Here is a 72,089-nt window from a genome sequence, read left to right as displayed (position 1 = left end):
ATAGCTCTTTACATAATAAGCAAGACAGTAGTCTCTTGACTGTGTGGACAGGTCATTTTATCTTCCTCAGTGTATATTCTTCATCATCTTCCTTCAGTTGTTTGAAAAATATAAGATTAGCTCACCTACAATAACTAGAATTACTCCGATTAGGCAGACCACCACTACAAAGGGTCAGAGGCTCTTCTCCATTGTCATAATGAGGCTTTTTGCTTACTGATATGTACTTGACACCACCATTGATCAAAACAAAAGGGAATTGATTAAAACCTTAGCACAAGAAGTTTAGGTGAGACAAAAAGTAGGACTTTCAGAACTAAAAGTTATTAACTGTAGGGAACATTTATTACTTTTGTAATCCTTCTCCCTTCTTTTGTAAAAACAAACAAACAAACCAAAAACATTCCCTTCTTTCACTGGAAAAGTGAGGGAACTACCCCTCACTCACTCTTAAGTCATGTGATTATTCTCCATCAGTCCCCTCCACTCCAGGTGTGGGCCCAGATTGGCTTAAGCCAATGATCATATCCCATTCTCATGCTTGACCATTGTGGGGAGAGCAGTGCTTTATCCCACTGGTGCAAAGCTGAAAGGGTGTAAGGTCTGGAACTGCAACAGCCACTTTGAGACCAGGAGGAGAGAGTCTGAGCGAGAAAGAAATCACATGAGGGAGAAAGCAGAGCTGATGTCAGAAACAGAGAGAGCAGAGGTCTAGGGAAAACATTAGAGCTTCTGTCTTAAGCTGAGTTTAAATATACTGCTAGCCCTAGAACTTCCCAGCCTGGAAGTTGAGCATTTTCATTTTTCCTCCAAGGAGAGTTCAATTATTTTGTAACTGGCAAATCAGTAGACTTCTAATTGAGTCAGACACCAAGAAAACTAGCACACACCCTCTGCATTGGTGGCACCCATGTATGAATGGACAGGTGTTCTTCATCTGGCATCACTTATTTGGTTTGGACTAACTAGCATTGCAAGATCTCTTTCCATGCAGTGATTTCTACCTCCTTCTCTCCTACTAATTGTAGTTTTGGATTTAATTCATTCTCTCAACATCTTTTTCTAGTTGATCTTTTCCTTTTTTTTTTTTTTTTTGTAAAAGTAAATTCTGGTCACTGATTGTCAATATTCAGCACCCTGCTTGAATTTAAAGATTCCACCCTTTAAATCTTATCCAAGTCTCCAGTGAAATGGGAAATTTTAACAACTTCTGCCATATCGTCTTTTTATCTTCTTCTTTCCATATCTAAGTTGCCCTGCCAGATTTAATAATCGGTTTTGTGACTCTATTGTAAATCTCCTTTAATATTCTTTATTGTAACAAATTTTAATCTCTTCGCTTCAGGATTCTTTCACCTTCTGGGCAAATGAGATTTCCCAGGTATTTAAATGATTCAACTGTTTGACTAGTTTATTATCCACCACTCTGTATTTTCCCATCCCCACAAAGCTCTTTATAGATATTGCCACATTCATATATGGGTGCTTTTTACATTTGCCACGGTTTCAGTTCCTCTGAAAGTTGTTTCCAGGTTTACACAGTGTTGTAACATGGGCATATACATTTGTGAACAACTCAAGGCTACTCCCAGCATACCCACACGCATGCCACTCTGTCGTGACAGTTTTACAATTGTGAAAAGAAGATTCCTTAGAAAACTGCTCGCTGCCTTCACCTCTCCTCCCTGTGTCTGGAAACCCAAATGGTTCTTTCATTACTTATCTTAGAACTTCCAGTCTGCAAATGGGTCAGCAAGAGCTAGAAATGTCATTTTCTTGGCCCTCTGCAAAATCAAAACTTAAATAAACCCCAAAGCAGCTTACTCCTATCTGCCTTAAGGAGCCTCCAGACAATACAACTTAAACTATTTCTGGGGTTCTATTTCAGTGTTTTATTACTCTTTAATTTTCTGTTGTCTCCACTACCTCCCTGCACTCATAAGAGCAATTTCCCCCCTTGGCTTTTACATCCCTTACCTGTCTATCCATTTCTTAGCTCTTCTGTTGGCTCCACCACTTTGGTCTAGTTCTGAAATGTAGGAGCATCCCCAGGACATAAATGACATCTCAATTGTAGAGGACCACACCCAAGCTTTCCACTTTCAATTGAATATATCCACCAAGGTATTTCATGGGTACCTCAAACTCAATATATTCAAGGAAGAGCTCATTGACTTTTACTGTCCCTGCCCCTCAAAAGTAAGTTTGCTTTTCCTTCTCTGTTCCTTGCTTCATTTATTGGTCCCAACGTAATCACTCTAGCTGGACACACCTGGGTGGTATGTTTGACATCCTCACTTCCTCACATTAGCTCCCCTGTGATCTCGGATATGTACCAGATCCCATTCTTTCCCCAAATGTCTTTCCTGTCTGTCCTCACCTTTATCTCAACTTCTCCTAGGACAGGTTCTCCAGTGGCTGCTTAACTGGTCCCATTGCCTCTGACTTTTTGCTCCTCTGATTTATCTTCCATATTGTTGCCATGATGATCTGCCTGAAATATAGATCATGCAATGTTTGTTCCCTGCTCACAAGCCATCAGTAACTCCCCATGACCACAGAGTTAAATCACATGTGGGATGGGGGATCTTAGTTCCCCGACCAGAGATCACACCCACACGCCTGCATTGCAAGCACGGGATCTTAACCACTGGACTGCCAGGGAAGTCCCTGAGATGATGACTTCTTAACTTGAACTCCACGAACCTTTGAGTGGAGTCTTTGAACTTGAATGGAAAGAACAAAAACAAAAGACCTTTATTTTCACCCATCTCTACCTGACATTTAGCACTTCCTACAATTACTAATATAAGCCTCCCACACAAGAGTACCAGTAGAACCTGTCACTGGCAGAAATCACAGGTATTTCCATGGCATGTTACTGCACTACAGATAATTGAAATGTTATTTATGATCCCTCATTTGAAATTGCAGTAACTATTAGACTAATCATTAGATCTTGTTATGCATGAGTCCATTAGAAAAGCAGACATTGCTATATCACAATTTAAGTTTTTTTAAAAATAGTTAAAACTATTTTAAAGACTATTTTAATAGTTAAATTGATTCATTGGTTTTCTTTGTAAATTTATGGATTTTATGTTATGAATTTTAAAATGTTGTTCTGACAAGAGGTGAATAGACTTCTCCAGATGCCAGATGGATCATAGCACAAAGGAAACTAAGACCCCATGACAGACAGAATATGGAGACTGGACAGCAATCTGACTTCATGATTAGTTTGAGAATAACAATAATAAGGTCTGATGTCTTTACAGTGCTTTACGATGGGTCAGACGCTAGAAAATTTGATTGTCCCAACAACTCTATGAGGCAGTTATGATGATTTTCCCCATTTTAGAGATGACAAAACTGAGGCAAAGAGAGGTTAAGTGACCTGCCCGTGGTCACAGTAAGAGGTGGAAGTGGGTGACTATTTGAAGAGGCCAAGCTGATTCCAACTACATTATTACACTGCTACACAGCAGTCAGATAATGAATAAGTGGTTGAGGGAGAGTCTGAACTCAAGTCAATACAATGCCAAGCCTGGACTCTTGATACTTGCCCCAAACTGTGTGACAGCTGAGGTCAGAATTCCTATAGTACAAAGTTGAGGCCAGAGTATAGGTGACCTTGAATGCCATGCCAAGAAATCTGATTAAACTTTTTTCAAAGTTAAAAAAAAATAGTCATTACCCAGATCCTACTCATATTTTAAAGCCTAGTTCAAATATGCTTTGTCAAAGTCCTCCTTAATTTCACCCAGTTGGAATTAACCTACCGCTTTTATCCCCACATGGAACTATGTTCGTTTTTGTTTTTTTTCCTCAAAGGTCCATGTTTTTTTCCCCGGCCATATTTTTATCAGTTATATGCACGTGTTCCTCTCCATCAAGGACATAAGACCCATGGTCAGTTTTCACAGTGGTACACAGTGCCTGTGATTGAGGAGGCCATGGCTGGGTAGAAATGTGAGAATGCAGCAGGCAGTCATTACTTATCTCCTTTTCCCTAACTGTCCATTGCAACATAAAGTACAGCATTTCTGAGAACGTAGCTCATTTTGTTTTAGCGTTATTTACTATGGTTCTGGTTCTGCCACTTAGGCTGACAAATCACCCCTCCAAAAGGCAGGTTCTAATCCCATATGTGGTCCCTGCTCAGTGGCAATTTATAGGACAGGCTCTCCAAGTTTAGGCAAATATCCTGATGGTTTAGGTCAGTTATTCTGACAACAACAGTTTCTGCTTTGTGGAGTGCATATGTCACCGGAGAGAATCGGCTTCTGGAGCTTCCTGCCTTGTGCAGGAGCATAAATTTTCATGGTGAACGTGAGATGCAAATTATGTGCCTTGACCGTCTCTGCAAATCTTTGCTTGCAGCTGACAGCCATCTTTATAGAGCTTGGGAAAAGGAAAGAGAGGGGAAAGAGGGAAAGACAGAGGCAAAGAAGAAAGAAAAGAAGGGATGGAGGGAAGGAGGGAGGGAAGATAGGCTTTTTTTTTTTTCTGTCTTACCTAGTACCCAGCACTAAGCAGACAATAAATTTTCTTAAGTTTTGTGTATCATAATTTTAAGAAAATAAAATAGAAATACTTAGTTTGAAAAGGTAGCAAGAATTAATGACTTACATTCAAAACTTGCTTCAGCATTTGTCTTAGCACTAATGCAGAACAGGATTTCTCAACCTTGACGCTATTGACATTTTCGGCTGGAGAATTCTTTCTGTGAGAGGTTGTCCTGTGCATTGTAGGCTGTTCAGCAGCATCCTCGGGTTATACTCAGCACATGCCAGGAATGTGCCTCCCCAAGTTGTAGCAACGAAAAATGTCTCCAAATACTGCCATATATCCCCTAGGGGGTGGCATAGCCCTATTGCTGCCCAATAGGGAACCACTGATTTAAAGGATAATGGACAATGTTGGGTGTCAGATTCTGTGTTTATTGTTTTACATACATCATCTAACTTAATCTTCACAAGGTCTCATAAAATGAGTGCTATTATTATCTCCATCATGTAGTTGAGAGAGAAGGTTCAAGGAGGTGAAGCCTAGTGACTAAGGAGGAAACTGATGCAAAGAGATGGGAAACCAATGCAAAAAGGCAGTCACTACCTTATGTGGTAATAATGCATTAGAGTAGGGATCGCAAGTCTCTGACATTTGTACCATGGAATCACTGGTATGCATAGCAGGCATGACCTGTAAATCTCAGCACTGTATTCTGAAGAGACAAAACAATTTTTCAGGTGAGCATTACCAATGGAATGATTAACAAGGGAGATAATTTTTTAACCAACTTTGGTTAGGCTAAGTCTTCTTCAGAAATTAGTTTTTCATGAGACTATCTGTATTCCTAGGGCAGTAGTCACTTACCTCTGTATCACTAACACATAAGGAGAGCCCTAAATATGGACCCTCAATAAATGTTTGTATAATAAACATGTGGTGCGCAAAATATCACCACTTTTGTATCTTAAGGTGAGTCCTGCCTTAAGATACAACATTGCCATTTTTCTGTATTCTCCTTTAAATGCATATACTCTTAAAAATGTAGTGCCCAGGGGTGATGACTTAATAGTAATAGACTTACGGGACATTCAAAGTAAAACCATGGAGATCAGCATTTTCATTTGGTAGATGAGGAAACTGAGGAACAAAGCGGGAGAAGAAAACTTTTCCAACATAAATTATGGATCAAGTCTGGACAGAAAAGTGATTTCTGGAAACCAGGTCCCAGTGTTTCTTTTTACTGTATCACCCATCACTTAACACTTTATCATGAGCACATTACAGGCTGTTTCCTGTGGGAAAGGAAGGTCCTTATTTAACTTGAATGATATAGAAGGAAGTGATGGAATAAGGAGTGGGAAGAAGCTAAATCAGTGGGGCAGAGGTACAGTAATACAGAGAAGATCATGGAAACCCATGGACATGCTTCATTAGCAACTTCACTGGCTTGGATTGAATTCCGTAACAGGTATTTTTGAAATTATTTCTTATGTCTGTATTGAATTTCCATTTTGAATCTTCCTGGATCAGATTTTAAAAGAAAGAGTTAAAGATTTAGAAACATAGGTGAGAAACAGATTACTGTTTTGAAGCTTCAGTAGCACAGGACAAAGAGAGGTGGGCTGGAAATGAGGTACGGATTTGTGTTCAGAATGGCAGTCAGCTCCAGACTCTCTGCTTTCAGTGCCTTCATGTTGAAGCCCTAGCCACCAATGTTACTGTATGTGGAGATAGGGCCTTTAGGAGATAATTAGGGTTAGATGCTGTTGTGAGGATGAGGCCCTCAGTGCCCTCATAAGAAGAGGTACCAGAGAGATGACTCTCCCTCTGTCTCCACCGTGTGGGGACATGGGGAGCAGGTGGCCACCTGTAAGACAGGAAGAGAGCTCTCATCAGAACGTGACCAAGCTGGCATAGTGATCTCAGACTTCCAGCCTTCAGAACTGTGAGCAAACAAATTTCTGTTGTTGAAATCACACAGCCTATGGTATTTTGTTAGGGCAGCCTGAGCTGATTACGACAGTGTCTCGCCAAATAGAGAATATCAGTAAAGGAATATAAATTATTTAAAACAAAGAGTCAAACAGAAATTTTCAGTCAAACAGTATCATAACTGAAAGGAGATATTTACTAGAGTGACTCAACAACAGATTTCAGCAGGAAGAGGAAAGAATCAAGGAACTTGAAGATGGATTAATTGAAATTATTCTGTCTGAAAAACAGAAAGATAAAAGAGTAGAGAAAAATAGAGCCTAAGAGACCTGTTGGATACTATGAAGCATATCAACATACTACTCTCAATGTGAGTTTGAGAAAGAGAGAAGAGAGAGAAAGTGAAAGAATATTTGAAGAAATAATAGCTGAAATTTGATGAAAAACAGTAATCTACACAACAAAGAAACAATGATTTCAAGTAGGATAAGCTCAAAGAGTTAATATCTAGACACATCATAATTTAACTGTTAGCCAGAAGCAAAGAGACAATCTTGAAAGCAGCAAAAAATAAATAAATAAATAAATAAAACAGATCATCATGTACAAGGGATCCTCTATAAGAGAGCCTGTCATACAGAGTGAAGTAAGTCAGAAAGAGAAAAACAAATACCATATAATATCACTTTATGTGGAATCTAGAAATATGGTACAGATGAACTCATTCGCGCAGTAGAAACAAGAGTCACAGATGTGGAGAACAAACTTACGGTTACCAAGGGGGGAAGCAGGGGTGGGGGAGTGGGATGAATTGGGAGCTTGGGATTGACATATACACACTACTATATATAAGATACATAACTAATGAGAACCTACTGTATAGCACAGGGAACTCTACTTAGTGCTCTGTGGTGACCTAAATGGGAAGGAAATCTAAAAAAGAGTGGAGATATGTATACATATAACTGATTCACTTTGCTGAGCAGCAGAAACTAACACAACATTGTAAAGCAACTATACCCCAATAAAAATTAATAATAAAAAAGAAGAAAATAGGGACTTCCTTGTTGGCACAGGGGTTAAGAATCTGCCTGCCAGTGCAGGGGACAGGGGTTCGATCCCTGGTCCAGGAAGATCCCACATGCCGCGGAGCAACTAAGCCCATGTGCCACAACTACTGAAGCCCGCACACCCTAGAGCCTGTGCGCCACAACTACTGAGCCCATGTGCTGCAACTGCTGAAGCCCGCGCGTGCCTAGAGCCCGTGCTCTGCAACAAGAGAAGGCACCGCGATGAGAAGCCCACGCGCCCCAACAAAAAGTAGACCCCGCTTGCCACAACTGAGGAAAACCTGCATGCAGCAACAAAGACCCACCGCAGCCAAACAAATAAAAAAAGAAGAAAATATAATTAAAAGCAAACAAAATAAATTAAATTAAAATGGTTTCCCTGTGGCACCAGTACATTTTAGATGCTCAGTAGTCACATCTGGCTACCATATTGGATGGCACAGAGCAGTCCCATTGTCACAGAAAGTTCTTTTGGACATGCTGGCTTAGGGAGAGATGACTAGAGAACACAAAGGAAGGGGAACAGTAAAGGTGTCTATAAAAACCTTCCAAAATTTAAAAACTCTTCTAAATTCTGCAACCTTCTAAAAGTTACCTAATAATCTTTACTGAGAGTCTATCTGAATACTATGGGTCAGGCTGGACAATAGGGATTGATTAATCCGTTGCTTCATTTATTTATTCAGTGTTTATGGAGTAGTAACTGATTGAGAAACTGTGCCAGGGACACAATGTAAAATGATCAGCAAAACTGGCATATTGTCTCCTCTCAAGCAGCTGACATTCCAGTGGAGGCGGTAGATATTGATCAGGAATGAGATAAGCAAATGTAAAATTATAACTGTGATAATCACTCTGATGGAGAGGTATTTGGAGCAGTGAGAATGGGAAAGGGGTGTCCTTGACCTGGTCTGGAGCATCTTTTCTCAGGAAGGCATCCCGAGATGAGATTTAAGTGAGTAGATTAAGGAAAAGGAGGGAGAGCAAGCCAGCCCCAACATACAGCATGCACAAAGGCCCTGGGGCAGGAGGAAACATGACAGGAAGGAGGAACTGACTGGGCCAGTGTGGACCATCACAGAAAGTGAGGGGAAATTGGGTATAAGCTGAGGCCAGCAAGGTAGAGTACCTGCAGCGCCAGCACCACCTACAAACTTGTTAAAAATTTAGGATCTGTATTTAACAAGACCCCCCAAGTGATAATCGGGCACCAAGTTGAGATGCATAGTCTATACCAAAGGTCCGTATATTCCAGCCTGCAGTCCAAATCATGCGACAGTCTGTTTTTGTACATATTTTATTGGACCACAGCTATGCCTGTTCATTTACTGATTGTCTGTGGCTGCTTTCATTGCTGCAGTGACAAAACGGAGAGGTTGCCATGGAGATTGTTTGGCCCACAAAGCCAAAAATATTTACTATCTGGCCCTTTACACAAAACTTTTCCAGTTCCTAGTTTGTACTGTGCTGTGCCTCAAAAACAGCATCAAGGTTCTGGGATTTATTCTAAAAGCAAGGGAAGCTAGTGAAGGTTTTCATTTTGGAAGGATCGATCCACCTGCATGGAGATAAAAGCCACACGGATGGTACATGCCCCACAGGAGCTTAGGATCCAGTGGGAACTCACTTTTATCTCCCACACTGGTTGTTTGCTCCTTTCATGAGGGGGATTGCTATATTATTACCTCATGTTTTGTTGTTGTTAACTCCCTCCGTGCCCGGCAGAGTGCTAAGTGTTTAGCCAGTGTTTGGTGCTATTTACTGATTCAGTAACTGGCTTGAGCTTATGACAGTTACCATTTACCCTCCTTAGACACTTATTTTGTGGACACTGCAGGAGTCAAAATATTATGGTGCCTGATGTGCTTTCAACAGCTTCCTTGACATCTCAACCTGACTTTGACATGGACTCTAGACCAGTATGGTAGAAGCCAAGCCCTTGGCCACTTTGTGAGCTTCAGGAGAGTGGGGAGAGATGGGAATCTGATTCCATTTCTGGTGCAGATAGAACTGCAGGAAGAAGCCTCTCGGAGCTTCAGATTCTCCCTCTCTGACATGAGGAAGCTGGCACAGTTGATCATGAAGGTCCCCCGGATATTTTTGTCCTTCGAGTTTTACCAGGTGACAAAATAGGGACACCAGACAAGTCTCTGACTCAGCTCCATGCATCTTTACTTTGTGTACATGGAATCCTTCACACATAAACACAAATCATAGTTGTTGAGAACATTGGGGGGAAAAAACCCCACAGCCACCCCACAGTTACAAAGGAGATTTTTGAATTGTGTGTTGTTTCATATTCCACATACGTCCTTTTCATTTGTACAGATATTTGAACATCACTGGCTCAGCCGTAATGAGACCAACCTTATCTACCGATTAGACATGATTATGTAGATTCTGGCCTTACTGGCTGCTTCGCTTGCTTTTCTGGTCATGAGTTAGCCGTGCTGGGAAAAGTTGAATATTCACTGGAAGTGAAGTTGGATATCTATAAACTCACCATGACAAATGGACATGCATCCCATCTGCAACGCGACCAAAAGAAAGTGTTTTGAGAAAGGGGTGGGTGATGGATTCTGAAAGGGGTTACAACTTGGTGCATAGAAAGAGGGGAACAGCTTTGAGGATAATCAGTTGCTTTGAGCACACATAGGTTTTTAGCCGCGTTGCCATCTCCTGGGCAATATGCCTGCTACAGAAGTGTTGCTTCAAGGCATAAAAAAGCAAGTGAAGCAGACTGTTTAATGGATAGTACTAAAGTGGGGAGGAATATTGTGAAGTCAGCTCTCTCACATTTTGTGGATGTTATTGCTTGGCATTACCTCCCATTCTTTGTTGTTGATGGCATTCAATTAAAGCCATACTTCATCAAGTCATGCTATACTAGGTGCTGCGGGAATAGAGATGCAGTGCTGGCTTCATGGGCATGTGACTTGTACAGTCAAGCAGGACCTCACACTTAAATGATCCCGTGTTTGGTTTAATGCTCTGATGTTGCCATTTTGAAATTCTGAATACATTTTGGACAAGGGGCTGTGAACCTTACTTACATGGGTCTCTGCAAATTATGCCGCTTGTTTTGAATAGAAGGTGCCGGAGTCTGTTTCTTGTCTCAAGTTGCTTACAACATTGTGTCTTAGAATCATGTTGGGACAGTAGTATAAGAACTTGATTAACTTTTCTGAGCCTTGATTTCTTCCTGTTCAGTATAAAGAGATGGAATGGGATGCAGTGTAAGGAGAGATATTGGAGGCTTAAACTATTAAGTTGATTTTCCCAAAGTAAGCAATAGAGTCAGGACATTGAGACCCTCTCCTGACTTTCAAGTCAGTGAGAACGGACTTCATGAACAAGGCTTAATGCTGAGTTCAAGATATGATTCAGCCAAGGGCTGGTGGCATCCAATCCCCAGTTGCTAGGGAACTCAAGAGTATCTGGGTTTTGTTGAAAAAGTGTCCAGTGGAATGTACTTGGAGATCTGCGAAAGGATGCCCAGGCAAAGCAAAGATCAGTTCCACAATAGTATATTAAAAACTTCTGGGACCAGACGTGTTTCAGACTTGAGAATTTTTCTTATTTTTGGGAGGTAACTTAATGCACAATCCACTGAATACGTAAAATCCCCCAGCATGTCTGGGCAGGACTTCATAATCAAGTGTGTTAATTTCTCTGCAGTGAAGTGTATAACTGTTCATACCAAATAAGAAAAATGTAAAGACTGTGAATCGTTTTAACTCAGCTCACATCAGGCATTGCTGCCAAATGTAATCAGGTCAAGTTCCACCATAAATGAGTTACAAACTCTAAGGCGTTGTGAACCTTTATCAAACAGGATGCAGGTAAATGGGTCATCAGAACTCAGGAGACGGGAGACCAGTGGGGCATTTGTCAAGTGAAGCCAGGCTAGATTTAGAGACTGGCTCCCATGACTGCTCGGGAAGCCCCAGACCTTTGCATGGTAACCCAGGGTGCAGACATTCTTCCTGCTGGAGCAGATGGAAGACCTGAGGTGCAAGGCTGCGAACACCCTTTCTCAACATCTCTTTTAAGAACACCACTGCCCTCTTCTTCCTGTTGCTCCAGCTTGGCGGCTTCCTGAACACATGGTCTCTCTGACCATATTTTCACAGTGGAAAATAGCATTTTCAGAACTGGCTGTCCCTAGCTTTCATCTGTCATTTTTTCCTCTCTGTTGTTTCTATGGCAGTTGGCAAATGTGTCTCACTCTTCACTTCTGAGATGGGTTTTAAAAAACCTCGGCCAAAGAGCCAGCCTCTTCTTTAGCATCCTCTTCCATTTGTTTGCCTGAAAGCCTGTAGCAGCCAGGAGAAAATAAAAATAGCTTTGAGGTTCCCAGAACATGCCTGAAATCTTGTTCTCTGGTACTTTGCTATATTAATTTTTCATGTAGGAAGGATGCAGACACTAGAAAATGATTATTCTTGACAATAGAGGTTAAAATAGAGGCTGATTTCCTGTAAAGATAAGTGCCCTTCATTTTCGCGGACCCCCCCTCCCAAGGCCCTGGGAGGATCTTAACAATATTCTAATCATAATATCCTCTAATTTGTCTTCAAGAGGGGCCTTGAAATTGTATAGCTTTCAGACTTGTCAAAACTTGCATCTGTCCCTACTTTACCCCAGTATAAAAGTATGTCTCAAGGCTTTAGAGAGAGTTAACTCTGTCTTTGCCATTTACCAGACGTGAGAGTAACTTATTTATCTTTTGAAACTTCTATTTCTACGTCTATTAAGTGGATATATACACTCTTGACGTCATAGGGTGCTTGGGAGGAGAAGAGTTGTCGCGCTCATGTAGCAAAGAAGAAATGTTAATAAATGTTGATTCATCTCTTTGTTTCCTTGAGGATTGTTTTCACCTGCAGGAACAACACCTCAAGAAAGAGTGTCCATTTTTCTCATTTAACAAATCAGGAAGAGTCTCAGAGATGTCATGGGAACCTGGACTTATTATGTCTTTCTCTTCAGCCTTTTTTAGTGTGGACTCCATCTTCAGGATCCTAGAATGGCTGTTTTACTCCAGAGATTGTGTTTGCATTCCAGGAAGAAGAAAAGGGGAAAGGAACAGGAATATACCAGCTGAATCAATCTCTTTGTATAAGGAAAATAATAGTAATTCCAGAAATGCCATCGCATAGGGATAATTTGCTGCTGATCTGTGTATCTTGGGGATACCTGGAACCATGCCTAGAACCAAGGTAGTTACCCTTGACCAAGAAAGGGATAAAATGCACTCACTAGTGATTTCTAATGTTATGCTTAAAGATCAAAACTCCTCAGGAGGCTTGCAACCCCAGCTTGTCTACATTGTTCACTGAAAATGTAAAGGTTGATAACCTGCCCCTGGTTTATCTGATTATAGCCTTGTTGGGTTACTTGAACACTGGGTTAGAAGAGACCCCTCAGCAAACTTGTGCCTTAGTCACAGGCTGTTTCTATTTTGTTCATATCTGTTTACCTAGTCCATAGCATAATGTTTGACACACAGCAGCTATTCAGTAAATATTTGTCGAGTGAATGAATGTTTGCAAATATTTAGCTTCTTAAGAATTAGATTCCGGGCTTCCCTGGTGGTGCAGTGGTTGAGAGTCCGCCTGCTGATGCAGGGGACACGGGTTCGTGCCCCAGTCCGGGAAGATCCCACATGCCATGGAACGGCTGGGCCCGTGAGCCATGGCCGCTGAGCCAGCGCGTCCGGAGCCTGTGCTCCGCAACGGGAGAGGCCACAACAGTGAGAGGCCCGCGTACCGCAAAAAAAAAAAAAAAAAAAAAAAAAGAATTAGATTCCATGGCTTATCCACGCAAAAAGCCATACAGCTGAAGTTGTAAGCTAACATTTCTTGGGAGAATATGGCCACAGTAAAGGAGAGGACTCAGCCCTGCTGTGCCAGAGATTGGAAGGCTGGGGTGGCCTTAGTTCAGGGCGTTCTCTGGTGGGGATGATCTGAACACCGCCAATTCTCAGCAGGAATCCAAGGGCAAAGTGTTGGGGACTTTGGGGAAAAAACAGTGTCAAAAGCTATTATGTTTCCTGTTCACGTTTTACTTTATAACACACAGCCTCATGACTTTGTGAAAATGTCAGACCTATTTTCATTTACTCATGGTTCCTATTGGCTTTAATTCCAACTTCAAGTTTCCCTTGCAGTTTGTCTGTGACGAAGGGCTTCCTCTGATATCTGTTACCCTACAAATGGTCAAGATTAATTCAGCTAAGATAGTCGACTAGGCTGACGTTCTCTGTCTCCTTCTCTGCTGTAGATGCTGTGGCTTTTACTAAAGATGGTGACCTTTCAAAGAAAAGAGACCCATTCTCTAGTTGGCAAGTAGTAAAGTTATCCTTAAAACCTTAAAAAAGGTCCTGTGGGCCCCTTGCCATTTCTAGGACGTTCCATGTGTCTGAACTTACAGAGCAGTTCAGAGACAGAAGCAAAGACAAATCTATGGTGTGTCCCCAGTTGACACCACTACCAGTAGACTACAAGGGCTACGAAAGAGTGTCTAAATTGCCAGTCATATAATATGTGGAAGGCTTTTTATCTCTGAGAAGCAGATAGCCTAAACTCATCAATAAAATTTCATGGCCAATCTTATTTTCACACTGGGAAAAATATTGACATCGTCATGATAAGCCCCAGAGAGGCCTGGTTGTATCAAGGACAGATAGCCAGATACTGTGAGGTATGTCATGGAAGTAACAATATCCACCCACAGAGATCAAGCAGGATGCAGATCTCCCCGTTTCACCTCTGGAAAAAAGACCATGAAAGTAATGAGGTGGAAACAGACCCATGTGACACCGTCTCTCCTCCTCTCACCACCTGTCCTTGTCTGGATCTCCACTAGAAACAAACTCCCATTTGCCTTCATGATTATTTACTTAACATTTTAAACAGGAATCTGATCCTGCACCATCCTGCCTAACACCTCCAGTGGTTTCCCACTCCCTTAACATAAAATGTAAACTTTTTTGCATGGTCTTCATGCATAGATAAGCCAGAGTCTAATTCTTAAGAAGCTCTATATTTGCAAACATTCACTTATTCAACAAATACTTTCTGAAAGGCTCTGTGTGCTAGGCAGTATGCTCTGGACTGGGTAAACAACTATGAACAACACCATGCTGGTGTTTAAAGAATTGAAAAAATAATCTACCTTTTCCTGCCAAGTGGCAAGCAGGCCATTGAGGAATCAGAAAGCACTGTTAGATGTATGGAATCTTTACTGTGAACCCCAGAATACTGTAAACGTTTCTACCTGAAGACAATGCTGTATCAAGACAGCCCACACCCCTCCTACCTAGGAGCCTGCCCCTATGTAACACACAGGAGGAGACCAGAAATGTCATGTTAGGAGAAAAGAAAGGTAGAGGCCAGGCCACACATGCCCTGTTGGTCAGAGTTTCCAGAGAAGGAGCAAGGAGGGTGATGTGTGGAGAGAGGCTGGACAGTCACATGGAAGGACCTCAGCAGAGGGAGAGTATAACCAAGCAGGACCTGTGGGGCCTTCACAGCACAGACCCCCTCCCTCCACGTCCTCTACCTGCCTCTTACCGTAGAAAAGTTTTCATCTCCCAGGCCTCCCCTGAGTCGCAAAAGGCTGGCTCAAAATGAATGATATAAAGGATGTGACCATGTAGTGACAAAAAATAGAAGTTGGGCCAGGAAAACTGGTAAGAGTTTTAACAGTAATCAGCCATAGGGCGGAGTCTTTAGTTCCACCCTGAAGGATATAGATGGTGCACATTCCTGTGCTGTTTTGTAGATACTTAAACCCTCACCCAATGGAAGAAGCTAACTGAACTGTACGATGACTCTGAGCATGTAGCCCGCAGACCAGCTGGAGCCTGAGGATTGGTGATGTTAATTCCTGTGACACCACCCTGTTACCTCACCAGCAGCCAGTTGGAGAAACGAGTTCGGGTCTTTTGAGCTGACCGCTGCCAGCACTTCTTGTTTGGCTCCTGCAATAAATGCTGCACTTTCCTTCACCACAGCCAGCTGTGAGTGGACCCAAGTTCAGTAACAAAATCTGTTTCCCTCAATAACACTGAGTCATGGAAACACACAGCAGCTCAATATTTGAACCAAGCTACTATGATCCAAATTGCTCTATTGGTTTTAACTGAGACACATTTTAGGTCATGTGATCTTTACCACACTGGCTTTCCCTCTTATTTGAGTAAATGTCCACCAACTGCTTGGAATCAGTCCATTTTCTTTCAGTTGATGTATTTTGGTTCTTTCTAGTAATGGAAAAGAAAACAGTTGGACCATTATTAGGTCGAACTGCATGAAATTGATGGTATTCAGCCATTTTTGACCCACCATGAATGGCAGTATGAAATGGTTCAGTCTAAGAAATATATGAACACATTGCAGAATACTTATAAGAAAAAGAAGGAGATAATGAGAATGAGTGTTTGAATACTAATCAGTTAATTAATGCTAATAGATGATAGGTCTAGATAACAGATTAAGCAGGCAGCGGAAAATTCATAAGGTCTAAACATGGAATCAGACCCAGGGCTCCAGGTTTAGCTTCCTGAATGCTCTGCTTGATTGCAAATTTTTGTTTGCAAATGACAGAGTCAAGTCAACTAGGAAGAGCAGGGAGAAATGAGGGTGTACCACTGAGAGATGAGGCCACCAGGGAAGCAGCTGGGGTCTGTGGGGAGAGGAGGCTTGCTGTATTTATCCGTGGTTGCCCATTAGTATTTGGCTCCAAGCCGCCACCTGCTTTGTTCACAGTCAGAGGGAAGAAGGAAATGATTTGAGACAGTGGTCATCAAAATTTGGTTAGTAGCCCCCTGGAGGTCCCTGAGATCCTTTCAGGGGTTCTGAGAGGTCAAAAGTATTTTCACGGTAATACTAAGATGGGATACGCCTTTTCCACTGACATTTGCATTGACGATGCAAAAATAATGGGACTGAAACTACTGCTACTTTAGAATGAATCAAGACAGCAGCATCAGATTGTTTGAGCTGCCATTGTATTCCTCACCCACGCATTTACAGTATTAAGAAAACAATGCCAGTTTCACTTAGGAATGTTCTTGATGAAGCAGTAAAATCATTAATTTCATTGAATTTTGGCCCTTGAATATTATTCTGTGTGAAGAGAAAGAAACACACATGAAATACTTCTGTTGCAAACTAACGGCCCTTCGAGCCGTGAGCAGAATTAACTGCTTTTTTCCCCGAACGCCATTTTTACTTGAAAGAACAACTGACAGACAAACGATGGTTATTGAGTCGAGGGCATTTGGCAGACATTTTCTCTAACATGAATGAAGTGAGCTTGTCACTTCGACAAAAACAACTGACAGCATTTGTTGCTAATGACAAATTTGAGCGTCCATGCAAACACTTCTAGAATTTTGGAAAACATGTCTGCCGACCTGAGCTTGACAGCTTTCCAATACACACAGCTTTTTTATTCATAGAAATATGCTATGAATGTTAACATGTAATGAGGTCTTTTTGTAATTTTAAAATAAATTAGTAAATATCCTTTAATGTCTCAATTTTAATTTCAAATATGGTAAATAGTGAAAGATAGAGCTCTGATAAACATTTGGTTTTGGGGGTCTTTGATAATTTTTAAGATGTATTTATGTAATATAAGTAAAGATGTATTGAGACCGAAAGAGTTTGAGAATGACTCATGTAAGAGCTTTTTTTTTTTTTCCCCCATTTTAATGAACTCTAAGACTCAGAGAGAGAGGCCTTTTGCTAACCAACTTTTCTCCATTATTTCTGAACTTTTCCCTTTGTGATCTCTTTCTCAGTATGTGTCTCTCTCTGTTTCTTTGTCTGTTTGTCTCTTTCCATTATAAGTATTTAGGTCTGGAAGATAGGTTTTCATGGTTATATTAATGGCAGTTTTTCTCAAGAGAAAGTCCATTGTGCTGGAAGATTTTCTATATTCCCTGCCTTATAGCTCCCCAAATAATCTCCTTCTCTTCTTCTGGTTTAATTTTATGTTTTCAGTGAATCCCCATGTAGGACTGTGAAATGGAAAAATAGTATTATAAATTTGTATGCAATGAAAAAGCCAAAAAGAATAAATGAGAAAGAAAGCAACGTCGATGAAAATAGAAACCACATGCACAAAATGACAAATGCAAATGCTAGAGATCGTTCTATTTTTGTAAAGTCTTGAATGTGTCCATTTTCCCCAAAATATCTCTTCTGCGTCATGCCGGTTATAAATGTTGCAGTGATTACTGCTGACAAGTGTGGCTATACACAGACTTAATGACAGGATGATTACTTGTAAGGAAGAGACACCTAAGCCCACTCTCGTGAAGAGAGTGACATGGGCCCACACATTGAGTTTCTCGGCAAGTCACTATTGATGACTATTAAATTACACTTGTGAAGTGATGTTATTAATAATGCTGCCAAATCAGCCTAACTGTAGACTCTGTGATACGCAGAGGACCTTGGGGGCTGTGGTTTTAATAGAAAGTGAGGCTTAGGTCACATAGAAACTTGGAAACTATTCCAGCTGGAGGAGATTATTATTTTATTCTTCTCGTGTGTAGAATTCCACTGTGAGTTTTCAGCAGCCAGTTCCCTCCCCTGTCTTAGTTCTCTCCTATGTACAATGATAAGATTGGGCTAGAGCAGTTGTTTTCAACCAGTGAAGTCTTAACCTGAAACCTCAATAAACAAAACAGAGAAGAGCTGCCTGGCTTAAAGGAAAGGTGAGGAAACTTAGAACCTCTCTTTGGGCTCTCCCTGAGCTTTCATGTCTGCTCAGCTCTTGAGATACTGCAGTGAACCCTGGGGCTCTGAGGTACACGGTTTGAGAACCATTGGACCAAGGACTCTGTAGCTCCACGTGCTTGGGGAGGCCTTGTCAGAAAACCTGAGTAATTTTTTTTTTTAAATTAGAGAACGAGTTGGCATCAAGTTTAGAGCTAAATGGTCCCCTGGGTGGAGGTGACAAGGATGATAGAGGTAGTGGTGACTCCCCTGGTAGGACTCATGAGCCCACTAAGAGCCACAGTGTACTTACTGACACCAGTTGTGAATTGATCCTCATCCTAGGTCTTGTGGGGTAAACAAAATATAGACAAACCAACATTCATATTTAAGGAACTGATAGTCAGTTTGGAGAGGGACAACATAAGCCCAGCAACCCAGTGTAAGTCCAGATATAATAAAGATTCAGAATTCAAGGGTAGGTGGTAGATAGCATGATGGGGCAGATGAGGAAAAGCAGATGGAGGAGGATGTCCCCAGCTCAGGCTGCTACTTCTGACTCCGGTAGGGTTGTGGGTGAGGGGGAAGGAGGGCAGTAAGGAAGCCAGTTGAAGCTATAGATGATGTTGTTTGCTTGAATTCCAATAATAATATGAGTATATATGTGTGTGTGTGTGTGTGTGTGTGTGTATTATCTATATGTTAATGCATATACTGGGTTCAATTATAAGAAGGGTGACCGGGCCTCCCTGGTGGCGCAGTGGTTGAGAGTCCGCCTGCCGATGCAGGGGACGCGGGTTCGTGCCCCGATCCCGGAGGATCCCGCATGCCGCGGAGCGGCTGGGCCCGCGAGCCATGGCCGCGGGGCCTGTGTGTCCGGAGCCTGTGCTCCGCAACGGGAGAGGCCACAGCAGTGAGAGGCCCGCGTACAGCAAAAAAATAAAAAAAAAAAAAAAAAAAAAAAAAAAAAAAAAAAAAAAAAAAAAGAAGGGTGACCTTCTTATAATTGAATTCAGACACATGCTATCTAGTCAGAGTGACCAGTTCATCCTAGTTTGCCCAGGACTTTCCCAGTATTAGCATTGAAACTCCTACAGCTTGGAAAACCTCTTTCTTGGACACATTAGTCACCCCAAGTTAGAGCAACCTAGCAGACCCCTAAGAATGCATCTCGGGACCCCTGGTGATCTGCAGGCCCCAATTAAAATTATACTCACTTAGCAAGCAGACTCTTGACCTGAAAATCAAGAGAACTAGCTCGTCTATTGACTAGCAGTGGGACCTTTGGGAAAGGGTTTAAGTGAAGTCAGTAATTCTTTGCAAAGAAAAATAGGTGTATGTTCATGTACAGTTGTCCATGGCACCTGTATTCATGCTGCTTCCTAAGGTGGAAAGGCTAGCCCAATATAGGCGTTGGTTGTTGTTGTTTTTTTAAACAAAATCAGTTGCTTTGAGTTTCACCAATGGTAATTATGTCAGTAGAAGATTATTTTAAAATATTTAAAGTTTAAAAGAAATTATTAATAAATCTAATCAATAATTCATTCAAATAATGAATACAGAGCTTATTAGCATTATGCAGTGTTCACTTAAGAATAAAAATGTGTTTTTAGCCTTTCCATGTTTTATTTAGGAATGTTGATCATTTTTATGAAACTTAGAATTGATATGAAAGATATCATGACTATTAAGAATTAAGAAACAGGGCTTCCCTGGTGGTGCAGTGCTTGAGAGTCCGCCTGCTGATGCAGGGGATGCGGATTCGTGGGAGGATATTCATGTGGGAGGATCCCACATGCCACGGAGCGGCTGGGCCCGGAGCCATGGCCACTGAGCCTGCGCGTCCGGAGCCTGGGCTCTGCAATGAGAGGCCGCGACAGTGAGAGGCCTGTGTACCGAAAAAAAAAAAAAAAGAAAAAGAATTAAGGAACAAAATCAAATAAGCAGGAATAAGGGAAACTATGCTAATCCAGACAACCTACTCAGAAGAACTGGGTCATAATTTAAGTTTTCCAGCATGTGCAATGAATTACTTATAGAACTATGTAATAAGAGCATTGAGACAAATGGGGTGAAATCAGACTTAATTGGGAAGAGCATGGGCTTAAGAGTCAGAAGACTTGGGTTCTAGTCTTGGCTTTGCTATTTCCCTGCTATGTGACCTGGGACAAGTTATCCTCGTGCCTCAGTTTCTTCATCTGTCTTCTTGTCTCATAGTGATTTTGGAAAGATTTTAAGTAAGATACCAAATGTATGACTAAATGGAGACAGTGCAGTGACCCATGGGGACCAAGAGCAGCCCTTCGGGAGTGAGGAGAGTGAAGACACGTGGCTGGACACAAGGAGTTGACGTGCTGGGGGATGCGGCCACTGTGCAGCCAGCAGGGAGGGGGCAGCAAGTCAATCCTCAGACGTCCTTTTTCTCTTCACAGTCCCTCCCACAAGCCAAACCCAACTGGAAGCAAGAGGACAAGGGAACCTGCTGATATAGCCCATGCATGTCAGTCTTCTGAAGCCTGGAGAAGAGTAGAGAAGGGCCAAGAGTGGAATTGGAGGAGCAAACAGCCCTCATGAGGACTGTGATAGAATCTGCGTACTCTATGAAATGGCATGCTGGTAAATATCGAAACTGGCTACAACGCTGGAGAATAGTGTGGCTTTCTTATAAAGTTAAGCATATGCTTATATCACCCAGCAATCCACTCTTGGATATTTATCCTAGAGTAAGAAAAGCTTATGTTCATACAACAATCTGTGTGTGAATGTTTATAGCAGCTCTATTCAGAATAATTCTAAACTGGAAAGAAGCCAAATATCCTTCAACAGGTGAATGGATAAACAGACTCTGGTACATCCATGCAATGGAGTACCACTCAGCCATAAGAGGGAGTCAACTATTGATGCTATAGCAACTTGGATGCATCTCAAAGGCATTGTGCTGAGTGAAAGAAGCCATTCTCAAAAGGTTACATACTGGGGCTTCCCTGGTGGTGCAGTGGTTGTGAGTCTGCCTGCCGATGCAGGGGACATGGGTTCGTGCCCCGGTCGGGGAGGATCCCACATGCCGCAGAGCGGCTGGGCCCGTGAGCCATGGCCGCTGAGCCTGCGCGTCCGGAGCCTGTGCTCTGCAACGGGAGAGGCCACGGCAGTGAGAGGCCCGCGTACCGAAAAAAAAAAAAAAAAAAAAAAGGTTACATACTGTATGATTCCATTTCTACGACATTCTTTTTTTTAATTTTTTAAATTTATTTATTTTTTGGCTGCGTTGGGTCTTTGTTTCTGTGCGAGGGCTTTCTCTAGTTGCGGCGAGTGGGGGTCACTCTTCATCGCTGTACGTGGGCCTCTCACTGTCGCGGCCTCTCGTTGCGGAGCACAGGCTCCAGATGCGCAGGCTCAGTAGTTGTGGCTCACAGGCCCAGTTGCACCGCAGCATGTGGGATCTTCCCAGACCAGGGCTCGAACCCGTGTCCCCTGCATTGGCAGGCAGACTCTCAACCACTGCGCCACCAGGGAAGCCCCCTATACGACACTCTTGAAAGCACACAACTGTAGTGATGGGGAACTGATCAGTGGTTATCAGTTATTAGGGGTGGAGGAAGGTGTGACTACACAGGGATGGCAGGAGGGAGTTTTGGGCGGGGTGATGGGATGATTCTGTGCAGTGATTATACTAATAGTTACACAAATCTATATATGTGTTAAAACTCATAGAACTGTACACCCCAAAACTGTACATTTTACAATATGTTAATTTAAATATGTGAGACATATTGCGGATAAACGCTTCAGTGATAGATTTATGCTTGTAGATATTGACAACCTGTTTTCCCAAAGTTGAAATTGGAACAGCTTCAATCCAAACTGAAAAAAAGGAGTTGTAAATGCAGAATTGCCTGAAAATAGGACATTATGCAAAAGTGGCAGCCTTGGCAAGGGACAGCAGAGAAGAAGTGGGGTTTCTGTGTGGCGGGATGAGAGGTAACAGACGCTGGGACTTTGCCGGTGGGCCTGAGGGTCAGAAAACAACTATTCCCAGATGGATACGATGACAGGGTGGGGTACCAGGATCCCAGAAGAGAAAGCAAAAGTGAGATTCAGGCGTGGAGCCAAGGCCAGAGCCGGGAGAAGAGGAACCATGGTTGGGCTGCATCACAGGGTTCAAGGCCAGAGATCGTCCAGCTCTTGACAACCGACTACTGAGGAGGTGGACAAGGATAAAAGAAAAGAAACAGGCTGGTGCAGGGTTTAGGGGCGTAGGCATTGCAGCGACACAGAGCTGGGTTGGCCTCTGGCTCTGCCACCTCTGAGCTTACAAGCTGGGAAAGTTGTTTTAATGTCTCATGTACAAAAAGGGATAAGAGGGCTTCCCTGGTGGCGCAGTGGTTGAGAGTCCGCCTGCCGATGCAGGGGACACGGGTTCGTGCCCCGGTCTGGGAAGATCCCACATGCCGCGGAGTGGCTGGGCCCGTGAGCCATGGCCGCTGAGCCTGCGCGTCCGGAGCCTGTGCTCCGCAGCGGGAGAGGACACAACAGTGAGAGGCCCACGTACCGCAAAAAAAAAAAGGGATAAGAACATGTCCCCCACTGCACTGATGTGAAAATTAAATAAAATTTCATCTGTAGCAGTCCCTGCAAGTTGCCTGGCCCAGCGGAAATGCTTGGTGAACAGTAGAAGTACATCAGACAAAAGGGTGCAGGTCACATCAGAACTATGAAGCTCGTGAGCTGTGTATTTAGCGAGTCATTTCATCTTGCTGAGCCTCAACTTCTAAATCTGCAAAATAGCTTTAATAATGTCTACTCCATGGAATTTGGGTGAGAGGGTTCTTTTGAGAAAAGATGTATAAAAAATGTTTTGTGAACTGAAAATGGCTATTCAAATGTACTTTTTATAAGGTCAGAGCAGGGCCAGGAGGAAGTCGTTTCTTCTTGCTTAGCTACTGGCTTAAAGATATAGAAAGTAATCATCCAGGTTTTGGTTGGTCCCAGAGCTACGTCAAGCCAGTCATATAGAACAGGATCAAGAGGGTTCAGCCAGCAGATGCCAAGCAACTTTGGTCAGAGGAAGGAGTGACATAACCAACATGAACGTGAGAACTCACATTTGAGTATTAGGGGCAGCTTCACGGAAGTACAGTGGGGTCGTTAACAGCATGGTCTCTGGAGCCAGCACTTGGCTGTGGGCATTTGAGCCAGTGGAACAGATAGGACTATTGCTGAAGGTTCTTAACTGTCAGCTTAGTGGATCTGACATGAGCATAGCCTCGGGCACTATTGCCATTAGTCACGAGGAGATCTTGCCCAGGTAAGTACTGCACCTGCAGGTTGGGAGCAGACCGGAACATGACCCACAGTCTGAACCAGAGTCCACTCAGCCCTCCAACGGATCCTTTGAGTGAGAAATAAATGTTGGCCGTTGGAAGCCATTGAGATTTGGGGGTAGTTTGTTATGCAGCATTATTGTGGCAATAAATGACTTAACACAGCAAGTTCCTTCACTTTAATTACCTTCAGTTTTGTTCTTCAAAAAATGCAGTGAAGAGTGCTTAGTTATAATCACCCGGTAGTCCAGTTATCAGGAATAAACAGGTTGTGATATATGTACTTAGCATACTACTCAATATCAAACAAGAGAGCAATGAATGAAAGTTACTGCTGTGAAGACACTGAGTTAGAAAGGAAGTCGGAAGAAATGTCCACCTTGTTGAGTCTCAGTTTCCTCAGCTCTGAAACGCGTATGAAATCCTTGCCCCGCGTCTCTCTGTGGGATGCTGTTAGGATCACACCATGTGATGGATGTGAGGCTAGCGTGCCCTCTGTGAAGAGCTATCGGGGACTTGGGAATTATTATTCTTTCTACTACAGAGAGTCCTCTTATCCCAGCATGAGTTATCATCATCCCCCAAGTTGCAGTTGTATAGGAGAGCAGGATGAAAGGCATTGTGGCATGACAGCATGTGCCAATAAACTGTCCACTCATTAAAGTTAGTTTCCATTGGAGTATCCATCTTCACTTAACACACCCTCTCTCTGTCCACGTCAGCACCTTCCCTGACAACACAGCACAAGTGTCTTGCGACCTGATGGCAAAAGGAAACTGTGAGTCTTGGAAAAAGATGTAGGATTTTGTAAAGTTGAAAGGGATGATGGAGAATTTCTCTAATCACCTGCCAAATAATTGACAAACGAGGATCTGACAGAGTTAGACCAGTTAATAATGGAAGAAGAGCACCGTCGACAAGGATGATGACACGATAGGCTTCAAAAGAGAATAGTTTGACGTGTTTGAATATCAGGAGATGTAGGGAGGCCTTTGGGAAACTGATGAAACTTCAACTTTTTTTTTTTTTTGGCAAAAATGAGTCTCTTTATAGCTGTGCATTGAAGGGTATCATATCATACCATTATGTAATTTCTTTGGAAAGTGATCTAAAAAATTCTTTGTTAATTTTAATAATCATCAAATAATTGCAGTATAGTCTATGCTTCTATTAAATATAAAATTAACTTATTTTAATATATTTTAGTTTTATTGTTTCAAAATAAAGTCCCAAACCTTTTATTAACCCATTTTCTAGGAAATTTTGGTTCCCATTTTCAGTGCTCTTTTCTACCATCAGTTTTTTCGTGTGTCATTGAGATCTTTTCTACTTATTATTTCTTTCTCCCTTTTTGGCCCAGAGAGCCCTTGGAATCACTCTATCTAGAGATTTCGGGAACTGAAGCTTCCAGTGGGTCAGTGAAGGCAGGAAAACATCAGTGCACAATCTAGATGGCTGCTCTGGCCAGTTTGGGGTGGGTTGTATTTTTGTGACCCCCGCAAGTGAACTTCTAAAATACTGAGAGTGGGAGAGGGGAGTCTAAGGTACAGCCTATCACAGAGTCATTCTCCATCCATAACTTACTTCTGTGTGACTTCAGCCAGGAGGCATCACTTTGAGCCTTTTTCTCCTCTGTAAAGGGGAAACAATAATATTCACCCTGAAGGAGCTTTATGAGGGCTGAATGAGATTATAGATATTAAAGTATGTTGAACAATACAGATCCAATAAACGTAGCTGTGACTTTGTTTTTTTGGCTGCGTTGGGTCTTGATTCACTTGGTTGAGAATCAGCCCCCGTGTCCCAGTGTTTATTTATTTTATTTTATTTATTTTTGGCTGCATTGGGTCTTCATTGCTGTGCCTGGGCTTTCTCTAGTTGCGGCAAGCGGGAGCTGCTCTCCGTTGCGGTGTGCAGGCTTCTCATTGCAGTGGCTTCTCGTTGCAGAGAACGGGCTCTAGGCACTCTAGACTACCGGCTTCAGTAGTCGTAGCACGTGGGCTCACTAGTTGCAGCACATGGGTTCACTAGTTGAGGCATGCGGGCCCTAGAGCATGTGGGCTTCAGTAGTTGTGGCACGTGGGCTCAGTAGTTGTGGCGCACGGGCTTAGTTGCCCTGCAGCATGTGGGATCTTCCGGACCAGGGCTTGAACCTGTGTCCCCTGCATTGGCAGGCAGGTTCATAACCACTGGACCACCAGGGAAGTCCCAGCTGTGATTATTTCTAAGACAGCCGCAGTGATCACTACTCCAGCTGGCTATTTCTCTTGCTTCCTCATCGTTGACTTCTTTCATCTTGAGCGTATTTATGTACACAGCAGAATTTTCCCCCTTGATTTCCTGGTGTCCTCTTCTTGGCCCCATGAGATGCACGTGCTGGAAGACAGCATCCTGCATCTAAGGTTTATTCTTCTGTTGGGCAGTGTGAGGGAAGATGCTGCTGTATAAACGCACGACACTTCGAGCTCACTGAAGGGATGGTAGGAGGAGGAAGGCGGGTCTGGCAGTGAATGCTGGCCCAGGGGTGCAGAAAGGAACTTTGCCTGCTTTCTGCTGTATCGTGTTAACATTCCACGAGTTGACTTCTTTTGAAACTTTTAAACAAACACCGTATCGCATGGAATCAGCATGTCCAGAATTAACAGAATGTCCAGAACCAGAACCAACCTAGCTGAGTTAATGCTGTCATCTATGGAACGGACCTGACAGTAACTTTGTGACTTCATTATTTCGCAGGTAGAGGGAAAGCAGTTTAAAGCTGAGTTACAGTAACCTGCCTGAGGTCACACATCCAGCCAGAGTTGGAGGGGAGATTTAAGCCCAGCTGGTCGCTTCCAACACCCTTCCTGTGTGTGACCTCAAAGCTCTACTACTGTGGGCCCACTGGGGGCGCCCTAGGGAGCATCTTGAGTTTTTATCCCTCAAGGACTGTGTATGATAATATTTATCAAAAAAGCTGCATTCCTAGTATCATTTTCACCATTTGCTTGTTCCCTGTGATAGGTGAGACAGAAAGGATCCCATTTTACCAAAGTGTTAATGTGATTTACCCAAGGTTGCCTCTTCAGCTAGTAGCAGAGCTGGGACTATAATGCAATACTCCAACCCCTTTTACTGTACTTTGCATTTTGCAGTTCTCTTTCTGAAAGCATTTTGTTGTGTCTCAGGATCTCTGTGTTGTGTTTCTTTGACCACCAGGTGTGAGATGGTATACATTCCGAGCAGCTAGATGAGAGAAGAAGCTTGTCCTATAGGAATCCATCTCCTGTCTACCCTGGAGAGCCTCATCCATCACTTGTCATTGCAGAGACCCAGCTGATGCATGCACAGCAAGGGTAAGTATGTAAAAATATAATGGAAATCAGTCAGGGGCCAATTTTCCCTTTTGAAAAGGGAATTGCATTTCTCAGGCATGTGGGCAAAGTGAGGTTGATTAAGCATAAAACACTTCCACCAAGGGGGCAGCACAAAGGAGAACTCAACCTCTGTGTTTTGAGAAGGACTTCTCCCACGATAAACACAATTGAGTGCCATCTGTGCTTTCGATAATTTCATCTGACTGCCTATCTTGTTACGGGATTGCTGATTTGAGCAACCTCTTGGCACTGACTTGACCCGCGTTCCAATTATCTGATGTGTCACAGGATTTCAGAGTTTCCAGAACAGGATGTGAAATGTGAAATCATGCAGGAGGTGATGCGGTGGTTCACCCTACATTTGGTCATGTCACTGGATGTTGACAGAGATCGATAATTTCTTTTAAAGATGGCACTCTTGAGTATTGAATGCTACGATGTCTGCATTACTGACAAGCTTTTGTTTTGGGGGGAATAGTGGGTAAGGAGAAAAATCAACCAATTAGTACCTGATGTTAGTATAATAACTAACCTATCACTCGATAATACATGGGTAATCGAGAGGGGGAACACAATGAGGGATGGTATAAAGCCATTCTGTGCAAGAATCACCCGAGGATGGAGAGCTAATTGTCTGGCCAAGGGTTATATGGGAGAGTGAGGGATGGTGTTATGATTTAAATGCAGACTTTGAGTTCTCCAATCCAGCATTCTTCATATTCTATCATGCTACCTCTCATTCTTTTTTTTTTTTTTTTTTTTTTTTTTTTTTGCTGTACGCGGGCCTCTCACTGCTGTGGCCTCTCCCGTTGCGGAGCACAGGCTCCGGACACACAGGCCCCGCGGCCATGGCTCGCGGGCCCAGCCGCTCCGCGGCACGTGGGATCCTCCGGGATCGGGGCACGAACCCGCGTCCCCTGCATCGGCAGGCGGACTCCCAACCACTGCGCCACCAGGGAGGCCCTACCTCTCATTCTTTTCATACTTCCTCCCATCGTATTTACTTTTCATCATTACTTTCTTGTGACAGGCTTTATATCTGTTTTCATCATTGCTCCTTTGGATCCAGCATTTTCTGATTGCATTTATTTCTTTTGACCTTAAATGCCAGCATTGCAATTATTTTTCCAAGTTTCTGTAAACCTCCATTACCCGTCAGTTCTCAGCACAGTGTTACATATATGATTATCCCCCAAAGATATGCTTTTACTGATGGATTTCTTGGTTAACGGGGTTTGTGTTTGGCTCTCGGAAATTACCACTCATTTCTCCACCTAATAATTCAACAGACATCAGTTGAGTGTGTATAGAGGGTAGAGAGATTAACCTCAAAGCTTCTGATAAAGTACAGACAGTAGGTAAAGAAGATAAGGCATGGCTCAGGGTAGAAAGTACAAGTTTTGGTGAATTAGAAAAGACTACTCTAAGCAACATGTCTCCTTCATTTTTGCTCCCTGCCTGTTTGAAACTCTTGCCTTTTGCGGTAAGTTTCTTTACCTCCAAAGACCAAAGGGCCACAAATGAAAACCAATGCAAGTTGTATTTTGACATTATATTAGTCAGGATTTTCCAGGGAAACAACAGTGTGTGTGTGTGTGCGCGCGCGCGCATGTGCGCGCGCGCATGCGTGAGAGTGTACATATATAGGAGAGAGATTTATTTTTTTGTTTTTTTTTTTTTTTGCGGTATGCGGGCCTCTCACTGTTGTGGCCTCCCCCGTTGCGGAGCACAGGCTCCGGATGCGCAGGCTCCGGACGCGCAGGCTCAGCGGCCATGGCTCACGGGCCCAGCCGCTCCGCGGCATATGGGATCCTCCCAGACCGGGGCACGAACCCGTATCCCCTGCATCGGCAGGCGGACTCGGAGAGAGATTTATTTTAAGGAATTGACTCATGGGTTTGTGGAGGCTTCGTAAGCCAGACATCTATAGCATAGGCTGGCTGTCTGCAGAATCAGAAAAGACTTACATTTCATGTCCAAAGGTGGTCAGCTGACAGAATTCCTTGTTTCTCAGGAGACCTGAGTCTCTTTTCCTTTAAGGCCTTCAACTGATTGAATGAGGCCCACTCACGTTATGAAGGGCAATCTGATTCACTCGCATTCCACCCATTTAAATAAGCATCTCATCCATAAAACACCCTCACAGAAACATCCAGAACAATGTTAGACCAAATATCTAGGCATCATGGTTCAGCCGGGTTGACATAAAGTTAGCCAGATCCTCTTGCAGAGGACAGAGCTGAATTGCCAGGAAGAAAAAGCAGCTCTTTACCCTCCCCTCACTCCTGCCCCCAGCACCCCTGCCCCACTAGGAAAAAGGAAACATCGTCAACACCCACGACCATAAGAATGAGTATATCAACTGTGGATTTAAATGCTGTATTGCAATTCAGAAGCTTAAAGTGAATGAAATAGAATGTTATTTTTTCATGTTTTAGCATGGATACATCTCAGAAATTGTGAGCCAGAGAGAGAGACAGAGAGTGTGTGTGCGTGCGTGCATGTGTGCACAACTTGCAGAAGGAGACAGAATATAACACTATGGAAATTTTTTAACGACTGAAAAATGAGTTTATGAGCGACGAGAATAAAAGCGTTATGTCCATGTAAACCACATCGTTCAGGGAGTAAACACCTCTGAGAAGGAAGGCTGGTCATGAATGGTATAGATGGGGTCCTCAGGGGGCTTCAACCACATTCTGATGTTTCCTTCCTATTTCTAGTGGATTTGATATAAGGTGAAATATAGTAAGATTTGACGAAGTTTGGTGGTGGGTGCCAGTGTGTTCATTTTATTATTTTGCGTACATTTTTATATGCTTAAAATATTTGGTAGTATAATTGTTAAACGTCTCCTTTTTCCCTCAAGAGTCACTGGCAAAGGTAAGATGTCCAGCCCTCTCCCTTTACCGCTGCTTTATTTACCAAGGCCTCAGACACACACAAGAGTTATAATGTCTGCTGAGAGTGGGGTGGGAAGGAGAGGTGGAGCCCTTCGTCAGAGGAAAATTCCATCAGGTCACTGTGTACTAATCTATTCCTGCGGCTGGGCCCAGTCTATTTAGGGCTCAGCAGTCAATCTCGAACAGCCCAACAGGGACACGCTATGTAAATGTTCTGAGCAGAAAGCTAGGAATATATAAGTAGTTAACCCACGTCTCTTCATTCTGAACATTCTGAAGGCCAAGACAAAAATGGCTGTTGTGTATTAAGAAGGAAGCTCTATTTAGATTTAGTAAGCAGAGTATTATACGAATACTTTTCTTTGTTAAATAACTGATGCAACCAAGTAAGCCAGGATAGATGATGTTAGCCCTGATTCAATTAGTCATAATTCTATGTGCATGGAATTATGGGAGTTACATAGTTATTGGAAGATCAGGAATATACCATCATCTTCGTAATGGACTTATTATATTAATCTTTCTAACAGTGCTTTATCTTGAATTGATCTCTCGTAAAGTAGATTAGGAACAAAACACTTCTTATTGGAAAGGTTAAAAAACAGATTTTTGGGGGTGTAATCTGCAAATTTCAGTTTGTCACTCACATAAAATAAAAATGTTTGCATGTCTTTAAAATGGAAATCAAAGGGCCTGCTTTAGATGTGAACAAATAATACTGAGGTAAAATTGAATAAAAGATAGGTAGGTCACTTGGTACAATCCTTTATTCCCATAATGTAGAAAGCAGTGTATCTATAGGAGCCTTGCAGATAACCCTGGTCTATTTGGGGGCAAGTAACAGTTATTCAAGTGGCAAATAAAGGAGTTGATTTTAATCATGCTAATTGCGTATGTGCTCGGGGGCCATTGGTAGGTGAAAGAATGTTAACTCCTTACAGTAATATAAATCACTATCTAATATTCATTTATGAAATAATTATTTATTGAATGCCTACTATATGCAGATACTCTTGGGTGTTAGTGATAAGATGGTAAGTAAAAGCAGAGTTTTCCGTGTTTTGATAGAGCTTGGGTAGTCACAAGGCAAATATAAAATTGAATCTCTTGAAAGGTCTATGAAGGAGAGAGACACTGGGTCTATAATTGAGGAAGTTGGTTAGTGAGATCAGGGAAGGCTTCTCTGAGGAAGTGACGTAGGAGCTACGACCTCAAGTTGTGAGAGGATGGAAGAAGACCAGCATGGCAAGACCATATACTTAGTTAACTACTTAATGGGCATCTGTTACCTGCCATGCATTTTTCTGGTTGATTAGGATACATGAGCAAAAGTGACAAAGATACCAGTCCTTGAAAAGCTTATATATTTGAAAACCGGGTGGGGGAGGCAGTCGTCAATGAGGAATAAACATAATAATTAAGTTATATAGTACATTAGAAGGCGATGTGGGAAAGAGTGGAGAGCAAAGAGAATCAACAGTGTCTCCAGGTTGGGGGCAAGTCACACATGTGAACAGAATGATCAAGGTGGGCCTCGTTACCAAGGTGAAGAAGGTGATGGTTGGGTGATGGCCTGAAGGTGAGGGAGTGAGCTCTACAGGTAACTGGCCGAACTGTGTTTCGGGCAGAGGGAAGATCCAGTTCCGAAGGAAGGTGGGAGTGTGTGTGACAGGTTCAGGAAAGAGAGGAGGCCATTGTAGCTGAAGCAGAGTGAACAAGGGGAGAGTCACAGGAAACAAGGCCAGAAAGGTCTGCTGGGGACATCATGGAGGGTCTTAGAGCCTCTGTTGGGCATTGGCTTCTGCCCTCCGTGAGTGGGCATCTGCAGAGGGTTTTGAGCAGAGTCACAATATGACCTGACCTCTGTTTTGAAAGGATTTCTCTTACTACCAGACTGGAAATAAAGGGGTAGACGGCAAGGGTAGAAGCCAAAGTCGGAGGAGACGGTTGCCGTGACTTCAATGAAAGAGCCGTGGCCTGGGCCCTTTGGAGGCAGCGCAGGCAGCGAGGCACGGTCACCTTTCAGTTTCGCTCCAAAGGCAAGGCGGCAGGGTTAGCTGGTGGGTTTGGAGGCTGGGTGAGAGCAGTCAGGCATTTCTGCGAGATTCCCATCCTGAGCCATCAGAAGGTTGGAGTTGCCACTACCTGATGTGAGAAAGGGTCCCGGGGGAGCCGGCTGGGGAAGGAGGAGGCCAGGAGGGTTCCTGAGAGGAGGCTTATGTTTTATATCCGAGTGGAGGTGCCAGTAGGCAGTGGGAGAGAGGCGTTGAGGGCCGGGAACATGGGCAAAGCTTTCAAGAAGGTTTATTGCAAAGGAGAACAGAGCAGTGGGCTGAGGCTCGCAGGGGAAGCAAGACCCAGAGAAGGAACGAATGCGTGGTGATGTGGGGAGAATAGGAAGTGGCAGGAGGTTTGTGTAAAGATGGCAATGAGCACGGTGAGTAATAATACTGGGCAGCCAGAGCGGAGGCCAGGCGGCATTGGGTCCTAGTAGGACCTTCTCAGGAATTGGGTTTTTATTACAGCAGTGGGAAACCATTGAGATTTTGAGGGGAATGGTTGGACAAGATAGAATTTCCATTCTGAGTGGATCCGTCTGCTGCAGAGGACACGTGGATTGAAACGAGTCACAGTAGATGCAGGCAGAATACTTAATATGTTCCTAGCAGTGTGCTACGCATTTTATATGTCTCCAGTCGTTTAATCCTCACAGCAAACCTTTGAGGTGGGTGACGTTCTGGTACACCTTTTACAGGTGAGGGCACCGAGGCTCAGAGGGGTTCAGTGCCTTAATAAAAGTGATCACACTGCTGGTAAATCAACGGCAGTGCCAGAGGTAGAACCCATGTCACTCCGTTCCAGTATCCTGGTCTTTTTTTTTTTTTTTTTTTTTCCCATATGTACCATAGACTCATGTAATTTTTAAGTTGGAAAGGCTCTTAGAAACTGCCTAGCCCTCAAACTGAATTTGAGGTATTCAGAAGCAGTAGCTTGCAAATGGAATTACAGTGTAAATGCACTGAGGGGTGCTTGCTATTTAAAGTCCTATTCTGGGAAGTCCTTTGTAAAGTTGAGAATCCTTTGGTAAAGCAAATAATCCACTCTCCAATTTAACTGCGGAGAAAATGCTTTTCTTCAAACATCAGTTAATCTAGAAAACTAAAAAGCCTCAGAGAATGTTCTTCTTGTTCAGGGGGAGGGGCTTTGGTGAGGTGGCCTGGTGACATGTAGAAAAAGAAAGCAGCCAGGGGACCAGCAGAGCAGCGTCCTCAGCTTTGCTGGCTAGAGGGTGCACCAGCTTCTAGACGGACTTGGTGTTATAGTTCAGAGGTTTTCAAGTCACTTCACCGCTAAGGAGTCCTGAAATCCACTCTCTGGATCTGTGAGCCATGGTGGAGGACATACTGCTCCTGTCTGCCCAATAGTCCCCTGTCCATCCCAGAACTGATGGTCCTCCCACCCATTCCCACCAGGTGCTTCTGATGGGACTGTCAGTCACAAGGCTTTGCCCGCCCCCTGGTCCCTGAATAGGGCACATGATTAGGTCGAGCCAATCAGAGGCTCCCTAGGCTTCATCTGAGCTTTTTTTCTTTGGATCATGAGCAATAAGGATCAAGTAAACTTACGGCTGCAGAGAGCCAGCCTGTGTCCACATGGAGAGAAGCTGTATGAGAACAAATCCATGCAGGGACAAGTGGAGCCAAAAAAAAATGGAGGATAATGAAAGCAGAGCCCTGGTGATACTGCCTAAAGTTCTAGAGCAGTCATACCTGAATTCAGCAAGATCATCCCCTTGGGATACTCCTGTTACATTAAGCAGTGAATTCGCTTTGTTGTCCTATGCCTCAGGTTCTCACCTCTGAAGTGGGAATAATACTACTAACTACCTCACGGCATGTAGCAAGGATGACATTCAGTAACGTGTGTAAGATACTTAAACCCGGTGCTTATCGGTTAATTCTTGGTGCATAACAAACTACTCTGAAGTTAGTGACTTAGACAACTGTTAATGGAGCTCACAATTCTATGGGTTGGCCGTTTGGGCTGGGTCCTGCTGGGTGGTGATTCTGACCTCAGCTCTGCTCACGTGTGTTATCTGTGGTCAGCCTGCAGGGTGGCTGCGTTTGCCTGCCAGTGGTCCAGTATGGTCCAGCAGCCTTGCTCACACCCTTCTTCCCATGGTGGCTGAACAGAGCACCGAGAGGAAGCATGGGAGCACGCAAGGCCTCTAGAACTGGCACATTCTCTCTTCTGCGTTCTGTTGAGCAAAGCAAGTCATGAAGCCAGCCTAGATCCAGGAAGCGGGGAATGTAGGACTCTACTTCATGGGGAGAGCTTCAGTCCCATTGCAGAAAGTCTAAATGCAGGGAGAGCCATGGAGAATTACGGCCACTTTTTCAATCTACTACAGTGAGTGTTTAATAAATCTTACTATGTGTTGCTCCTGTTATTATTGCCTAAACAAGTTTAACTTATTTCCTGTCACTTGCTGTAGGCATGATCGTCCATGCTATTAGACTTTTGAAAAGATTATTAATAATAGCTCATCAATCAGCTTAGCTTTTTTTTTTCTTGAACTTCTCATTGAAATCCACATCTAGTTTACTTCTAGACATATGTAGTTTGCCTTCTAGAAATATCCCAAATGACACAGTTTGTCATTAGCAGAGTACTGCAACAGTGAAGGACCATAATTCCTCATATTATAAGTGATATTTTATCTGTTTAGCAAGCAAGACCTTGGAAATGCCCAGTCATCAATGATCTAGTTTACACAATCCATTATTTGTGAGTTTCTCTTCAGTGTATATAATTTTAAATTATTTATATTTCTTCCTCATTGGTTCATCTTTAATTGCTGTAGGTGTGAGGGGGGTAACTATTGAGATCATTCAGTTCTTATGAGGCCATAATGCTTATACTTATCAGGAATAAATACATTGTAGGTTTCATGCTTATTAATTTTTGATTGTAGTGAATATCATGTTAAGTAAGGTGTGCAGTGAATTCATTTCAATTTATTACTTAAACACATTCTATCAGGTATTAATAACAATTTGATGATTTTCATTATTATGTCACTAAAGATACTGCCAAATTTCAGTTCTGCTTTTAAATCCAGCTGAGGATTGTCATAAGCTCTTCCCTTTGTTACTATAAAGACAAGTAATGTGAAAAGGATATGGATGTTTTTAAGGAGGTAGTAGGAGTTAGAGGGACCTATCTATGCTTATATCAATATATCAAGAGAAAATATAAGTATTGCAATTTCCCACAGTAACCAGAAGAGAATAAACATGATTATCAGCAAATGGTAAAAGCGTGCTACTATATGTCTGTAAGTTAGGGCACCATTATTATCCAGTGTTAGTAGACTCACCCCACTTTTTTTTTTTTTTTTTTACTAGATTAGTTGTTACCTTTTGTTTACATTGGATTGAATATCGTATAGTCAGGCCACTCAAGATGGCTATTCTCTTGCTCTCTGTACATCCCTTGCTCGACCAGTGCCTGCTTCACCTACACCCAATTCACCTGCCTGACCTTCCTACATACTTGCCCCAGGTCCCAGCTAGTGATGGTTCTTATCAAAGGGCTAGTGAGGGGCGTGCCTCTCTGCTAGTTTCCCTGGTAACCGATGAGCCAACTTGATGTCAGTTTCCCGTATAGCTGGCAATCTCCCCTTCCGCTTGGGAGGGAAGAGTGCTGCTATGTCCTGCCCACGGTCTGCCACACGTGGTGGGGTGTTGCTCCAGGACCTTGCTTCAGACGTGTAAGATCCCCCCCCCCCGCCATCCATTAAACCACTGATGTCCCTGTTGCTGACTGCGGGCTCTTTCTTCGGTCTTGAAACTGGGCAGGTGTAAACCTTGTAGGCCTGCGGGGTGCAGCCCAACAGGTACCAATGTTAGTAATTGATAGTTGAGCACCAACTCTGCACATTGGCCTATGTGTTAACTAGCTAAATACTGGACAACAAGTTACTCCAAAATTCAGTGGCTTAAAGAATAATAATTTATTATCTCTTACAAGGTATGTGGGCCAGGTGTCCTGGAGCAGCGTGCCTGTGCAGCTCTGGCTTGCGTACCTCATGAGGTTGCGGTCAGATGTCAGCCAGGATTGCCATCATCCAAAGGTTCAACTGGGGCTGGAGGGTTTGGTTCCAGTTTGGCTCATTCGCGTGACTCATGAGTCGATGCTAGCTCTTGATGGGAGGCCTCTGTTCCTCTCCACGTGGACTTTCTGCAGGGCAGCCTGAGTGCCCTCTTGCCACGGTGGCTAGCTTTTTTAGAGTGAGTAATCCACAATGCCTTTGAGGACCTAACCTCAGTAGCTTCTACTGTGTTCTGTTGGTCACGCAGGCCATCCCTGATTTGGTGTGGAAGGAGAGTACAAAAGGGTGTGAAAACCAGAAAGCAAGCATCATTGGTTGCCATGTTGGAGGCTGCCATGAACTGTCATTAAGGGTTCATTGCAGCACTATTTACAACAGCCAGGACATGGAAGCAACCTAAGTGTCCATCGACAGATGAATGGATAAAGAAGGTGTGGCAGATATATACAATGGAATATTACTCAGCCATAAAAAGAAATGAAATTCAGTTATTTGTAGTGAGGTGGATGGACCTAGAGTCTGTCATACAGAGTGAAGTAAGTCAGAAGGAGAAAAACAAATACTGTATGCTAACACATATATATGGAATCTAAAAAAAATGTTTCTGAAGAGCCTAGGGCCAGGACAGGAATAAAGATGCAGAAGTAACGAATGGACTTGAGGACACAGGGAGGGGGAAGGGTAAGCTGGGAAGAAGTGAGAAAGTGGCATTGACATATATACACTACCAAATGGAAAATAGATAGCTAGTGGGAAGTAGTCGCATAGCACAGGGAGATCAGCTCGGTGCTTTGTGACCACCTAGAGGGGTGGGATAGGGAGGGTGGGAGGGAGACGCAAGAGGGAGGGGAGATGGGGATACATGTATACATGTAGCTGATTCAGTTTGTCATACAGCAGAAACTAACACAACACTGTAAAGCAACTGTACTCCAATAAAGATGTTAAAAATAAAAAAAAATTTTTAAAGGGACAATAGAATGTCTATTAAGGCCAGCTTTGTTAATTGTCAGAGATTGGATACATTTTTATGACGTATTGGCTAGGTATGTCATGTCGCATGTGACTGTGAAGCTGGTGACAAGTCTTCAGGGATCTGTGTGCCTGTGATTGTCTGAGTCCTTTACTATAAAAATAACCCTCTGGTTGTCTTCTCCAGAGGAATGTGGGACTTCTCTGATGATCTTTCCATAGTCATGGTACCCCTCCCGTGATATTTTTGGAATCAAATTATCTTTTCAGAATCTTAGGAAAGTTATGGAATACTTTTCAATAAAAGTATGTTCACACACAATTTCACTTATAGTTTCCACAGATTTAAGAGCACTTACTTACAGTGAGTTAAGGTGTTTTTCTCGAAGAGGTTAAAATACAGAGTATACATTATTTAGGGGAAAAATTCATGTAAGACCCAGATAGAATCTGTATGGTATGATCTCCAAATAGCCAAGAGTAATTATTGTCCTAAAGAATTCTAACCTGTAACGCTAATCTCTCAGTTGGAACTCTCAAATGAGATTCCTCATATATTTTATATTCTCCTTCCTCGTTCTTCTTATCCCCTGTTCTCTGGAGTATCTCATTTTCTAAGCACCCCCCACCCCATTTTCAACTTTCAGTTTGCATACATTTTTCTCTCTTATCTCTCCTTTCTCTGCCATCTTTTAATTCTGTAGTTGGACTTAGTCTTTCTTATAAAGCACCGTCGTACCTCTTCCCCCCTCTCAGCCTTACGTCTTTCTGCCTATTCTTTAATTATGCACTGACAAATCCAAACAACCAGTTTGGTAATGAGGGTCTCTCTGGAGAGTGGGAGGTCTCCCAGGAGTAGGGTGAGAGGAAGGAGAACTGAGGATGGATACGGCATTTTCTTTAATATATATATATATATATATATATATATATATATATATATATATATATATATATATATATATATATATACACACACACATATATATATATATATTCTTTTTCAGATTCTTTTCTCTTACAGGTTTTTACAAAATATTGAGGATAGTTCCTTGCGCTATGTGGTAGGTCCTTGTTGGTTATCTGTTTTCTAATAGTAGTGTGTATATGTTAACACCAAGCTCCTAATTTATCCCGCCCCACCTCCTTCCCCTTTGGTAACCATATGTTTGTTTTCTGTGGGTCTATTTGTATTTTGTAAATAAGTTCATTTCTATCATTTTCTTTAGATTCCACAGATAAGCAATATCATATGATACTGGTCTTTCTCTATCTGGCTTACTTTACTTAGTATGATAATCTCTAGGTCCATCCATGTTTCTGCAAATGGCATTATTTCATTCTTTTTTATGGCTGAGTAGTATTCCATTGTGTGTATACACACAATGTGTGTATATATATATATACACATACACACACACCACCGTATGTATATATACCACTTCTTTATCCATTCATCTGTTGATGGACACTTAGGTTGCGTCCATGTGATGGCTACTGTAAATAGTGCTGCAGTGAACATTGGGGTGCATGCATCTTTTTGAATTACAGTTTTCTTCTCATTGCTTTTAAACTTTTAATTTTCAAATAATTATAGACTCACAAGAAGTTGTAAAACTAATACAGAGGGGTCCCATGTACCCTTCACCCAGCTTCTTGTAGTATCTTACATAACTATAGTCCAATATCAAAACCAGGAAAGTGACAATGATACAAGGCTATTAACTAGACTACAAATCGAATTCAGGTCTCACCATCGGTAACTTCATTTTGTAGATGAGAAAACTGAGGCTTATTTCACTTGCTGATTTCAAGTTCCCTTTGAAAGTTGTGGTTAGATTAAATGGGCATATGTACATCAATTTGTCTTTATCATCTATTTGCACACAGTGGCACACTAGGGAAAAAAATGCAGCATTTACTTGACCATTTCCACTGGTTAAGATTTAATGGTACTTTTAATTGCAGAGTTTTGTTTTTGACTAGAAACTTTTATTTTTCAGCAGAAACAGAAAGATGCCATTGCAGATTTTGACTGTTGGAAGACCAGTTGACACAATCGTAACACTGCAGATATATGCACAACAGTGGTGCCCCTGGAACCAAATGCCAGTGGCCATAAAGATCTGAGAAATAGTCTCAACTTGCCTTTCACCTAACCACCAAAGGCAGGGATTGCCACATGAAACAAAGCAGAAAGTAACCTAGAAGTCAGCAGCCCCTCAAGATCTAGGTAAAATTGGCTTGGCTCCCTACGGCTAAAGGGTCTATAGGGGTTCTCAAGACTCCAGCTAATTCTTTGCAAGGATTATATCTCCTTGCCCTTGTTTGCCTCCAGGGATTCCATTCTCACACCTATTTTTTCTGTGCTCCTCTGTGTAATCGGATATAAAACTCCTTGAATTCCATGAAAACTCCAGCAGTGTAAAGTCTTTTAGAGGGACGGTGGAGAGATTTGCATTCCGTGTTTTCACATGAAACAACTTTAATATTGAATATGAGAATTTCTTTCTCCTCAAATTCTTTGGAGCCAGGTTTCTGCCAGGTGGCTCTTGGGGCCCACCAGCTCTTGCCCGATCTCACCGCTCCCTTCCCCATTTTCTGTTCTTCTCACTCATCTTTTCTGACCTTGGGAGAAACATGAGCTCCTTCCTGTTTCTCTTGCCCCTCTCAGACATCCTGGTCCTACATCCTTAGGCTTGCATCACCCACTCAAGTCCTTATAAAGCATTTGTCCAACAATTTTAATTCTCTCCGCAGCATGACATCTAGTACCAAGTGTAAGGATGAAATGTCACTTTGCTATTAATCACTATTAATTTTATCACACATTATTTATTCATGTACCTTTCCAGCTTCTCTCGTTACTGTGAAATCTCTGAAGCTCCTAAAGGTCCTTCATAACCTTTCCAGTTCTCCTAGTTTTCTTACCAGACTAGTCTAGATCAGTGCTACTGAGGATGCCGTATCTTTCATTAACGAATGAACCAATTGTTGCATCTTGGGTAAAGATCTCTGCTTGTAACCGGGAGCTGCTCCTACCTGCCTCTCAGGAAAGACAGAACATGAACTTGGCACATCCTGTCTGAAATGTTGCAAACCCAGTTTGCAGCCACAGCGTTCAAGGGAACACTCCTAAAGAACTGCCAAAGAAGAGTTTATCTAAGGATCCTGCTGGCTTCCATTTTAGTTGTCAGGTCACCCTCCCAGTCCTGTCTTCCCCTTTACCTCTTGACTCCACGGTGCCCCCAATGCCTCCACCGTGTTTTGCAAGGATGGACACAGCAAATATCTGTTCAATATATGAACAACAAAAAAGTAGGCATTATGGCAAATAGGCTGAATGGACAAGCTTTTGAGGAGCCATAGGATAGACGTTTTTCAGTTTCCTGTAGCCCCCATTTTGACTGCCGGGTGGTGTCAGTAAGGGATCAGCTAGTCTTTGGAAAGCAAGGTCGTAATGTGAACTGCGTGTTTGTGACACACGGTTATCATGTCAGGGAGGAAAGAGTGGTGGGTTCAGGGACTGAAGAAGAACACGACAGGACTTCAAAACGTCTGCTATCACACTGTTGTCTGGAGTGCAGTGTGCACCTACCCTTCCCATTCCCGCCGTAAATCCTGGGAAAGAACCCTCCTCTCCTCTGCTCCTGTAATGCTTTTCAGCTAAATCTCATGCGTTGCCCAGAGTGGGTGGCGTGTGTCTGCTAGCCATGTCTCATGTCACTTCTGATCAGTGCGGTGTTGTCAGTGTGATGTGGAGCCAAGGCTGGCGTGGGCATAGCTTCACCGCTGGCGTTGACTGAAGTGACAAACAGTCGTGATTTGTGTTTGACTGAGCACTGGGGACCTTTCCATATTGAAAGAGATTAAAAAAAGAAATGTAACTTTAAGGCCAGGAAAACAAAATAAACTGGATTGTACTCAGGCCCAGATAGGGCAGGTGCCCCTGTGTGTAGTAGGACGGCTGGTGCAATAACCCCAGAAGACTTAGTCTTACGGGTTTACTGTCTATAGTCACCTGGGTCCTTTCCTTTCTCTGGGTGGGGCTGGTTGGAGTGGGTATTAGTTGGTCTCTAAGTTATGGTTGTCCTGCCTTTCCCACTTCCCATGTCTGAGGCACACATACATTATTCAGTCATTCCTCATTCATTTATCCATTCACCCAGTAACCCATTTCTACCCTCTCTGCACCAAGCACAGTGCTAGGCATAAGAGCTACAACACTGAAAGGCACAGGAGTGGTCCGTGTCCTCCAGTTGATTTATAGTCTAGACTGGAAGACAGATTCACAAATGGATAGTCAGAAAGCAGGACGGTAAGTGCAGTGACAGAGCTTATTATGCTCAATAATTTATAGGGCTCTTGGGAAGAGCCTGGAACGCAGCTTCTGGGAGGCTCCCTGACGTTACTGAGTTTTAAAAGACAAGGAATCAAGCAGGAGGATTGGAGGCTGCTGGAAAAGGGGGAGCGAAGGAGTTCCAGTTAGAGGGCACAGCATGAGCAGAGGCCCAGGGAAGAGGAACACCATGGCATGCGCGGAGTTACAAGCAGTGCGGAGCTGCCGTAAGAGGCTGAGAGTCGTAAGAGAAAAGACTCCAGAAAGTGAAGGAATCGTGACCTTGTAGGTCACGCGTAGAAGTGCGGACTTCATCTTAAAGACTATGGGAACCAGTAAATTGGCCTCCAGAGCTCCTTCCCTAAAGTGCCTATCTGATGGCAACAAGTCTCTCATGTCTTGATCTACCTGGCTTGCTCCAAAGTCATTGGTCTCCTCTGTAGTGCTGGAGGATTTTCATTGGTTGAAAACTGCTGGCATCATCTGTTGCCCAAGGATTTCGGTCTTGCCGTGCTGTAGCCCACGGAGAGCCAGTCCTGCAGGCTTCCTGCTTCTCTTCTCCTTTCAAAGCGTCAACAATGCTCCAGGCAGAGTTCTGCGGGCTCTGAATTCCAGTTGTTGTTCTAGGAAAACAAGAGACTCATCTTCTTCTTTTCTCGGGTTTTTCCCAGCATAGCTTATGTAAGTCAAGGCGTGCCAAAGATTCTAACCTGCATCTCTTAGTCTCTTAACTTCGATGGAGAAAATGCAGAAACTTTTAACATCATTTTAGCAGTGTATGAGACCCTTTGGCTTCTACCAACTTTCTCGGCCAACATTGTTGGGAACTGGGCTCTTTTGATTTATAACAAATATATGTTTGGTCTTCCTCCCCCTTTTTGACACAGAGCTCCTTAAAACCCTTGGAATTTCCTAAGCGATCATAGCAATAATGATCTGTTATGTTAATGGGGTGACTTGTGGAAAGCACCTAAGGATGGGGGCTGGTCACCAGAGGAGCCAACCATGTGATTACAGGGTTGGAATTTTCAGTCCCACCCCCTGACCTCCAGGGAGGAAGAGAGGCTGGAGGTTGAATCAATTGCCAATTGACAGTGATTTAATCAACCACGACTGTGTAGTGGATGTATGTGTCTATGTCTGGAAGCCTCCACAAAAACCCAAAAGGACAAGGTTCAAAGAGCTTCCTGGTTGGTGAACACACAGAGATTCAGGGAGAGTGATGTGCCCAAAGACGAGAAGAAAGCTCCACATGCCTTCCCATATACCTTGTCCTATACATCTCTTCCATCTGGCTGTTCCTGAGTTATATCCTTTTATAATAAACCAGTAATCTAGTAAGTAAGATGCTTCTCTGAGTTCTGTGAGCTTCTCTAGCAAATTAATCGATCTCAAGGAGGAGGCCACGGGAACCTCTGGTTTATAGCCAGTTGGTCAGGGCCAGACATGCAGCTAACAGCCTAGACTTGCAACTGGCTGCTGACCTCAGGGGCGGGGGAGCAGTATTGTAGGACTGAACCTTTAACCTCTGCAATGTGATGCTACCTCTGTGTAGACAGTGTCAGAACTGAGTTGAATTGAGTGAACAATGAAGGTGGATTGACTTCCTGTGGGCAGACTAGGGGGAGATCCTGCAGGTGGGGAGGGAGATGGAGGCTAGTGGGCTAGCTTCAAGCAGTTATTAGAAGAAAAAGAAATACAGTATCTAGTATCTGAATGAACAATTGGTTTCATCTCTTTTATTAACCTTGGCCCATTAGAAGTAGCCATCTGAAGAACTTGGTTGAGAAACGGTGCTGAGTTGGATTCGCTATATCTGATGTAGGGAAGATAGGGTGGCTGCGCAAATGCCATATATTTGACATCCTTAGTTTATTGATAAGAAGGGTGTGACCACAGTGGGACCACATAAGGGGATGGGGAAAGCCAGCAGGCTGCTGTCAGAAGACCTGGCTTGATTCTCCCCTGAGGGTGCAGGGACTAGCAGAGGCAGCCTTTTCAGAATGCACCTGCTGATTTGTCAGTACTGACGGATATACTAAGGGACAAAATGCTTACCAATTATTGAGAAAATATCTTCCTGTGGATATTTTCTAAGGGAACATATTTAAGAGAGCATATGTTTTTTGATGTTCTGTGTACGATAGAATTAGGTAACAATCATCCAGCCCCTCCAGGCTTAAGGTAGGAAGCATAGCAGTAGTGACTCTCCCTGTATAACACCCCCAATCCTATAAGTTATCACCATTTGTAAGCCCTGTTGCTGTTACCTACAGGCACCTTTTTCTCTTCCTTAACCGAGTATTTGGAGGAGAGATTTTTGCAAACATTACACGCTTTGAAGGCACAGTCAGAATACTAATAGAGTGATCAAACCTCAGATGCTGCCTTCTTGAAATGTGACTGATCCAGGTGAGAAGCGCAACTCCTACCCTATACCTCCTCCTACACGGTTGCAATTAACATGTTATCTGCCCTGTGTCTCAAGTCAAAGCTTTGGCACCGTTCGCTGGAGGGTGGGGAAGTACCTTAATTACAGAGCAGATGCACTTACCGCTGCTTGCTGTGTTCTGATGTCACCACCTCTGAGCTCCAGAGAGAGGTCAGGCGGATCCTGGGGCTGTCATGTGGCTCCAATCAAATATTTTAATTTAGAGACTCACTAAGTTGCTCCATCAATTAAGACTGGCTGTACTTGCAGCCGACTTGCTGGGGCACAGCCAGAAGCTTTGATTCATTTCATTTCCTACTGACCCCTTCACACAGTGGAAGGACGGCCAACGTTTCAATGGGCGGTGGCGACCTGCCAGGAGTAAAACGAAGACTAACGATTGAGGTAGATTTTAAAGGGTAGGACTGGCATTTGAAATGACAGCATATCTGCACGCTGGCTAAGTGACGGTGCTTGGTGGGGGTCCAGGGAACGAGGGGTGTTCTCTTTTATCACTTGTTAGCAACTAATAAATCCCCCTTCTCAGTGAATTATCACAGGACAGGTTTGCTTTTGGCTCAGGTAAGTTTCAGTGCAAGTACATGGAAATTCTTCTTCATTTGGTTTTTCAGGAGTTCAGGCTCTTTGCATCTCACGATGGTATCAGTTCACCATTCAGACCAGGGGTGAAAGAGAGTAGGGTGAGAATGGGGGAAGGTGCTGCGTTGCAGAGGATAAGGTTGGGGCCGACTGCTTCCTCCTTTTATCCTCAAATCAGGATTCATGCAGAAGTGTCTGTATGGGGGGAAGAGGGCTGAGTGAGAAGGGGCTGCAAGAGGTGAGGCTGATCCCCGCGTGGAGACACGTGTGCACAGGGACGATCAGGCAGCATCAAACCGCCCCTCCCTTCTTTCTCAAACTCATAAGACCCTGCCCTCAGCCAGTATGCGACGAGGTTACAATGGGCTCATTTCCTGTTCCTAAATGTGCAAACCTTGCTTTTCAGTGGGTGCCCACTCCTTGGAGGCACCTAACACCAGGTCTGTGGGGACCGTTCTTTTGGACAAGGTGAGCATCCTGATGGCTTCAGAGGGCAGCTCATGGCTTTAACTACAGGTAGGTCTTTAGAATACATATCAGACAATCAGCTTTTCTCAAAAGGGAACAGAGGCTCATGACCCAGTCCCCATATATTGGTCTCAGATGAAACATAATTTAAAGTATTGTTTTAGCAGTGACACCATAGCTGCTTAAAATATGCAGTGGCTATATCATCTGCATTTGCTGCCCCGGTCATTATCTTGCTTATTTACAAAGAAGGTGTCTAACTGTCACCCTGGCTTTCCTCCATAGTAAACCATGAATAATTTTTGTTAAAGTTTGTACTTGGAATTTAAACATAACTGGACCATTCAGTTCCGCCGCAAACGCATGTCTGGACAAGCAAATCAGAGCTGCAAAGAAGGGGGGTTACACGGCAGTACATTACCTTTCCTCCACCGCACACTGCTAACTACTGCCAGGGAAATCGATTCATAACTAAGTGTCTCATCAAAGAGTGAGGACAGGATAATACACAGTTGCCAAAGTGAAGTTGGGTATGGAATTAAATCTTGTCTCTGGCTCCAGACGCTGTGGTTGGAAATGCAAATTGTTCCTTTTAAGACTCACTTGCAAATGGAAGGAACAGTTCCTGGGTTTTGATGGATACGATGGGAGTTTCACCCTCCCACTGGCAGTTTTTTTTTTTTTTTTTTTAAATTAATTAATTAATTTATTTATTTATTTTTGGCTGTGTTGGGTCTTCATTTCTGTGCAAGGACTTCCTCTAGTTGCGGCGAGCCGGGCCCACTCTTCATCGCGGTGCACGGGCCTCTCACTATCGTGACCTCTCTTGTTGTGGAGCACAGGCTCCAGACACACAGGCTCAGTAGTTGTAGCTCACGGGCCTAGTTGCTCCGCAGCATGTGGGATCTTCCCAGACCAGGGCTCGAACCCGTGTCCCCTGCATTAGCAGGCAGATTCTCAACCACTGTGCCACCAGGGAAGCCCCCACTGGCAGTTTGAGGAGCGTATTTATTAGGAAGTTACTGGGCCCGTTGTGTTTGGATTCCATCAGGTTCTTAAACTTAGACTTGTATTAACTTGGAACGATTCTATGGAGCGTGTCACTAGTTGTGACAGGATTATTCATGAGCTGGATGATTCCGACTCAGGTCGAAGAGCGCCTGGGCTTCTGGCCCTGGCGGCAGGATCCGGAAGCCACCGCGTGGCACCTCAGGGGAGCTCACTGTTCATTGTGCTGCTTCATGGCAGGTTTCGTCAGAGAGCAGACAGAAGACCCCTGCAGGGATCTGGGTCTGAGGTGGCACCGCTGTGGCAGAGGCCCTGCCACGGGCACTGGTTATTCGTAGGTGAGGAGAAGTGTGTACTTGTATTCTTTGCCGTTCACTTCCAAGTGGCTGATTTTGATGCCCCCGTGGGCTCATGCGTAGGGTATCCACAAAGCAGGGCACCCCTCCAAAGTATTCTTGGAAAAGTTTTAATATGTGAAAGAAAGCATCCAAGTAGCCATTGTAGGAAAACCAAGAACCACATTGGAATGTTCTCATGCTTCTTTTCTGGTTTAGTATTTGGATTGTCATCGGGTTGGGTTGAAGTGTGTACAGGAACCTTGGCATTGCCTCAGACTCTAAGCATCCTACTCAGATCTGGCCAAGGGCCCAGCTCCAGAGTGTGAGTCAGATGGCTGATGGGGTGATGCCAGGGAAGAGAAAAGGTCGGGGTGATCGGTTGACGAAGAGGACCAAGTCAGAGCCCGGAAACTTAGCTCCTGTGCCCTGTGTAACGTCCACCCTATTTTGAGTAAAATCATGGCCCTGTTGAAGATAGTTAGCAGTGCTCGGTCTGACTTCTGTCTCTATCATTGACAGGCTGACTTAAGACTACATACACACTGTTCCCTATGGACCCTATGTGTCCTCTATAAATATTGCATTTTCCTCGTTTGCAAGCGTTCCATTTACCTCCTTGCATTGTGGTGAGGGTCTGTTGAGATCAAAAGCATGAGAACATTTTGAAAAGTAAAGAATACTTGACAGGGTAAGCAGTCAGCCTTCTCAGAGGTACAAGCTAGACCTTCTGAAGCCAGATCTTTACACGACAGCAAATACATAAGAGACAAGCTTTCATTCTTAAGCATTTATTGGAAAAATATTTTAACTTTTCTTGTTATATACAAATGGATGTGATATCAGAATTGTACTAGTTCAGAGCAATTTCTTCTGAAATGATTGAGATGAGGACCAGATAGAGACTAGACTATGTCTGGTTTTTTTTTTTGTGTGTGTGTGGGAGGTTGTCTCAAAGGCTGATTGCAATCAATAAGGATCTGATCTCTTTTCCATTTAAACTACTGATTTATGTAACAGGACAAGTACAAACCTGGGCATTAACATGGTGACTAAGAGAAATAAATGATTTCAAGCCAGCAGCGTGACAAATGGTCAGAACCAGCACGCACTCTGGCTATTACAACCCTTTATTACGATAAATCATTAAGCAACCCAGTGTTTCATATGATGTAGAAGTTGTTAACCCACCAGAAATAGGTGAGGATGCCAGGTCTTTCAACCTCTCTGCAAATACAAATGGGAATTGATTAGGCAATCTTTTTGATGATGATCTGAGTAACTTGTCTCTTCCTCCTTTTTGCTGTATATTGAAGACAAACTACAGGGTTGGTCCCAGCTAGAAAGAAACCTGAGAGAAAATGTAGTCCATCCCTCCATTTGCACAGATGAGGGATATGGTGGCCTTCTCGGATAGGGCAAGTCAAAGACAAGAAGAGATCTTGACGTGTACAGCTAAACTAAGTGTTTGCCTCATCGTCAATGCTCAATACATGTTTAATGATAAATCTTTGGGGCGAGGAACTTTGACAAGAGAAGTGGGAAAATAACAGACTTGGCCAGGGCTTGCAGGGGATCCAGAGATCAAACTTCTAGATCCACTTCTACCATCACTAGTTTACACAAAACATGTCATTTCCTTTACTCTAAGCTTCCTCTGTTTCCAGTTTGAATATTATTTTCTGTTCTAGCTCCCTTAGAATAGTGCTTTAGAGTAAGTGGGGAAAAAGAAGTATAAGTGCACTTTGGAAAATATCAGCTAGTCTCCTCTATAGCTGATAAACTTGTTTTCTCGCTGTACTAGCAAGATCAGCTGTCTTGAAGTTAACCTAGGAAGCAACAGAAGGCAGCTAAATGAGATATTCCACTGACAGTTGAAGTGGATGCTTGTTTTGTTTCTCCTCCAATCCCCTTGTATAGGGGTATAAGCTTACTTGTCTAGGTCACAACTGTAGAAAGGAGATCTGTCTGGGGTATTTTGATCATTAGTGCAAATTTCTTGTGACCCTTTTAAGATAAAATACAAGGCTACAGTGTAATTTCAGTTTTCTAGGAGTTCAGAATTTAAGACTGTCAGAATAACACTGCCTGGAGCGTAGGGCAACAATAATGAATCTATCAAAGAGAGAGAGGGATAATCCCTTGTGTATAAAAAGCTCTCAATTTTAAAAAGTGTCGTTACACATTTTTCTGTTTCTTCTCGGTGCTTCAGAAGTCAGAAAGTTAAGCTCTGTTATATGCAAAGCCAGATTTAACAAAGCAGGTCAGGGCTGGATACTCACATTTTGCAGAAAAAATCAGCCAGATCACAACTCTCCTGGAGTAGTTAGAAATAGGAACATGTGAATTAAAATCTTATTGACTTTCTATAATTTGATACTTGCATACCTTTCTCTGTTTTAATGGTGTAAAAGTTCCTTTTTTTTCCTACTTGAAACATACCAGATATCCACAGATTTCCTTAAAGCAATTAAAATAGAAGTCAAATACTTGCAAAGACAATTCCCTATCATTGATAACAGAGTGAAACCTATTATTGCATCTCTTGTCTTTCCAGCAGTAAGATATTCTCCTTGTTTCTACTGGCCATGCCATGATCATAACAGGATGCCCTAGTTTAGAATTCAGACCCAACCCCCATGGATGATTTCTTGATACGCAAAGGAAGAGAGTCTACGTGGCCACTGTGTATGTAAACCCTTTCTACTAGGAATGGTTTGCTTACCAAGGAGGGATTTCTTAAGATCAAGCATGATTCCCGAAGTCCCATTCATGTCCACCGCCATTTTATCAGATCAAGACCTCTCGTGGACAATTACCATGACTAATTATAGGAGGTGGTCAGTTTTTCTAGGATAAGCTTGAAGTGTTCATAATAGCAGGACTTAAAATTTAACCCTTATTCCATGTATTAACTACCTTTTATTAACGAAAGCACAGGTTTGCCTTTCTCCCTTGTTCCCTCTACAAAGTCTGGAAGAAGTAGATTCTGTCTGATATGATCTGGATTTTCCAAGGGTGCATCTTTCCAAGAAGGAAGAATGGTTTCCTTATGCCGGTGTTTGCCAAACTGAGGTCCAAGGATTCCCTGCAGTTAAAAATGTAGGTTCTTGGGTTCTACCTCAGACCTAGTAAATTAGAACCACTGGGGTTGAGACTCAAGGATCTAAATATATAACTGACTTCCCAGGTCATTCTTAGACATGCTAATGTTTAAAAACCACAGCTCTTGGCTGTGATAGAGTCTCATACGTGTAGGGTCCCATGTTGCAGAGGAATTTGATGATGGAGAGGGGGAGAGCATTCTCTGACGAGCTGGAAGAAGATGCCAGAGGACAGTTGTATGCTTTTACATACTTAGAGGAATCCTGTTCTCTGTAGATGGATCTCTTTGGTTTGCTGGTCACCTCCTGGTCATTCTCCCATTTAGGCAGCCATCATCCTGATTGGATGGATTGTCCCAGTGATGCAGGTGCCTAAGGTATATACGTTGGGTGAAAGACCGGGTACAAGGATACTAGTGCTCACCTTCTCTCTGGTTTCAATAGAGCATCCCCTTTGCCAAGCATTACTTTTCTCTCATTCTCATCGAGGCTTTACAGTTTGAACATCCTCCTCTTGTTTGAAGGAACACAGCCCATGTGACTCTGTGCCTTACATGGGTGGGTGAGCATGTGCTGCCTAACATACTGACGTCCTACATTAGCTTTGTCGCACTGCTTTTGACTCTCCTATCCAACACAAATTCATCCAAACTTAATGTTCTCCATCATCGCTCACCCACAGTGAGCTAGGAAAGAATTCCACCTCCTACCCCAACCCTGCCTTTGTAAGTTTGGGATCTTCCTTATTCCCAGCTCAGAAAATGTGCTGCTTGATTACACTGGTTGCCATGGCTGTAGGTCTGATTTCCCTCCAGATCTGTCTTTTGTTGTCACATGTTTGCTATATGTTCGATCTGTAAGGAAGCTTTTCAGAAATTCATCTACTAGAGGTGTCATGAGGAAATAGGACATTAGGACATCAAAGTGGGTCATTCGTAAGCACAGTTTGAGAGAATAATCACTAGCATTCCTGACAGTATATTTAGAAAAGAAGTACTGAAAAATTGGTCTTCCTGAATTCTCTCATTGATTCTCCACATTTTCCTGCCTTTTTTGCCTGAATATTTTCAGGTTTTTCTCATAGCCCTTATGGTCAACTTTTATCTAATAAATCTCAGTGCACCTCTTAGATACTTCCCAAAGCTTCTCATCTCCATTGGCAGGTAAACAGTCTTCATTCTGATTTTTCCTCTTCACTGAGAATTTTTTTCATGTGAAAATGCAGATCATCCTTGCAGTACCCTGTGATGTCCACCATTGACAAAATCTCAGCTCTTTTTAAAAAGTCATCTTTAGGCTTCCCTGGTGGCACAGTAGTTGAGAGTCCGCCTGCCGATGCAGGGGACACGGGTTCGTGCCCTGGTCTGGGAAGATCCCACATGCCGCGGAGCGGCTGGGCCCGTGAGCCATGGCCGCTGAGCCTGCGTGTCCGGAGCCTGTGCTCCGCAACGGGAGAGGCCGCAACAGTGAGAGGCCCGCGTACCACAAAAAAAAAAAAAAAAAAAAAAGTCATCTTTAGTCTCCACTTACTAGGGCAGTCAAGTGGCCTACCTTGTTCAGAGGGTTCCCCAGAAATTCCATTAGAGACAGTGATAGTTCCGTGTTCTTCTATATTTGATGCAATCTGGCCCTAATACGCTGTTTTGAAAACATCTCAGGTGCCTAAGAGAATTTTTGCCTTACAGGGTTCCAACCCACTCAACAAATCAAATTTAGAAATAAAAATGAATCGACACTGTATGTGTCAACCTTTCTACAAGGCAAAAATGTCTCAGTGATTTAGATACCTGTTTTGAAAAATGACTGCCCTTATTTTTTGGCCCTCTTTTGAGTGGCTCGTTTTAAAGAAATCATCCACGGATTTGAAAAGAAGAGACAAAGTGAATGGCAAATTTACGGGTAATTTGAACTTGATGTGGAAGGAGAATTTGTTGTTATTTTGGACAGGGTGGACATGAGATTCTGGAGTTCTTTAAGGAGAAGATGCTTCAGCAAAAGCACAATTGGAATGATTAGCGCAGTCATTTGAAAACGACTAGGGTTTTATTTTAGCTCACCTTGTGTCTTTACAGATTTACCTGTTGATTCTCATGCCTAGAGCCAGGCTTACAGATTTGTCAAAGTGTGAAAGGCCCGTGGTAGAAGGCTTCTTAATGCTTGATGAAGCATGACTCCAAATGGGACAACATGAATAAATTCATTTTTGGGGTTTGTAAATAAATGCATTAAGTGCCTTGAATATTTAATTCACATGTTCCTAATAATATTTGTTGACATAGAAGATAATAAAGCATAATGATTCCTAACCTCCTAAATGGGAGTAATCCCTAGGAACTGTCATTAATAAGGAAAATTTTAAGAAAAGGGTTGGATTCAGTGGCTAATTATAAATGTGCTGCCCTGCTTGAGATAGTGTTTGATGGGTCTTACAGCCTTCTCTTAGGAAAAAAATAAAAATAACTTAGCAGTTGTTTACTCAGACACTGTATTTTTTTCACTTTATGGAATATCTTTTGCCCATTTTATCCACTATGGATTTTTTAGCATCAGAATATTAATTTTAAAGACAACCACAAAGATGTGATAAAGGAACTGTATTTGAGAAAATATCTAAAAAATTCAACACACTTAAAAGCACCAACCGACTTTCTCTGAATTAATTGATCTAACAACTTTACAAATTGTCTTCTGAATCTGATTTTCTAGCAACTCCATTAAGAAATTTAGCAACGGTAAAAGACCTTAGCACTATTTATATAGAAAAAAATAACTGTGGTTGCAGAAACCAATAACTGGGTTCTTCCTGTATCACTATAACTTTCTAGCCAAGAGAATATATTATTTATTGAGTTAAAACTGGGAGAGACACCAACCCCCCATCACTGTCATTTTTTAAATGGCAATGGCAGCAGGGAGGCCCAGTGTAGTTGACTTTCTGAGGTTCCTGGTGGCGGAACTCTTGTGGAAGCTTGATCTTAGGGGGAAAGAATGGTAAGAATGGATGGATAATCTGTCCTGTTGGATTTCTCTGAGTTCTTGCCATGTCCTGAAGCCCCAGAGGAAGTAAATGAGTTTAAGTATATCTAATTTTGTTGCGTCTTTTTGAAAGCTAGACATCTGAATAAGTGATAAATTTTTAATTAAGCAACACATGGGTTGACCAGCAGACCTGCTTAGGGGCCAGGGTGGATGACAGAGAATTTCCCTTTGTGCTTTTGTTGTTTTGCCGTGTGTCTTCCTCCAGCAGGGACTTCTCTGCGTTTTCTCATTTGTTAACATTTACAGTGCTATTCAGCTGTTTGGCTGGAGGGGGTTCTCTTTTTTCTTTTTTTTTTTTCAGTGTGAGGAGTTGTTGACCTTTTGAGTATACAGCATGTAATGAGGTCCCCATGCAGCTAAATGAACCAAGATTCAAACTGGTCATTCGGGTGACTGGGGAGAGAACTGTGCAGCTAAGCTATCTGACTCAGCCACCAAAGAAATTTTCCTCTTAAGCAATTGGAGTTAGTCCTGTGTAAATAGCCATGTACTTTAATATAGGCCTCCAGTCTGAACTGTTACAGTATCCTTTCTCTTAATAGTCCCTGAGATGGTAGGGATGATTGTATCTTAGAGAAATTCTTCATAACTTATTTGAGAAGGTAAACAGAAATAGAAAAAAAAAAAGCCCATACTTTGTTTGTGGTCTTTGAAATCCATACCCAAGAAATAGTCTTTGAAATCTGTATCGTTTTGTGGCCCTATTATAAATTTAGTTGAGTCCCACATTACTCTAAAAGTACAGACCTGTTGTAATGTTACATATTATCACAAGGATTCACATATACTCTGGGTCAAATTATGGCTGCTAAAATTGATGGAAAATTCTTGGGTATTAACTTGGAAAGAAATTTGTTCTTTTTCTTATTTTCAGAATGAGAAATGGATTTCATTGTGCCTTATCCAAGGGAAAGAAAGAAGGTCTCTATTTTAAAGATAGAAGACTACTTACACCGTACAGTATTTATCTAAATGGATGGGGTTAGTGGTTTCAGAGCTTCATACCTTTCCAGGAAGCATGAGACTAAATTGTGTCTATCCTTTCACGATCATTTATTTTTCATGTAATGTTCTAACTGGGCTGCCATCTTGGATATTAAATATACCAAAGACCTTTGGCTGATTAAAGGCAAACAGTTCAATAAAGATTTCATGAGTGCCAAACATCTGCCAGTTCTTGAACCATATAAGCAGGATCACAGAATGCATAGTTCCTTTCCTTAAATAGCTTGTGTGGAGAGTAAAATCAGCCAATGGTCACAACAAAGTGTGATGAGTGACAGTGGGAAGCATGGGGGCCATAGAAAAGGTGCGTCATGTTCTCGTGGTGAGAGTTGAAAGTGTCAGCAAAGGCTTCCTGGGTGAAATGACACTGAGGTTGGACACTGAAGGGGAAATAGAAAGAGGTTGACAAAAGAGCGAAATATGGGGAAGGTGTATGAACAGGAATCCCTGCTAGGGAATATATAGAAAGGATATAGTGGTTCAGTAAAATGGGAGAGTGAGTTGTTTTGAGGGAAACAGGACTCAAACTGGACTGTATTCTTGGGACAGTGGGAGGCTCCTGACAAAGATCACTCTTTTTAGAATGGATTGGGGTGGAGCAGGGTTCGAGGCAGTGAGATCTTTAGGAGGTAAGAGATGACGGTGGCCTAGATTGGAATAGGAATAGATTGGACATGAGAGAGGCGTGGAGGAGGATGCCTCGGTGTTGACTAGGGCCTCTGGGTACATACTAGGGCTGGAATCAGTTTGGAAAGGCGGTCATCATGCATTTTGAGTTTGAAGTTTGGATTGGATTTTGAAGGTATTGTATGATATTCTTTGAAGAGAGGGGACTAATGGAAAGGCTCTTGCCTAATTAGACGATGCTTACTAGAGTGTGTGCCTGTTTGTATGTGTGTGTGTCTTAGTTGCTGATGATACCCCAGAACATACACCTTGTGGGCAAAAGATAGAGGAGCCCAGGCCCACACTCTGGACGGTGAGGAAGGCTTCTAGGAGAAGCAAGTGGAAGTTGAGGATCGGGTTCTGAAGATTTGGTGCAAAGCACACGGCTGTGAGGATCACACTGACCTCCAAGATGCCCTGATCCATTCCCTGGCTCCTTTGGCTCCATCTCCTGGGCAAAGAGCCAAAGGAGAGGCTGATCAGGGTCCATGATTTTTAGCCCAGACACTGAAAGTCTGGGGACATGTACACTGTCATTGAAGGTAACATTATATTCCCCACATTAAGACTCTGGCATGCTAATTAATAGTGACAGAGTGTTATTAAGACTCCCTGGATGGAATGGCATCTACGTGGGGCCTTGGAGGACGAAAGCAATGATGGTTAAGAACAGGGAAGGAGGTATTCCAGGCAGAGGAACAACATTTGCAGAGAACCTTTTTTAATGGTAAAAGAATTCTCCCTGTCAGTTGTTTTAAAATATGTTTAAGACGTCACAAACAGAGTAGAGCCTTCGGAAATCAGTTCAAAAGCTGTAAAACTTCGAGTAAAATCAAAGCTTTGAGTAAACTCAAAGCTGGTAATAAATTTGGAAAAGATCATTTACATCACCTAACACAGTGATTCCCAGGTATCGTCGAGTGTGGTGATGGGGAGCTGGACCTCCAAGGATGGACTAGCTACACTGGGACCCCAGCTCCCTTCTGACTGGCTGTGTGCCCTCAAGCAAGTTTCGTAACATCTCTGGGCCTCAGTTTCCTTAGCTGTGAAAGCAAGATAACCACAGTCTGCGAATCTATGATTCGCTCCACACGTGTTAGCCATTCTTGTTAGGTTTTTTTTTTTTTTTTTTCTTTTTGCGGTATGCGGGCCTCTCACTGTCGTGGCCTCTCCCGTTGCGGAGCACAGGCTCCGGATGCGCAGGCCCAGCGGCCATGGCTCACGGGCCCAGCCGCTCCGCGGCATATGGGATCCTCCCAGATCGGGGCACGAACCCGTATCCCCTGCCTCGGCAGGCGGACTCTCAACCACTGTGCCACCAGGGAGGCCCTCTTGTTAGGTTTTTAATGTTTCTTGAACACACATCCGTGGATCAATTTGTTCACAACCATTAAGAGAGGCTTTGGAAAATAGACTTTCCTGATTCCCCAGCCCCCGAATTTTTGCTTCAGTAGATCAGGGGTAAAATATAGAAATAGAAACTTTCAAAAACTATGCCTGGTTTGGGGTCTAGTGCACGTTACAAATGAAGAAACTTGACCTGGAGAGGTTAAGTTACTGACCCAAGGTCAAAGGGAAATTCCAGATGGAGGCAGGTCCAGGAACTAGATCTTCCTGCTGCAAGATCTGAAACTCCCACCTCCTTGCCCGCTCCAGTCTCTCTAAGCTTCAGGGGACATTTTAAGTTAAACAAAATTATTACATGTAATACATAAGGACTGGGTTAAAGCAGCCACAGTTAAAAAGAGAAATCAGTTTACTCCCATCAGAAAAAATATGGAGCTAGAAGGAATTTAATCCCAGGCAGTGGAAACATAGGTGTATCTAAATGAGGTATAGCACTTTCAGAAAAGGCCTCCAGAGAGCACAAGAAGCCGAGACCGCCGGGATGGACATTAGTCCCGGGGCTGAGTGTGGAGAGGTGGGAACATCTGGTTTGCTGAGAAATACTCCGGACGAAGGTGCTTTCAGTCACACATACCTAAGTAGAGACTGGAAGCCTAACCATGTCTGTTATAGTATTTATTTCAGACACTGTTTGTAAAAGGGAATATGTGTTTGGTTTAAATTTATACTTTATAAATATAAGTATGTATAAAAGCTGAAGTTAAAGCAAATGTTAGGTGAGTTCTTTCTTTTTGGGGAGGTGGGGGAGTACTTTGCCTTCAAAGGAGATTGGACTTGAAGGAACATTTGTGACAGTGTCTGTTGATAACTCTCTGCATAAAATGGTACATACGTATCACATGCTGCTAGTATTCAGTGCATCTGAAGCTGTTTGAACAGCTCTTCCCAAGAAATGTTTCTGGCTTGGAAGGGGTCTCTGGTTTCTGGTACTTAGTGGGGACCTACTGACGGGTGTTCGGGTGAATGGTTGAATGAATGAGTAATTCAGTGAGTAAAGAAATGAAAAATGCCATCGCTTTTTGCCGTTTTTGGCCTCTTTTTAGCAATGTAGTCTGTGGCTTATTTGGCAATTGTATTGTCTTGGGTTCTTTATTTTTTAAGAAACAGCAGCTGAGACTGGCTGCAGAGATGTATCAGCTGGGAGGACATGAGTGCTAGGAACGAGGGGAGACAGGAGCTCCAAGGACCGGGAGTCAAGGCACAAATGGAAAGCCAGCGCTGGGCCCCCCTGGGCTGTCTCAGCCCCTCCCAGCCACCGTCTCTGTGCTCAAGGCTCACATTCCCAGGAGAGAGGTCTTGACACCCATCCCCAAGGTGATCGCCTTGAGGAACAGTCCCACCAAGACCATACTCAACTGGGGGGCGGGGAGAGCAATTCTCCAAAACACAGTCGGGTGCTTTCCCGGAAGAAGAGGGAAGAGGCACTGGGCAGGCAAGATCCACACAGTTCCACTACATCAGTGAGCATAAAACCCGCCTTTAGGCTCCACGGAAAATCAGATTACCAGAGTGATGCAAGTTAGATATATTGCTTTTGTTACAGTCACTTTTAAAACATATTTGGAAACTTAACATTGTCCACACAGGGTTAGTTAAGGGCTTGCTGAAAGAAGGCATGAAAACAAATGAATAGTCCTGCATCCCCTGAGTGGTCACATTTCATCCGCTCTATTCAGGACAGATGCTGGCTTCTCCAAAAGGCATGATGACTTAGAACGTCTGGGGAACAGAGGCCAGAGGAGTGGCGTACCCAGAAAATGTCTCACTTGAGAAGCTTTTGAGAAGGCCAGACTACAGGGATGCGCTGATGCTTGGGTGGGAGATGTAAGAGGTCTGTCCAGGCAGCCGATCACAAGTCAGGCCTTTGAAGTTGGAAGGATTCTAACAGAGTTTGGATATGTCCCTCTGTCAGAGACTCAAACAGGGATGTGGGCATGTGACGAGCATTGAATTTCATACTGCCTGAGGTCTTCTTCATGACTCTTTGGTAGAGATACAGGGAAGTGAATTAAAAAAAAAAAAAAAACTTAGTGTAAACTTTTTGATATTACTAATTGATTATTTTGAAAAGTTCTATGGGATATGGTCCATGAGAGGAAAAGAAATACCTTCTGCAATTGCTTGCCTATATCATGTTTACTGATCATTCTACAACGAAGAGGAACTAAGTCAAGGATGCAAGATTTCATTGGTTTAACCAGTTTGTAATGATTAATAACCATGCAGTGAAAAAAGCTTTCTATGACGAAAGCAACGAATAATTTTGAATTTCTCAGGTATGTTTTTTGGTGACATTTACAAGGCGTATGTGACATGTGTTAATTACCATTTCTACCCCTTTACCTCTGACTATAGACGTTAGGAAGGCCCCATCTGAGTCTGGGGAGCTCTTGTAATTCTCTAGGCTCAACTTTGCAGGCAGGTGAAGGCTTAATTGGAGCCTTGCCTCGGTCCCACAGTGCACGGACGGCACTTGTGCTGTTCAGGTGTCTCTCGGTGCGTTGCTGTTGAAACTCTCATTCCATCCACTCCCAGGGGCCCCCGGGCATCAGACCGGGAGTTGAGTTGAGAAGCATCTTCAATTTTTCCTCTTCCTTTTGTTTGATGGCATTTTAAACATTCAGAAAATTGCAGGGGATAATAAGCTCCCATGTATTCATCACCCAGATTTAACATTTCATTATACTTATTTTAACTCCCCCTTTTAATTTCTTGAAATGCATACAGGTTTACAGATAGAGTTGTGGCCCACTTTGAGGAACACATGTTGGTAACCAGAAATGAAAAGTAAAACAGTGAAAAGGGTAGCTTTTTCAACGCCAACTTCAAATTCAATGGAAGAAAAAATACACACATTTTTCGAGCATGTCTTACATGACTAACATTCTGCCATGTCACATCCGTTCAGTACTGTGCTGAAAAACTGGCTTTCCAAGGCAAACAAGGAAAACCAAAAGCCCATTTGCAGTGTTTGCTGACTTTGTCGTGTGTAAAGACGCCCAGCATGGCTGGTTTCAAGCTACCAACAGTTGAACAACTGACTTGCAAACTTCCTGAGTATTTAACCGTCTGCTCTTGTGATCCCGGACAGGCTGGCTCCAGCGTACAACTGCATGGGTTCATCCATCCAGCAGACGTTTACGGGCACCATTTGTATGCTGAAATGTTAGGGAAATAGCAGCCTTTCTTACAAAGCAGCCTTTCAGCTGGACTCTTCAGTCCTTAGAGATTTGGGTGGAATTGTGTTCCTTCTGTGGATGTGGAAACTGAGGCCCCCGAGAGACAATATAGAAGCTGCTGTTGATAACATGCCCACACCCCCTTAGCATTTACCTTGTCTGTGCATGTGGCGTGATTTGCATCTGTCTGTACCTGTGACTCTATCTGTAGCTCTCTCTGCCCACCTGAGCTTTCTTCATCAGCAGGGCAGGTAGGAGGGTCTGGGGAATTAGCATTCCCTGGGAGATGCCTTCATCCAATGACGGATGGGAGTTCGTAGATAAATACCCTATCTGCTTCACCCACCGGATGAAGTAATCCTGCATTGCATGTTCACACTGATTCTCCAGCAGGATTCAGCTCACAGGATTCGGTTCCCCTCAGTGGTAACGGACTTGAAACCTGCCCTTTGTTGAATCCTCATGCTTCTACCTGTGTTTCCTGCCATCACCTCCCAGGTATATTACTGGCACTGAAGTCTTGCCTCAAACTCCGCTTCTGGGGGGACCCAAACTAAGACAGGTTGGTCAGAGTCCAGAGCTCTGCTTGCTTTTTCCACCCACCACCCTGCTTCCTAGAGCTCATTCCTTGCCTTCCTCTTCCTCGTTCAGTGCTGAGATGCCAACATCTCAGTGACGGGTGACAGCTCTGGGAGAGCTGACCTCCTTCTCCCAAGGGGCCTCCTCGTCTGTCCCACTGGGGAAGAAGCAGATTCACCAGAGCCAGGGTCCACAGGGCACCGCAGCCGAATGCCAGATTTAATCCTGGTCCAATTATTCTGAATCTGGCCTTCCTGTCTGCTGGACTGGGCTGACCTGGAAAAGTCAGGAATGCTGATTAAAGATAAAATTTATTTCTCACCTGTATGTAAATCTAGAGCCCAGAGTCACCTTGAGCCACCTAGCGTGTCAGCATGCTAACCATCCCTCCCTTACCCAGCCCTCCTCGTTCCCAGCCCCGCTCAGCAATCCAGAGCAAGAAGCACCTCCTCAACAAGGGATAATCTCCCAAGTGGATAATCCTTCTCCAATTTTACTATTTCATAGTGGCCTTGCCTGTCATCTGCTCTTGAAACATCACTTGCCTGTCCCCTACAATACTTACTGCTGTTTTAATTTCATATTATTTCTATACTTTTTAAATATATGTGTTCCACCACCCCCAACAGACAGAAACTCCACAAAGGGGGATCTCTGTCTGATTTTGCTCTCTTGTCTGATTTAGATCTGTAACATCTAACATGGGGTCTGGAACATAGTAGATGCTCAATAAATACTTTTTGAATGAATCCATAGGAGAGGGATAAAGTGAAAAAAAAAGCTCTACTTGTTTTGTTCAGGATGAACGTAGATGCTAACCCTGCCCATGTTCTTTCCCTTCACGTCTCCCTGTGACTTCCTGCCCTTGGTTGTCTTTGACTTGGGAGTCAAAGGCAGGTTCAAATTCTGGCTAAGCTATTTATGAGCTGTGTGACCTTTGGCAACTTGCTGGACCTCTCTGTTCTTTATTTTTCTGATATGCAAAATGAGGAAAGGATTAGCTAGCTTAAAGAGCTGCTTTGAGGAGGAAAAGCTTTAACATAAGTGAAGTGCTTACAACAGTTAATGGCACCCAGTAAAAACAACAGAGACATATTTGCTCAAGATCAAGTCCTCAGTTAACATTTAACTATTATTACTTTTTACAAATAAAAAAGAGTGACTTGTGCTTTTCCTCTCAAGAAAACCCTTATATGCTTTAGGATAAATTCCATGCTCTGATCGTGGCAACATGAGTTGCCCCGACCAGCCTCAGCTTTATCTACTAGGCATCTCCACTCTGCTGGCAGAGCTCCAAGGCCCTTGTCTGACATCCTTTACCTCAAACAGGGCATCATTTTCCTTGGTTCTGGGCTTTTGTCCACAGTCTTCTCTCTGCCTCGAGTGCTCTCACCTCTCCTTTGCGAGTTGGTTCTTTCAGGAGTCACCTCTTCACTGGGACCTTCTCTGATCTAAAGCAGCTCAGCGTCCAGCCGCTCTATCTCAGAGCACTTAGTCTAAAGTGTAATTATTTCATTTAGTTGTTTAATTTCTCTCTCCAACTAGAAAAGCAACTCTCTCAGTGCACTAAATCCCTGCACCCAGACCGAGTGTCAATACGGATGCTGAATCAGTGACCAGGAAGGCACGGCATTCGGTTATAGGTTCCAGAGCCTGACCCTGAGATCCCTTGGGTTTCTTCCATGTGGCCACTGAGCCTTCTGCCTCCCCCCTCCCCCCCACCCCGAAGTGTTGTTCCCACCAAGCCCTGACCTCACACTCTCACGCCAGCTTCCTGTGACCTACATCTCAGCACCGGCCAGTGCTCTGGTTGGAATTAAGGGCAGCAGCCCTTAATTCCTCCCAGCCTCCAGGCCCCGCTGAAATCCTGCTAGTCTCCTACTTCGAACCTTCCGGTGGCTTCTTATCACACTTACCATTAGATGACAAGATCTTTTTTATTGTATCTTCTCTCTTTCTGCCTCCCTGTTAATTATTGTGCTCCAAGCAGACTGACTTTCTTTTGCTCCTCAAATATGCCAAGCCTGTCCCCACCTCAGGGCCTTTGCACATCCCACTCCTGCTTGGAATGCACATCCCTTACCTTGTACCCTAGCCTAGCTGACTCTTTCTGTGATCTTTCAGCTCAACGAAACCTTCTCTTACCGCCATTTCAATAGTACCCTAAGAAATCTATATTAATCTATGTTATGACTTTTTTCGTTTTCTTTAAAGCTTTTACAGCTATTTGAAATTGTCTATCTATCTACAAACCTCCCTACATATCTCCTATACTAGAACGTACCCTTGTTAGAGCAGGAAACTTTACCACTCCCCTTATCACTATGTATCTAGTACCTGGCGCACAGTAGGTGCTTAATAAATATTTGTTGAATGAATGGATGGCAGATTGAATGAACTAACACCCGAATCTGTCCTTTCCTGGGGACACAGTGGCCCTCCACAGAATCCCTGTTTGCTGAGAGGAGTTTGAGGCCCCATCTGGACTCGGACCCTGATGCTACAGATAAAGCCACTGTCACCATGTTACTGGCTCAGGACTTCTCACGGGGCTGTGCTTCCTTCCCTTCCTCTCCTCTCCTGGTTAGGGTCCCGCTGTCTCAGCATCTCTCCCTCACCCTCTGAGCCAGGTTTTAGAAGGCAGCCCAGTGTAGCTTTAGATGCTGGCAAATCTAGGCTCAAATCCCAGCTCTTCTACGTAAGAACCCTGACCTTGACCAAGTCACCTTGCCTTTCTGATCCTAAGTTTCCTCAACCATAAATAGATACCATAGAGAGAAACAACAAGTAGTCATGTCTTACAGGGGCCCCGTGAGGATTAAATGAGATATTACATCAGAAGGGTTTGATATAACAGGAAATGCACAGTAACAATTTTGACACTGACAGTCGGCTACACTTTCAGTTTGACTTGTCTTCAAGTTTCTCGATCTTTTCAGCTCCATGAATTTTCACCCTCCTTCCTGCATAGCCTTGTCCCAGCCAAACCTCCATGCTTGGACTGACCAACGAATTAATGGTCATGCATCATTTTGAGTGACAGCCTTGCAGTTCCGCAGAAACTGTAAATGTGACCCAAACAAAGAAGCAGCTGGATCATAGGGCTTAGAGCCATAGCTCTGTGTGTCGTCTCATTAAAGCACCAACCTCAGAATTCCCTTTCCTAGTCTCCCTGGTGGGGAGGGGTTCCGAGGCTGAACCATCAGCATCATAGATATGATGCCTCATAGCTCAGGTACCATCTCTGGTGATAGATGTAGAGTTTCTGGAGAAATGTTCTGATAGGATTAAAATACATGCTTTCTGCAAATCCATGGAGGGAACAGTGAACCTTTCAAACCTAATGCAAGATCAAAGAGTCAGCATGGGTCTCTTTACTTAGCTAGCAGAGCACTAAGGCTGAGCCCTTTCAACACCTGACCCAGTCTTTTCTAGAATGGAATGTGAGGATGCCTTCACCTGGGACACTGGGTCTCGCTTGCTGGTCTTGGCGTTGTGCTAGTGAATTCTAAGTCCTAACCCCTCCCACCTTCTCTGTTTTCATGTAAGTTAAATACTCAACAGTTCAGGTCCTTGCCTTTCTGATATAAACTGCTGTCCCTTAAACAGTTCAGCCCTCACACTGTTCAAAGTGAATTTCTCACCACTCACTTTTCTAGCAAGACCTTGAGCATAAGTTAGAAAGCCCTCTTAAAAGATGGAAGCAAGTACAGGAAAACAGAGGAATAAAATGCTCAGACATGATCACTAGGATTTGTGGAGGATGGTAAGCAATCATTGCCTCGTGCATCTCTCTAGATTCATTAAGTTGGAATAAAAGCCAGTGGTGTAAAGTAAGCTGTTGTTTAGGAACCAACCCTGACTCATCCTCTCTGCAGACTAGGATCTTTGGAAAAGCTTGAAAGCATTTAGTAAAGCCATTTACCCATCTTTGGCCTCTCTGTATTCCTTGATTATGAAGTGTTGTCTTTCCAAATATCCCATGAAAAGAAATCAGGAGGAGACAAAGATGCATTGCATCAACAGGTAGAAATCATACACATTCTGGAAACCCAACTTCATTAAGAATAGCACTGCTCCATGCTCATTGCTTTATTATGGATAAAAGCTTTATGATTGAATCTGTAGGACCATCCTAAGTCATAATTGAATGTGAAAGTCTACTTCTGCCTCTAATTACTTAAAAAGACTTTCCTAGAATGATGGAAAACCTTGTTTGTGGCAAGAACTTCAGCCAAATGCGTCATCTAACAAAAAAAGTGTATAAATTTCATGTTTCAAAGATGGGTTGCTGCAAAAAAAATTTGACTGCCTGCCCCTCTCTTGTGGAAAGCCTTTCTTCAAAACCATAACCTCCACAGTTGTGTTGTTTTTTTCCGTGTGGATTTCCTAAGCTCTGCGGATGTGCACATGTAGGAACATTGCTGTATTAGTTATCTGCTGGTGTTTAACAAATCCACCCCCAAATTAGTGACTTAAACAAAGCCACATTTTTTAATCTCACAGCTTCGTGGCTCAGAGCTTTGGGCATGACTTAGCTGAGTCCTGTGTGTTCCTAACGAGGCTTTAATCAGGGTACTTCCTGAGACCGCTGTTGCATCTTAGGTCTTGGCTGAGGGTGGATCCACTTCCAAGCTTACTGAAGTGATGGTTGTCAGGATTCCCTTCCTCCTGGGCTGCTGGACTAAAGGCTTCAGTTCCTTACTGTCTGTTGGTCAGAGGCTTCCTTTAGTTCTCTGTCACATGGGGCTCTCCATAGGATAGCTTGCAGCATGGTAGCCTGCATCGTCAGAGAGAGGAAGCAAGATAGCAAGATGGAAGACAGCCATTTGTTACCGGATCTTGGCAGTGACATCCCATCACTTTTGCCATGTTCTCTTTGTTAGAAACAAGTACCAGGTCCACTTACACACAAAGGGAAGGGGTTTCCCATGGGCATGAATACCAGGATCCAGGACTCACTGAGGGCCAGCTTAGAGATTGCCTGGCACAAATGCCAAGAACAAAAATCTAAAATTGTTTTGACTCTATGGTGACTCTCCAGATGCAGAGCAACAGCACTGAACCACGTAGAGAAAGATGATATATCATGGTGTTTAAATACATAGATGTAGATGACAGGCTGGAGTTCAAATTCTAATTCTGCAGTGCCCAAATTTATAAGAATTTGGGCAAGATATTCAATATCTATCTGAAAAATGGAGATAATTTCTACCTCACAGGGTAGGACAATATAAAATTTTTAGCATGTTGCTCACTACATAGTAGATAGTAATAGTCACAGTATTTTGTGTGACCTATGTAGATCAAGTTCCATTTTTGCCTTTGACTTGCAGGTTGTGTGAACGAGGACAAGTCACTTAATCTCACAGTGTCTGTTTTAGATTGGAATGCATTTTACTATTAATACAAGTAACAGAAAACTACAGTGGCTCAAAAAAAAAAAAGATTATTCCTCTCAAACAGCAAAGCATCTGGGGAAGATAGACTAGAGTTGAAAGAGTAGGTTAACCATGTAATTGGAAACCCAAGCTCACTCTTTCTTTTAGTTTTGCCCTCCTTGGCATGTTGGCCCTTGTGCTCATGCTTGTTGCTTCATGCTTGTAGCAGAGCTGCTCCATCCCCTTCCTCATCTCCATGTCTCAGCAGGAAGAAGTAAGAAGGAAATTCCCAAGATAATGGTAAGGTGAAGTGTTAGAACAAAGGGTATGTAGTAGCCTAGAGAGCAGCCAGTCCAAGGTTAAGGAGGACAGAAGTAAGGATCCAGAATGTTTCCAAGAATAAAAGAAGACTGATAGGCTACTTGATATGATAAAAGTATATTGAGAGGAGATTTATTATGGTTATGCTGCAAGTTCAAGCAGTGGCTTGTTAACAGGAAGATCGAAAGCTAGATGGATGAATAAAAAGTGAGGCAATGATTAATTCCAGGGAAAGCAAAAAGCTATATAGAGAAGGCAGTGAAATCATAGAATGCTACAGGATTAACTGTGAACAGTATTTACAAAGCCATACCACTGAATATTGGTTTAATATCCAAGAAGTGGGGGGGGTGTTTGTTTTGTGGGGTAAGGTAAAAGAGTCGAATTTTCATTTTTAAAAATACTAAGTTAGGGCTTCCCTGGTGGCGCAGTGGTTGAGAGTCCACCTGCCAATGCAGGGGACACGGGTTTGTGCCCCGGTCTGGGAAGATCCCACATGCCGTGGAGTGGCTGGGCCCGTGAGCCATGGCCGCTGAGCCTGTGTGTCCGGAGCCTGTGCTCCGCAATGGGAGAGGCCGCAGCAGTGAGAGGCCCGCATACCGCAAAAAAAAAAAAAACAACAAAAAAAAACTAAGTTAACAACTACTAGAACAACTATAATATTAACATATAGCAGATAAATGTTATATAGAAATGTGGAGGTAAATCTTAGAAGGTGGGAGGAGCGGTTTCCTCTGGGGAGTGGGCATCAGAGGTAAGACGAGTTGAGCAGAGAATGCTTACTCATCCTTGCTGCATCCCTATCACAAGGCAAGGAAAGTCCATGAAGTGTGGTATAAGTAGATGTGGCAAGGGATGAGAATTGAGAAATTAAGTATGCTTTAATTTCTGTACTCTTATCATGAAAGAATGAGAGCCATATTTCCTCGCTTCTTCCCAGGGGCTTCCCGTGGGAAAGTTAATTTAAGTGTTTCTTTGTGTGAGAAAGGGAGAGCTAGAAGAAGTCCAGCCTCATTTGAAGGAGAGATTTTGAGTTTCTAAGACTCGGGCAGGAGAGTAAAGGTGACCTGTTCTGAGACTGCTGTAGCCCAGTGTTTCACTCCCATGCAGCACCCACGGACGGTGCAGGTCCTCTAAGGTGGGGACCGATCATAAACTCCTCAGTGTCAAAACCCAGTGGCTAATCTGAACATGAAAGGTCTGAATCCTGGGGAATTTGGGACCTACAACTATGAACGAATTAATGACCTTGATCAGTGAATACTTTAGTGTAAATCGAAAAGCCCTTCATCAAATTTCTTGTGTGTGTGTGTTTGTGTGTGTGTGTGTGTGTGTGTTTAAGATTTATTTATTATTTATTTTTGGCTGAGTCGGGCCTTAGTTGCGGCACGCAGGATTTCCATTGAGGCACACGGGATCTTTCGTTGCGGCGTGCAGGCTTCTCTCTAGTTGTGGAGTGCAGTTTTTTCTTCTCTAGTTGTGGTGCACGGGCTCCAGGATGGGTGGGCTCTGGTAGTTTTGTTTTTTTTTTTTTTTTTCTTTTTGCGGTATGCAGGCCTCTCACTGCTGTGGCCTCTCCCGTTGCGGAGCACAGGCCCCGGACGCGCAGGCCCAGCGGCCATGGCTCACGGGCCCAGCCGCTCCGCGGCATATGGGATCCTCCCAGACCGGGGCACGAACCCGTATCCCCTGCATCGGCAGGCGGACTCTCAACCACTGCGCCACCAGGGAGGCCCGGGCTCTGGTAGTTTTGGCACACGGGTTCCAGAGCGCATGGGCTCTGTAGCTTGTGGCACGTGAGCTCTCTTGTTGAGGCAGGGGAGCTCAGTAGTTGCGGCGTGAAGGCTTAGTTGCCCCGTGGCATGTGGGATCTTAGTTCCCTGACCCAGGGATCAAACCCAGGTCCCCTACATTGGAAGGCAGATTCTTTACCACTGGACCACCAGCGAAGTCCCTCAAATTTCTTATGCTGAATTAACCTCCTTGGGATTCCTGTACCACCTAGCAGAGGGAGGAAGCCCCTCTGATGATCAGTATTGGACCTCTTGTCAACTCCAGCAACTGGTGTTCCAAACTGGCTCATACATATAGAATAACTTCCTATCTGGCATGACAAAAGGTAAAAATTGGACTTATATCTGAAACTTCCTTTGTTCTAAGCTTTTCCAGCCTCATTCCAAGCAATCCAAGCTGCTTCTCACTCTGGGCATCTGGTAGACCATTAGTGACAAACAGTTTAAGACCAACCACCACCCAGTGGCAGGTGACAGGCTGCAGTATGTCAGTTTCAAATTGAGTTTGAACATATGTAGAAGACCATCTACTCTGGCAAAGAGTAGTGAAAGTCTGAGCAATTTTCTAGTGCATTCTTTCATTCCTTATGTTTAATAAGGGTTATTAAAGTCAAATAGCTTGTTTCTTGTGGGTAGTATAGATGGAGTAGTTGTTAAGAGCAGAGCTCTGGAACAAACTGTGTTCAGACCTGAGATGTACCACAAATAATCTATATGATATTGGGCATATCACTAAAGTTCTCTGAGTCTCAGTTTCTACATTTGATTTGGACATAAAATGGTAACTAAACACTTAGCACCTCTTGAAACATGCTAAACTCACAATCCATATTCATGTTATTAATATTCTGCTTCATAAGAACTTTTTCCTTGTTTCTGGCCAGTCATTAGATGGATGTTGGCTCAGCCCTTCTTTTCACTTTGTCTTTGTAGCCCAGTTTTTAAGAGAGAAAACATTTATACAAAAATAGAGTGGAATGGAAAAAACAAAACAAAACAAGAAAACAAGGTGTAAAGCCACGTGCTATTTGCTAAATGAGAAAATACAGTGTTTCCAGAACCTTCCTACATTTCAGTGTGGTTTGATCACCGCAACTCTAGACATGGGATTCCCCACAGCTTTTGCCCACAGCTCTTGGCTCTAATGGGCTGTTGACTCCAACTTAATGTGGCTTCCAGGATATGGCTTGTGTGTGTGATGTACAGTCTGCAAGAAACATAGAGCTAGTTTTGTTTTAGGAAATGAAGATTAATAACCAGCAGCTGGCCCATTAATAACCTTGGGTGTGTGGGACAAAAACAAAGTTTTAGATAAATTTGTAATGCCATAAATATTGGTGAAGCAGTAAACTTCTGGTTCTAAATTAGTTAAGTTTCTAAGGCTATAAAACACCTACTGCTGCCTTGCTTTTCGAAAATATCCAGCTGGGACCTTCAAAGAATCACGTATCCCATCTTCTTTTCAACCAATCTTATTTATGCAGTATCTGTAGGTGATGAATTTGTATTAATACTCTACTTCTCATTTGAAGGATCAGAGTAAACTGGTAACTCCTGAGGTGGCGCCATCTAATATGAACGTAACACATTTGTGTCACGTTCTTAGCCTTTTTCAAGTCGGAGTAATCTCCTGGGGGAGAATGTTTTCACTTTGCATTTTCAGTGTGATTTTCTCCTTTATGTTCAGATGTGGCTTTAGTCTGGAAATGTACTCAAGATTCTTTCGTACTCAAGAATCAGAAATTGTTGCTTTTGCCTAGTGCTTTATTGTTTACAAATCATCTCCCCATCTTTTGTTCTTTATCCTAAAACCACTCTTTACCTCAGGTATCATTATCCCTTGATGAGGAAAAACAAGATTTAAAGATGTTGGGTCACTTCCTGAAAATGAACACTAACAGGAAGTGGTAGAGATGTAAGATCTCGGGGTTCCAAATCTCACATTATTTTCATTATGACTGAGAAGGGAAGGCTTTGGGTGACAAAGATGAACTCGCTGTCCTAACAGTTGTGCTGCGGGCTGCTCCTCTCAGAATGGCTTCTGAGTGGTGGTGTCTTCTCTCTCTGACTTGTGTTCTGTCTGGGGCCACTCGGTATTCCCTCTCCCCCTCCTCCTGCTGTCCAGAAACACTTTTCTATTAATCATTTTCTAAGTTTGAGTCCCCCACCAAACAGACCCTGACACAAGTTTTGATTTTGAGTGCAAATTGTTTATTTGGGAGATGATCCCAGGTAGCACGGTGAGGGAATGTGGAAGCAAGACAGGAAGGGAGGAGAATCAGTAAAGAGGGCTTCCGTGAGTGAGTTACCACTGTGAGCAGCCAGAGCTCCATTCTACCAGATATGCTTTGTAAAACCCACCTCAGAACGGTCCCACAAAGGGGTAGCCAGCTCCTATCCGTCACCGGTTGACGTTTGCTTTTGGGAGCATTAACTTCCCATTTTGCCATACGAATGGGCTGGCAGTCATGCTCCTGTGGTCAGAGAAAGTCCTCAGACAGAAATCTGGGCAATTGAGAAAGGAAGCCATGAGCGTGTATGATTTCTGTGCACTGAAGCTGTGGTTTTCACCTCTGCCTAGGTGGACACAGGGACGGGGGTGGGCACCCACTGCATCGGCTGTAGCCATTGTTTAGTGTGAATTTTAATTGTTTGGTAACCCTTCTTTCAAGGCATTTGGTATCCTCTCTCAGGGCGCTTGGTTGTAGTGACAGAAAACTGAACGCGAATTGGCTCGAAGTCCAAGAGGAATTTTCTGGATCATGTAGAAGCAAAGTCCACAGGGGGGTCTGTTTTAGGTGCTACCTGATGCAGGGGCTCCTGTATCCCATTGTCTCCCATTTCCTCTGTGTGGTAGCGTTATTTTCAGAAAGGCTTTCTTCATGGTCAAAGTGGCTGCTAGCAACATGTATTTTTGTATCCTTCTAGGTTCAAATCCAGTGGAAGAGTGAACATTTTGTTTAGTTAGAACGCGTAGCAAAAGTTTTAAACTTCATTCTTACTGGACTCCTCTACGTCACATACCCACCTTTGAACCACCCATTATGGCTCAGGGGATGTGATGCATCAGTTGTCTTAGACCTATATCACATGCCACACTGTGAGTCCAGATGGGCTCAAGTTGGGGAGAAGTGGATCTTCAAAAGGAAGTTGATACTGTCCCCTGCAGAAGGAATAATAGATGTTGAGATGCCAAACAGTCAACCTCCAGTACCACCATCCAGGAAAACTAGATACCAATATTTATCCCTAAATGTCATTTCTTGAAAGTGTTTTAGGTGTCTGGGAGCAGGCGTGGCACAGGGTATAGTGGGCAGTAGTCACTAATGTAGCCCAGGAGATAGTGGACCCTGCTCCATGCTTGAGTTGCTAGGTTTTCTTGGCCAGTATGGTGGCTCCTAATTTATGTGTTCAGGACATCCCTAAGCCAGTCTGCATCTATGCAATTCAGACACGATGCAGAGAGAAGTCCTGAGCATGTACTGTGTGAAAGGCTTATGTCCTCTGCCAGTGGTTCCTACCTCTGGCAACTGCTCTATCCCTAAGTCTGTCTCCCTTCATTCTTTGTCCTGGATGAATCAGATCATGCCCTGTAGTCTTTGTCAGACCCCCGAGAATATTAGCGGGGAATGCAGTGTTCTTCATTCCTTTACTCAACCATCCTTGCACCAGTCTAGCCAGCCATTCAGTCATCACTGATTGAGCGCCTTCTGATTGCCGTGAAGGTGGCAAAGAGTAATCCGAACAAGTATTTTGACTTCAAAAGGCTGAAAATCTAAAAGGGGATTTTTAGGGGAAAGAAGCAAGATATGTACAAAAATATCTCTAATGTGAGGCAGAAATCAACCAGTGCCATTAGTCAGAGATAGATGAATCCCCACTCGTTTCAGCAAGAGAAATGACTTGCCGGTTTCCCAGGTGGAATCAGGATGAAATCTGGTGGAAAAGGGGGAGTAATTAAATTAAATTAGTGTTTGCATTTTGGGATACTTGAAATGCTTGGCATAACCAAAGTTCTTATTCCAATAAATTAAACATATCTATTTGAAATGGCAGCTCTTGCAATTCAGATTATTCTAGATTATGGCTGACGTTTAACTCATTCTCTAGGAAGGTGCTTTTTCTGTCTTACCAAAGTAAAAAATATCTAATTTAGTTCTTATTTTGCCTGATGTGGTCCCAGTAGGACAAATGTCAATATTTATTCTCCACTAAGGACTTGACACATTGCATGTGAATGAGTTTGTGGAATCATGTAGCCCACGGTGCCGCTGCCGTCTTGTCCATTCTGGAATACGTGAAACACAACACTGAGGTGCAGATAAGGTTTAAAGATAAAGACTTAAGAGCCAGAAAGTGAAACATTAAGAACAAATCAGATCCTTAGATCGTATACCTTTTTGCAGCAGAGACTGTCATTTATTCCTTTCTGTACTTTCCTTTACTCCTGGTTCAAGGTCTGGCACATAGTGGGTGTTCAGTAAAGGCATCCTGAACTAATGCTTTGGCTCTCTTTGGAGATACCACATTCCATGAGGAATCAGGCGGGTCACCAACCTCCCCCCACCCTTCTGTAAACTCTTAGAAGGCAGGGACCAGGCCTGACTGCTCTGTTCTTCACGGCCCCTGCATGCAACTTGGCACGCACAGAGGCTACCAGACGTTTACTTATTGTACTTAATGTTGGTAGGTACCAACAGTGACTTCCAGCGTCCTCTAATTATGAACTAGGAGGTCTCAAAGAGCTTCTCAGTTCCTGGTGATTTGGAGCACTGACATCTTACGTTCTGTCTCCCAGGTGAACGTCAGTTGTCCTGAATCATAAAATTAAAAATTGGGTGGAGGGAAGATAAGACCTAGTGATTTCATAGGGCGGTTATAAGGATAGCGTGACTTCCCACGTGGCAGTAACTAGCAGAGGCCTTGGCACACAGTGGGAATTCATTAGGTGTCAGCTGGCCCTATAAACAGAGGCAAACCTTTCTTTTTCGATCTCGCTTTTGCCTGTGAATGGTGGTGTTAACCAGTACGTAGCTAGTGACTTTTGAACTGATTCCCAGTTTCTCTTACTTAAGTTGCTGCTGGTTTTGTAGCTGAAGGCTCTGAGTAGACGAGCAGAGAGTTTGATGCTACACAGGGGGTCAGTGTGAGAAAGATCTGGGTAATGTTGTTTGTGGGTCAGAAGGGTGATCGTAGGAGAGGCTCTTGGTGCCCGTCCAGATCTCCTTTGCCCAGCTGGGGCATCCTTCCCCCAGTACAGGGAGGGCTGGCTGCTGACAGCTTACAGCTGTACCCTTCCTTGGACAGCTGCCCTTGACAAACAGGGCTGTCTCACCTGGAAATGCCTGGGACATTATGTCACTCCCACGTCCCCCGCAGCCAGTGGCACATGGAGGGATCCCAGAGTTCCCTTTGCCGCAGTGAAGGTGCCTCGGTGGTGTCACTCGCACTTCAGAGCTCCCTGTGGGGTCAGGCTGAGGCTGGACCATCACCGAAACCACATCTCGGCTGGGCTTC

The sequence above is a fragment of the Mesoplodon densirostris genome, chromosome 10 (genome assembly GCF_025265405.1).
Source record: "Mesoplodon densirostris isolate mMesDen1 chromosome 10, mMesDen1 primary haplotype, whole genome shotgun sequence".
Classification (NCBI taxonomy): domain Eukaryota; kingdom Metazoa; phylum Chordata; class Mammalia; order Artiodactyla; family Ziphiidae; genus Mesoplodon; species Mesoplodon densirostris.
The sequence above is the reverse complement of the archived record's forward strand: the minus strand, read 5'-3'. Positions refer to the sequence as shown.